Source organism: Amphibalanus amphitrite, unplaced genomic scaffold, assembly GCF_019059575.1.
Source record: "Amphibalanus amphitrite isolate SeventyFive unplaced genomic scaffold, NRLGWU_Aamphi_draft 000200F_arrow, whole genome shotgun sequence".
Classification (NCBI taxonomy): domain Eukaryota; kingdom Metazoa; phylum Arthropoda; class Thecostraca; order Balanomorpha; family Balanidae; genus Amphibalanus; species Amphibalanus amphitrite.
In genome coordinates this window covers 693867-765432 of record NW_024881695.1, presented here as the reverse complement: position 1 = coordinate 765432, position 71566 = coordinate 693867, and the positions used below count along the sequence as shown (strand labels likewise).

At 49.3% G+C, this 71566-nt stretch overlaps 3 protein-coding genes and 1 long non-coding RNA gene across 9 annotated transcripts in view; 3 read left to right on the top strand and 1 right to left on the bottom strand.

The window, feature by feature from the left end:
• LOC122384855 (retinal homeobox protein Rx-A-like) overlaps nt 1-2437 on the top strand; it is a 4928-nt gene extending 2491 nt beyond the window's left edge. The window contains exons 3-5 of the mRNA XM_043372637.1: nt 69-144; nt 378-571; nt 837-2437. Of these exons, the coding sequence (XP_043228572.1) occupies nt 69-144; nt 378-571; nt 837-1240 (674 nt within the window). The 3' untranslated portion in view covers nt 1241-2437. The remainder of the gene's footprint in view (nt 1-68; nt 145-377; nt 572-836) is intronic.
• A 5682-nt stretch (nt 2438-8119) lies between these two features.
• LOC122384857 lies at nt 8120-10340 on the top strand. Its single transcript, XR_006257110.1, has 4 exons — nt 8120-8164; nt 8273-8533; nt 9505-9615; nt 9880-10340. It is a non-coding gene; the product is annotated as an uncharacterized LOC122384857 (long non-coding RNA).
• Nucleotides 10341-22647: 12307 nt separating this feature from the next.
• LOC122384837 (mitochondrial E3 ubiquitin protein ligase 1-like) lies at nt 22648-30011 on the top strand. Of its 3 annotated transcripts, none has more exons than XR_006257106.1 (3): nt 22648-22796; nt 27984-28122; nt 28344-30011. XR_006257106.1 is itself a non-coding variant. In XM_043372609.1 (2 exons), exon 2 carries the CDS (start codon nt 24281-24283, stop codon nt 25340-25342), a length of 1062 nt encoding a protein of 353 aa, XP_043228544.1. In that variant the 5' UTR covers nt 22796-22966; nt 24184-24280; the 3' UTR covers nt 25343-26426. The 3 variants fall into 3 exon arrangements, 1 of the variants encoding a protein (XP_043228544.1); XR_006257105.1 differs by lacking the exon at nt 22648-22796 and adding an exon at nt 22855-22966; XM_043372609.1 differs by lacking the exons at nt 27984-28122; nt 28344-30011 and adding an exon at nt 24184-26426 and having other exon boundaries at nt 22796-22966.
• On the bottom strand, nt 26412-59105 carry LOC122384838 (protein muscleblind-like). Of its 4 annotated transcripts, none has more exons than XR_006257107.1 (7): nt 58467-59088; nt 32718-32876; nt 29154-29297; nt 28702-28734; nt 28328-28493; nt 27998-28112; nt 26412-27745 (listed from the first exon to the last, which is right to left on the bottom strand). XR_006257107.1 is itself a non-coding variant. In XM_043372610.1 (7 exons), exons 1-6 carry the CDS (start codon nt 58656-58658, stop codon nt 28069-28071), a joined length of 738 nt encoding a protein of 245 aa, XP_043228545.1. In that variant the 5' UTR covers nt 58659-59105; the 3' UTR covers nt 26412-27745; nt 28026-28068. The 4 variants fall into 4 exon arrangements, 2 of the variants coding, with proteins under 2 accessions (XP_043228545.1, XP_043228546.1); XR_006257108.1 differs by having other exon boundaries at nt 28328-28490; nt 58467-59028; XM_043372610.1 differs by having other exon boundaries at nt 28026-28112; nt 58467-59105.
• Nucleotides 59106-71566: the final 12461 nt, after the last annotated feature.

Sequence of the window (71566 nt, the reverse complement as noted above, 5' to 3'; positions counted from 1 at the left end):
CACTTGTTGAGTGATTGCTCAGAGACAGGAAAGCAGTTGATTAATGTAGCATGTTTGCCTCTTTACAGCTTCTACGTCGGAAACTAAGAAATCTGAGAAATCTTCAAAGAAAAATGAATCTGGTGTGAAGAAGAAGAAAACGAGGTTTGTTCGAATCTATATTCTATCAAAACTGACAAAAAGGGCGCTTTTGTGAAACGACATGAAGCTTTCGTGTTTAAACGCTAGCCGAATGCCGAGCTTTACAAATGACAATGATTTAGTACTCATCAAGACCAACTCTTATTCTTAACTGCGGTCATACTTGTGCTTGAGTTGAGATATAGGCCGAATTTATGAGTTTTCTCTTATTTGACCTTTCCTATCATTTGTTGCAGGACCACGTTCACGGCCTACCAGCTGGACGAACTGGAGCGGGCCTTCGAGCGCGCTCCGTACCCGGACATTTTTGCGCGCGAGGAGCTGGCGCTCAAACTGAACCTGAACGAGTCGCGCGTGCAGGTCTGGTTCCAGAATCGGCGCGCCAAGTGGCGCAAACGAGAGCCGCCGCGCAAAAACTACGTGCCCGGCAGTAAGTGGAAGCGTAGATTGGACTAGCTTATGGTCTTTGGGTCGGAGAAAATGACTTTTTCATTATTACATTCTCTTTGCACATTTATCGATTCAGCAAATAGCAATATTCATGACAATAAAAGCCTGCCTCACAGAAGCTTTTGAATACAAAGGAGGAAAACATCGCCCAATAGGGCAATTGTGATTTGATCCTTCTGTTGCTGTGATGCATCGTGTTCAATTCCGTGTGACGGTGGACTGACTCCGTCTCGTTTCCGTTTCAGTGTCCTCCGGCCCGCTGTTGGGAGCGCCCATCAACTCCTTCAACGTCACCAACTACTCTCAGGTGCCGGACTGGTCATACGGCACTTCCTACGACGGCCACATGAACCTCTTCAACGCCAACACGTACGGCTACCAGCCGCAGCCGCCCCCTCCGCCCCCTCCGCCGCCACCGCCCCTCGGCTCGGCTCCGCCCCCGGTCAGCGCTTACTCCGCCTACCAGCCGGTGCCGCAGCCAATCAGCGACTGTCTGTTCGCGCAGTCGCAGACGCCGCCTCGCGCGGATTTTGGGCCGCTGCGAGGGGAGAGCGATATCACCGGGGAGGCGATGTCGGACGCCGTGGTAAAATCAGAGGACGAACGGCGCGACAAGGACTCGTACCCGCTGCCGTCTTTTTTAGTCTAAGGCACGATCTGGTGAACATGCGGCGGTGATTTTGCTAGCCAAGGTGGTGTACTCAAGGAGTAGTGAAATCAAACCCCTTGAGTACACCCCTTTTCATCAGATCGTGGCTTACATACCTAATACCTAATGGAACAGTATAGTATAGTTTCTCAATACTCAATGCTGACTTGCATGTTTAACTACCTTAGGCTTGTAAATAGTCTGAGTTTTGCTGCGTATTTGTGAATTGCTATGCCTGAAGAAGAGCAACGAAACGTGACACCAAACAAGCGACAATCTGAATGTGCAATTATCAATAGTCACATAAACGCTTCAGTCTTATAAGGCTTTTCGCCATTCTTGGCTGAGATCACACAACATAGTGTTCGCACAAAGTCGTTGAGCACGACGAATAATTCACTTGCATTTTTTAGTCGTTCCAGTTCATTAAATATTGAAAGTAGATAAATACCTATGCGTAACATCGCATTGGAACAGTCATGCTTTAGTCAACCTTCGTTTCTAGAGTTTTGGAAAAAGATGTCGGATGAAAAATGTGAGAATGTGTAAATCAAGTAACTTTTACCTACATACTTTGTTCGACTATTTATTTACTGTATAACCGTTTACTTCCCGTGTCATTTACAATGTGTAACAATAGGTATAAGTCTATACGTAAGCTTAGTGCTTGTCTTATGTTGGATTATGACTTTTTTTTGCATGTGAATGTTGCTGCTTTTGTGTGTGATGCATTTTAACGTATTTGCGAAGCATTTAATACTGCTGCTTGAGTAGTCACATCATCATCTCGATAAACTAAACTCTCCTGTTTTAGTTTACTAAGGTCTTACAGTATCGCAAGCAATAATGATTATCTTATCCCCATGATTGCGAGAGGATAGATGATGCAGGGGTACAGTAACAAACGTGTGGTACGCACAGAATTATGATGGAGGTACTCGCTAAATGTCGCGAGGAATGACGTGGAAAGAAGCTTGTCGATTGTGTACTTGTAGGTAAATGCGACTGTTTTGGTATTGTGAAATCATGAGGATCACATGATTGAAGTGCGATGTAATGATGACTGTGTGGCAGGTGTATAATGGCAGTGATGGAAGGATCTGATCTGATGATGTTGCCGCGGCGCATATGTCCGGAGCGGACAGTTGAGAGCATTCCAAGTGCCTACATTGGAAATACAGTTTTCATGTTGAAATATTGTCTTAACAGGAGAAGCAATGGTTGCGTGCAATTCAGGGCTTCCTCTAAGGAATTTTCACTGGGGGGGGGGGGGGCAGAGGCTCAGAAGCCAAACCTAGGGTACCCCCAAATCCGGTTTTCTCATCGGAATTAGGCCACTTATTTTTCGTCACAGCCCTGATGCCATGATTTGTATTCTTATTTTGAGAAAAAAAGAAATAGTAGGCCACCTGACCTTATACCAGTGGATCCAGACCAGCACGGGCAGGGTGACATTTGGGGTAAATATCCCCCGCAACGTCCGAAATGGACGAAAATTTCCGGCTTTCCGAAAATGAAACAAAATGCTTTACTAAAAAAGTATTAAAACCCGCGCCCTGATGGGGGGGGGCCATTTTGGCCCCCTTGTAGTTTTTCTTGAATAGCGAGAAAACGGCGGCGCGCAGCGCCGCCAAATTTTGGGTACCTTACCGGTCATCAATTTGACACCTTCACACAAATTTCAAGTCACAGGTCACCTCAGGTCAGGAGTTATTGAGGTCAAACTGAGGTCATGTTCGAATAAAATGAGCAAAAAACATGACATCTTGAAACGCTCACCAATTCTACAGTTAACAAGCAATTTTAAAGTTTTTATGTGGTTGTGTAGAGAAAAAATGGCGCTACAAAACTGCTATCTCGGATTTTCAAAATTTTTGGATTTTGACCCCTAAAAATTCAAAAAATTATTTTTTTTTAGAAAACTCAAAAAATTTCCGAAAAATTTTCGAATTTCGAAAAAAACCGGAATATATGTGATAGTCCCTGCGCTCTTCGATATACATACCAAATTTGAGATCGATACCTCTTTTTTTGGCCAAGTTATAGCGAAAAAACTGTTAAAAATTGATGACGTCAAATTTTTGAACTCAATTTTTAGCAATTCTAGACCTCGTAGCGCAAAACGGAGACCACCATTGAACTTCCCCGTGACGAGCTGCATCGAATCAATACCCATTTTATGCAAAAATATCAACTTTGAAATTTGACCTAATTTGACCTGACCTTGACCTGACCTTGACCTGAACCTTGACCAAAACGTGACCTAAGCTGGCCCTAAAGTCTGCCTGACCCACATAATCGCATTTGTCATGTAAAATGGACCATAAAACATGTATCACACGACACTTTCATATTGTGACCCCCCAGTGACCTGACCTCTGTGACCTGACCTGGTATCAGTGACCTCAAATAGCAAAATATGTGTTTGAAGAACATTTCCCCATCGATGATTTTCAATGAAATGCATTTTACTCGATTTTACAACGCATTTCTTGAAATGCCTGTAAACGGTGAAAATTCGACCTTGACCTGACCTGTGACGTCATCGGTTTGACCGAGGTCAATGAAATTGGGTCACAAGGTAGTTTCCCGTTGGGGCTATCTAACGCCGTTTACCGCTTGTCGCTACGTTGCGTGGTTCTCGAGATCTTAGGGGGGGGGGCCAAAATGCCCCCCCCCCCATCAGACCGCGTTGCTCGGCAGAGCCCATCAGGGCGCGGGTTAAACGGCACAGCAGTGCGTAAGGAATCTAACCGACCGCAGAAAGTGTGAGGGCTTAGGTATCGATTTCCCAAACGCTGGAAACCAACAGCTAGCCTGAAAACAGCTCACCATCCTAAAAAGCTACTTGCCTGAAAATGACTCAAGAAACAGGCCACAGTTCAATGAGAATGAGGGTCAGGGAACAGGTTAATTACATTTTCAGGAAATGTGTAGAGTTGAAGTAATCACGAGAATACCTACTAAAACTTTTGCCACGCTGGGCCAATTTTTTATGCGAGTTATTCGCAAAAAACCTAGGTGTGGGGTCTATCATACCCCTCAATAAGTGAGAGGGCTTATCGCTGCTAGTCCCAAACACTGGAAAAAAATAAATTTTTATATCGTGCTATAAAGCTCAGCCGCACTCTGATTTGACCGTAAAAATTACTCTACAAAAATAAACCCGTCTCCTGAAAAACATAATACTTCTCCGTGTTGAACCGTAAGCGCTTGACTGATTTAGACTATAGAGGGCGACCGTTCGGGGTGTTTCCTTCTCAAAGTGATACTGATGCCCCGTTCGGGCTTCAGTCGGCGTTCGATTACAAAATCTGCAATGTCTGACCTCATTCCGCGGCTCATCCTAGGCGTATCTGTAAAAAAGAAAAACTGTAGATAAGAAACCAACGATATAAGGAAACTAAAATTGGTAACGTGGTGATCTTGGAGATAGTCTGGATTGTTTGTTTGTTAACCCGCGCCCTGGTGGGGGGGCTATTTTTTGCCCCCCTCCAGATTTTTCGATATATCTACAGAACCGCTGCGCCGATCGTCACCAAACTTTCAGTACCCTCCCGGACATCAATTTTACACATTGTGACCAAAAATTTTGCCAAAGACTATGATAGGTTGGCCGAAATAACGTAAGAGTGACGTCATGTTCTGCCGTTTTCGACCCAAAAAAGGGTTTCGCGGGAAGAGCTGTCAGGCCTATAGCTTTGCAAATACAGAAAAACGATAAAGACATAAAAGCTGTAGATTGACAGGGCTACAGCCTACAAAACTACTATCTCGAATTTTTGAAAATTTTGGATTTTGACCCCCAAAAATCAAAAAATATATTTTTGAATATAATAGCCGTAAAATCCAAAAAGTTGTTTGAATTCCGCAAAAACCGGAACATATGTGATAGTCCTTACCGCCTTCTATCCACATACCAAATTTGAGATTGATGCCTCTTTTTTTGGCGAAGTTATAGCGAAAAAAACTGTTCAAAATTGATGACGTCAAATTTTCAAACTCAATTTTTAGCAATTCTAGACCCCGTAGCGCAAAACAAAGGCCACCATTAGACTCCCCGTGACGAGCTGCATCGAATCAATACCCATTTTATGCAAAACTATCAACTTTTAAAATTTGACCTTTTTTACCTGACCTTGACCTGACCTTCACCAGAAAGTGACCTAAGCCGTACCTGATAGTCTTATAACCAACACCATTGAGTTGGAAATGAAAAATTGGCCATAAAACATGCATCGCACAAGCTTCGTACCTAAAGTTAGGTTCATGTGACCTGACCTGTGACCTGACCTGGTAATGTCAGTGACCTCTTATAGCAACATATGTACTAGGCAACTGACGCCCTATCGCTGATTCTCGACAAAATGCGTTTTCTTCGGTGTTATAGCGCATTCCCTAGATGACCCGTGAACGGTGAAACATTTCATCTTTGACCTGACCTGTGACGTCATCGGTGACCCCGAGGTCAATGAAATTTGGTTTCCTTCGACAAATTTGACAGGCCTTTCGAACGCCGTTTGAATTTTGCGGATCCGTCCAGTAGTTTCGGAGATACGAGAGGGGGGCAAAAAATACCCCCCCCCCCCCCACCCCACCAGGTCGCGTTATAAACAGACCCCACCAGGGCGCGGGTTAAAATTTTCATGAAATTGTGTGGTAGAATGGCTCTAATTTTCTAAAATTTACCGTTATAGACCATTTTTGGAAAGTGACACCCTTGGCTCGACAGTCGCCAGTTTGATTTCACAAGCTGGAGAGGTCCTCCATGGCAAGTACTCGGAATTTAAACGACCTCTCCACTGCCCTCACCCGCTTCACACTTCATCCACACCCACTCAAAATAATTCACGGGCACAGGGCAGCCTAGCGCCCGACAGCGGCCCACAGGATCTGGGTGTTGGACCCGGCCTGCACTGCTGCCATCTGAACGGCATCGGACCGAACTAACGATCCGCGAGCGCCACCTGTCGGCACTGTGTTCCAGCTCCCAGCTTCACCCACCCGAGGTCCATTTCAGTACACCAGCGACATCTGTGCAGGCTGGTGCCAGTCTCCTCTTTCCCGTGGCAGTGCGGCCAGGGCGCTGAGGTGTTATATTCAGACCTTTGGGCCTCGGTATTACCTAGCTTTCCCCGTTGACGCGTTATTACTATGGCCAAAATCAGACATAGCACTGGTTCTGACCGGTTAATTGACCATTGACCTTGGTATAAAACGCGATGATGGTCATTACAAACCAGGTTGTTTTTCGCAAATAAGTATAGTTGTCAGGGCTGCGGAGTCGATGGGTTTTTAGGTGATTCCGACTCCGACTCCGACTCCGGCTTCCAAAATCGACTCCGACTCCGACTCCGACTCCGACTCCGACTCCAGCTCCGACTCCGGACATTGATCATTAAGCCCATATATTGAAATCAATTTTCATGTCGGAGATTTTTATCGTACCTGAAGGCTGAGGCGGCCAATTGCGCGTTCCAATGCCTTACATTGCAAATAAGTAGGCACTTCTTAATTGGCAAAAAAAAGCAGGCTTAGACGCAGCAGCCGCCTAGGCGTCTAGCTTTTTTCAATGAAAACGATCGTTCAGAACAAGGGTATGTCCTTAGCTTCAACAAAATCTGATTATGAAAGGTAAATGAGCGAAATATCGTGAAGCAACCAGGTGTAGGGCATGACTTTGAGTCATGCAGTGTTAACTCCGACTCCGGAGTCGGAGTCGGTAAGATTTTAGCGACTCCAACTCCGACTCCGAGTCCGGGCAAAACTGCCGACTCCGACCGACTCCAACTCCGACTCCGACTCCAACTCCGCAGCCCTGATAGCAGTGTATTATTTTTCTCTCTCGTTTGTTAACTGTTTTGCCCTATTGTTACTTTTTACCCCGCACCTACGCATCTACCGACGTTGTCATCACCTCAGCCTGAATATTTGAAGGTGCCCTTTCTTCAATTGCCACTTGTTTTGATGTCGTATGTACAGTGGCGCGGGAACCGGGGGGGGCTAGGGGGGCTGAGCCCCTCCAACTTTTCGGCTGGGGGGGCTCGTAATGTATTTGAGCCCCCCCCCCCCCCCAGCTGGAGGAATCGAAATCGGAAATCTACCAACACAATTTCATAGATTCATACATAGGCGCGGGAACCGGGGGAGAGGGCAGTGGGGGAAGCTTGCCCTCACAACTCTGGGGCCGTGGGGGCGGTGCCTCACAACTTTTCATGAGGCCATTAACCGTTGGGGCAGCTTGTCCTCCCCAAATTAGGGGTTGTGAGTCACAAAGAAAGAAAGCATGTAAGTGAAAAATCCACCTATTTTACTGACTCGGCAACTCATTTGGCAGCTTAAAACCTTTATTCCAGGTTGCCAAAACGGTAGTTTCTTCACTCAGCTGAGACGGATTACCTCACTTTTTTGCAAATATTTTCTTCTTTTTTTTTGTTGAAAAGGCCAAGGTCTGAAAAATAAGTGGCCTAAAACCGATGAGAAAACTAGATTTGGGGGTACCCTAGGTTGATCTCTATGATGGTTCAGCCCCCCCAGTCTGGAAGAAGTTCCCGCTCCACTGCGTATGTAAGTACGCACTGCACGCACTATAAGTAAAGTAATCTTGCCACGCAGTGCGCTGGGACGCAGTTTGAGGCCCGCTGAAATCTCTCGTCACGTCGCCAGCCGGATACGCGCAGGGTGCTCACAAACACCCTCTACTAAGCGAGAACAACCGCTTTTGCGCAGCATAATGCGAAGTATGTACGGTCTGTCCTTGTCCCTAGCAGCGCAGTTGTAGGCGGAAGTATAAAAGCCGCCTGCGTACTAGCGGAGAGCAAGCAATTTCGAGCGAAGGCAAGGCCAGTTGGATGAAACTCTGATGCCTTTGACTGAAGAGAAGTGCACTATTCAAGACAAGAGATGAAGATCGTGCTCTTGGTGGTAAGCTCGCCTCTTTCAGCATGTAGCTTTGCTGTGTCCAAACTTTTAGATAAATCCAAACGCTATGAGTTGTCCATAATTTCTCCTCATGATTGTCCTATATTTCAGGTACTCGTTATTGGCTGCACGCTGTTGTTCACCATGACGCCACTGGCTGAGGCGGCGGCCCAGCGTTCCCCGTACACCGGGCCCACCAGCTTCCAGGCCCGGCCGCACTGCACGTGCAAGACCTGCTGCAACACCTGCGCCCTGCAGTGCCGTCAGTGCTGCTTCCGCGGCTCCCAGCGTGAGGTCGCCGGATGAGCGCTGAAGCTGGAGATCGGACCACAGCATCAGTGGGACAAAGTGATTTTTGGCTGGCTTTAAATTGTAAGTAGTGCAGACAATAGTGAACTCAACAAATTTGGCGCATGGATCGTTCTCTAGTATGCACTGTATGACAGTTGACTGCATAATCCAATGTTACTAGAGGGGACTGGCAAGCTAAGAGTATGTCGATTGTTCGAAAAAATGTGTTTTGTTTCTGTTTTTTATGCAATCAATTTTTGCGACAAAAAAATCATTAATAAATTGCTCATGTCAAGCTGCGATGTGCGGTAACTGTAAGTGTTATATGTTTCCTTAAAAATATGTCCCGTTTCGGAGTTCCGAAGGCGCCCGATGTGTTTGGCACTCGTAGCTTTGCCTATTGCCACAGAGGATGGTGTGGACAAAGGGCACAGATGACAAAGGAGATGGTGTTGGGTACGTGAGCCCCATGTATCGTGGTGGCTGGTGAGGTCAGCCCTCCCTCCCTCGCCCTCGCCTGTAGCTAAGCGGCCCCTGACCCGGTGCCGGTGTCAAGTGCTGTCTGGGCAAATTGTAGATAATTACAATAACATATACCGAATAAATGGTAAATGGGACTCAATCATTCCTCGTCTGTCGGCAAGCCATTTGTTTGACCATACTCGTCTACACGAGCTTAGTGCGCATGTACAACGCACTCTAAAACGCCGAAGTGCTTTATCGATTCCACCGCCTAAACTACACATACCTGTCATAATATACATAGCATTTTATTGGATTAAATTGCCAAGACAACTAACAAGAAAACCTCTAGTTTATAGCCACGGACGTCAACAATCTTACGAGCTCATATTTGTCTATCCCAAGAAGCATCAATATCTGCATCTCCATAGTTTGCATCTGATGGCCGGATTAGATCGGCGGCGGCCCCTCCCTGAGGCGCTTCTGTGGAACGTGGCGCAGTCGGTCTCTTCCTCCTCTCTCTGGAACGCCCTCTGTTTGGTGCCAAGGTGACTCCCCAGAGGCCTTATAAAGCGCCACCGGACCCACAGACCGGGATCATTACTGCACGAGCAACCTCTGAGGTCGGCAGGCGGGATCGACGGTGAAGCGTCTTGAGTCGGAGAGGATAGCAAGAAAAAATGAGGACAGTGGTGATCATGGTAAGTACAAACATTTTCTCTAATGTGAATCGAAGTATTTAGACGTTTTCGGTGCCCTCCTTCGCTCACCAAGCTTACGTTGACGGATGGCTCATCTCGTCATTGGATTGCTGCATGCCGTCTTTGAAATGCCTATTAATGCCACATTTTAACGTCTATTCGATTGAAATAACAAATACCTTGTAATTGAATAGATGGTCAATTTTGGTAGGCATCATAGACATAAGACTAAAAAAGCTATCCCCTACTCCTCTTGATTTTTAGCTGCTGGCGGCGGGCTGCCTGCTGCTGCTGATGTCTGCCCTGCCCGCCCTGACGTCTGCCGCCGCTGCGCCGCGGGCCGCCCACCCCCTCCTGGCCCCGGAGGGCGGGGGTGGCTGCTGTGACCAGTGCTGCCCCACCTGCAAGCGGTCCTGCTACTACTGCTGCTACGTCTGACGAACTTTGTCGTGAAATCATCGTAACAGGCAGCTAAAAACAAGCGGTAGATCGGGCAGACTTCAGACCGTTGACGCTGCCGGCAATCCGCTCGTGTTTAAATGATAAGCAACTAATTGGTTGACCGATGGTGCGTACTGCGTTGCATCAGCGTTCTTTTATTACAATCGAGTTATTCGATACGTGTGTCTGTATTTGTTATGTGCGACCGCCCTGTGACCGTCCTAATATTTTTTGTGTCTAAGGACTATACTGAATATCAAATAAATTATTGCTTGTTAAAAGTAGCAGTAGCTGTATTTATCCCACGCAATGACGTTAAGCAATACTACAGCAAAACTTTAACTATATATATGACGCCTCATATCACAGTACCTAGAAAGTTGAAAACCTAGGACGAAACTTTTTCAGTTTCGTAGTCTTTCCTTCTTGCCGAGCGGTAAGGTACTACCAGCTTCGAAAAAATTACCTGAAGTTTCCCGAGAATGAGAGATAGAGGCTCAATCGGCAGGCGCCTCGTTCGTCGGCAGTTTTGAGACCATGAGCATTGAGCAGCGGTGCGAGACGGCTCGTTGTGGCCATTGGGTTCACGACCGCGATCTCTTCTATGTACAGTACAGAGACTGACCGAGATCGTGAACCCATTGGCATACCTATATGCTGATTAGGTCCCTTTCCCTTCCCAGATCTCCATGCATGAACACATGCATGTGCATGACTCACTATCCAGTGTGCACATGCAATGCCAAGGTACTAAAATGACGTCTAATACCTACCGGCTTCCATTCACCCGCGCCCCGTAGGGAGGGGGGGGGGGCCGAAACGCCCCCCGTCCTTTTCCGCCGATATCTCTTAAACGGCTGGAAATATCGCCACCAAACTTTCAGGACCCCTCCGGGCATCAATTTTACACATTATGACCAAATATTTTCCAGAGGCTGCGATAGGTTGGCCACAATGACGTCAGAATGACGTCATGTTCTGCCATTTTCGACCGAAAAAAAGACCTTCGCGAGAAGAGCTGTCAGGCCTACAGCTTTGAAGATAGAGAAAAATAATCAGGACACAAAAGATGTAGAATTAAAAGAGCTACAAAACTGCTATCTCGGATTTTTCAAAACCTTTGAGTTTTGACCCCCAAAAATAAAAAAGCGTTTTTTTTTTGGATATATTAGGCAAAAAATCCAAAAAGTTTGAGTTTCGAAAAAACCGGAACATATGTGATACTACCTACCGTCTTCTATCTACATACCAAATTTCAGATCGATATCTCGTTTTTAGCCAAGTTATAGCGAAAAAAACTTCAAAAATAATGAGTCAAATTTTCAAATTCATTTTTTGGCAATTCTAGACCACTAAGGGCAAAACAAAGACCACCATTAGACTCCCCGTGACGAGCTGCATCGAATCGATACCCATTTTATGCAAAAATATAAACTTTGAAATTTGACCTAATATGACCTGACCTTGAGCTGACCTTCACCAAAACGTGACCTAAGCTGGCCCCAAGGGCTGCCTGACCCACACAATCGCATTTTTCATGTAAAATGTACCATAAAGCATGTATCACACGACATTTTCATATTGTGACCACCAGTGACCTGACCTCTGTGACCTGACCTGGTATCAGTGACCTCAGACGTTAGCGTCGCCACGGGGGGGGGGGCAAGCGGGGCAGCTTGCCCCCCCCCCCCCCAACCTCGGACCGGGCACCCCCTGAGATCGATACAGATTCGATGAGATTTTGGAGTCGGGAAAAATGGAGATACCTTTCTGAGAATGCCTGTGAGGTCAGACTCGGTTGGAGCGTGCAGTTCAAACCAGAGTCTGACTCGCAGTCGCCAAAATCTTCAAGACTCCGAGTCCAGACTCGGAAATGTCAATGCTGTGATTCATTCCATGTTCCTAGTTCGTTCTTTATTACATTTTACAGCTGATTTTCATAAGTTTTGGAGTGCTGACACAATTTTCGTTCAAAGCGTGAAACGAAATCTTCGGGGCCTTTCTCAACTCTCGTCAAATGTCTGCGACAGGCTCAAGTATCGTACAAGTGTCGCAGGGCTCATGAGCTTGCTTTAAACAAAGGCTCCTAAGGTGCTCCACTGAGCCCTAAAGATGCTTTCAGAGGGCCCAAACCGGCCTCTGAAAGTCCCACTCACCACTGGTGTCCATGTTCTCTGAGGGCCCATACAGGGATCTTTGAGCCTTCGAACATTTCTGAGAACCTTAACTGGCCTCTGATAGCTCAGCCAAACTTTTGAGGCGACAGACTTTGCTAACCCTCTGAGGTTCGCAACACATGTTTATTATGTCCCTACGTAGGGTCCTTGGGGACTCGACACAGACCCCGAGGGTTCACACTGTTATCCGAGGGCTCCAAGCTCACCCTGGGCCTAGTCTCTTAGCGCCCGCCGCCTACACTGGCTTCTGAGGGCCCCACCTTGGGCTCGGAAAGCCCTGGCCTAAAGCACCACGTACACGTAAATATTTGAGGTGACCCACGCCGATCTCCGGGATCCTAAGCATGCTTCTGAGAGTCAGCACTGACCCTGAGTGGCCTGAAATGGCCTGGAAGTCCCAAACCTATCTCTAAGGGATCCCTTGCCGCTATGCCGTGCGTAACTTTTGGTTCCATTTAACAGTTTTTTTTTTTCGCGTTTGCAGCGCTTACCTTCACACGAAAAACGAGAAACTTTTGTTCACACTCGAGTGAACAAATCACTTCCTCTCACCGGAGCAAAGATGAATTACTTCCGATTCACACTTCCGACATTCACTCTCCGCCGAATGCCCAACTTGGCTACGATCGGCGGCTGGGATAAGTCCTATGCATTCCACGTAAACCTCTGCATGCATGCGTGAATGGAGGTTTTAGCAGGGTGATCCGATTAAATTGAGCGTTTTTCACCTTTTCTGGGTAATGATCATGAGCGTCGAGCGTCTGCATAGGGGCCCTCTGCAGTGCGTCGGCAATCGCAGCCACTATATACTATAATGCTACTAGTCGTTTTTGTCATGAAATTTCAAAATTTCGAATTTTTCTGTAAAAAATTTCATGTCATAGCTAGAAGGAAACCTTTGTCACCATCGGATTTCTCGCACCATTGCGCGTCGAATGATATGTAAAACGAGTGAGTAAAGACTGGGGAAAGGCAAGTTTTTTAACACAAAAGTTGATTTTGCCCCCCCCCCCAACCGAAAATCTCTGGCGACGCCTATGACCTCAGATAGCAAAGTATGTGCTTGACGAACAATGTACCATGGCGATGGTTTTCAATAACTTACCAATTTACGAGATTTCACAACACATTTCTTGAAATGCCTGTGAACGGTGAAAATCCGACCTTTGACCTGACCTGTGACGTCATCGGTTTGACCTAGGTCAATGAAATTTGGTCACAAGGTTGTTCCCCCGGTGGGGCTATCGAACGCCGTTTAAATTTTGAAAATCGGCCGGTAAATTTCCGAGATCTTAGGGGGGCCGAAACGCCCCCCCCCCCCTACGGGTTGTAGGGTCCGCCGATAGCCCTACGGGGCGCGGGTTTACCCGCGAGTTGCTGGGGGGGGGGGGGGTTAAACGCCCCCACTTTTTCGCCGCGCCATGGCCAAAATTTGGATACCTGTAGGGAATTGATTGAAGTTTATTGTGACAAAGTTTCAAAAAAAAAATCAGTCGGAAAATTTTTGAGATATCGAGGTTTTAGTGACGTCATGATTTCTGAGTTTTCGACCAAAAATGGCATATGTTCAAAAATCATATAAAATCACAGAATGGACATACACACATGCCGTAAACGCCATTAGACTGCCCATACCATGAACAATTAAATGGCTATCTTCGATTATTGATTATCGCTCCGCATTTTCCAAAATCTTAACTGAATCTTGGTAATTTCTCGTGACTACTTCACGAGCACGACCATGATACATGCATTTCTTAAATTGAACTTTTTGAACCAAACACGTACAGCCCTCAGCAGACTGCGTGGTAGGTATTCTTTTTTCGACAAAACCGGTGATAACTCAAAGGCTATGTTATCAGTCGGTCGGAACTCACTGCAAATAGATGCGCCATGCTCCACTTCTTCGATTAGGTCCATCACTAGACAAAGTATACACCTTGTGTGGCAACAAAATGCAAAAGTCTGTTTTGGGGGCAAATATAAACTTTTGGATTTTGTTGCCAAACTGGATAGAAAATGAACACGATGATAATGCCAATCTAAGGTGCGAAGTCTCGCGCGTCATACTGTTACGATTTCCGAGTGACCGATGGCATAGTATTCGCGTTATTCTCGGTTTTGTCGAAAAAAGAATACATGTACTTACCACGCAGTTTGCAGAGGGCTGTACACATATGATAAAATGAATGTCACCATCGTGTTCTTTGCCCAGAATTACTAAAACATGTGTCACAGGCTGCGAATATCAGTTTTGATTTTCGGGGATATGTGCCTACCCGGTTTACCTGACCTTGACCCTGACCTATATGCTTGACTGACCCCTACATGGAGCTGACACTCTTGTAGGCCTTATATGAAGATTGTGCACCATTTTGACAGAGTTTATGACGAGAGGCGCCCAATGCGATTAGTCCATGCTACTGAAAACCCTATTTCAGGTGTTTCACCTGACCTTGACCCGAGCTGTGACCTCAAAATTCAACTTCAAAGTACTCATCTGAAGCGTCTTGTCGCGTTATTTCGTTTGCCGGCTCGTGCGTTTCGCTGCGCCTATTGGTTCTCGAGTTATCGGCTGGGGGCGTTTAACGCCCCCCCCCCCCAAGCAAACGGCGGGTGGCGAAATACCCCAGCAACTGCCGGGTTAACTTTGTGAGGCATTCATTTGCTGGTAAATTAGAATAACAAAGCTGTAAACTACTGTTAGCTTCATTGACTGCAGAAAGTTAGGTATTAAGTGGTAATTATGCAAATGGACGAGTCGACCCAATACACATCTATAAAAACAGCAGAGCACCTACAATTTGAGTCGATATTTCTTCCTCTATGTTTCGCGTTCAGCAAGACCGGCGGGACCATAGCTCACCCCCTGGGCGGCCTACCATCGCCCCACGCCGGTGGGGACAGCTGGGACTTTCCAGCCCAAGGCCCGGTAACGGAGTGGAAAGGCCAGCTGCCTCGAAGAATACCTAACCGGCCCTTGAGCCGACGGTGATCACATGGGGTTTCTGGGATATGGCCAGAGGTATATGCGCAGTACGAGAAGAAGAGGGAGGGAGGGAGGGAGGAAGGAAGGGAGAGAAAGAGAGAGAGAGAGAGAGAGAGAGAGAGAGAGAGAGAAAGAGAGAGAGAGAGAACTGAGAAGGAAGACAGACAGACAGACAGACAGACGGACAGACAGACAGACAGACAAACAGACAGACAGACAGGTGCACAGAAGAAAAAGAGGAAACAAACGAAAGAGAAAAGAAATAGGGCAAGAAGACACTAGCAAGCTTTAGCGTTCTTAGAACCAACGTTTCAGGGCTGACTTCAGAACTAACTGGACTGGCTACCGCTACCGTCCTACCGAGTAGTAAAGTAATCTTGGCTACCGTCTATGTCGGCTTACAGCGTCCTCACTAGTCACTCCTCCTCATGGTGCATTTTTTTTTTTTTTTTGCTTCTGGTCGAATGTTCCAATAGAGCATAGATTAGAAAACGGATTGACATAGGTGACCTCAAACTAGTATTTAATGCGATGAATTATAGTCAATGGTATTTGGTAACTTCAGAAACTCTTAGCGTCAGATACACATGAAATGCCGTCAAAGCAGTCCAGCAGTCCTACCAAAAATTATTCCTATTCGTTCATAGTCATATACGTAACGTTGGTCAAATAATTAACTTCCGTTTTGGTTCTTACTGTTCCACTATTAAACTTTTTAATCCTAACCGGCCGAGGGAGCGGATACTCCCATTGGACGGTTTTTATTGCGTTGCTCGAAACGCGCTTGACATAGAGAGCTGAAAGTTGGCACACCCGACCTTTGTTTTAAATCAGATCTTGCGAGTTGTGACACTAAGTAACACCCTTTAACCCTCGCCCGACGAGGGGGGGTTGATGCAACCCCCCCCCCCTAAGGTTTTTCGCAAATAACGTAAAAACGGCGGCGCTACAAATTTGGCACACCCTCTGGGGCAACATTTTCGCACCTTTCCTGAAAATTTGAAGTCCCAGTCTTTTCAGGTCAGGTCACCAGGTCACAAAAACCGGTACAAGGTCAGGGGAAAATTGGACTAGCTTAGCGGCAACTGAATTCCAGAGTTCACTAAAATTGGTAACAAAGTATATCATTCGATGCGCACGGACGTCCTGAGTTCACTGGTGCTTTTATTTTTGCTCTATCTTTACTAGGTAAAATGTTATAAGCGAAAAACTTTTAACATGTTTTAGCAAAATTTTTGCACTCATACCCCCCAAAACCCCCCCTAAATATTGACTTAGAGTCACCAAACTTTCACAGGGGCGAGATCTCCTATGGACCCACCTACCCTGAAAATTTGGCGTTTCTAAGTGCCATAGGAGCCAATCGCGAGGGGGGGGGGTCGTACCAACCCCCCCCCCCCTCGCCGTCCGTGTTATGGAAAAGGCCCTCGCCTGGCGAGGGTTAACCCGCGCACCGACGGGGGGGGGCGGATATCCGCCCCCCCCTGAGGTTTTTCGCGAATAGCGGGAAAACCGCGGCGCGTAGCGCCGCGAAATTTGGTATGACTATTCCCTCATCAATTTTACACATGGTGTGCAAGTTTGAACCTCCTACCTTTCAAGGTCAGGTCACCAGGTCACTTTGAATGACCCAACCTCAAGTCACTTTTTTGCAACTTTGTCACCGTGCCAGAGCTACAGTAGATGTCGGAGGCCTATGAAAGTCGCAGGATGTTATTAGGTCATTAGTAGCTACAATTTGTATATCTCGGAATTTTGATATCGGTGACCTAAGGTCAGGTCAATTTCGCGACCTCCCCATTATAAGTCAATGGGGGAAAAATCAACTCCCTGTTTTTACCACTAAAACGGGTCGGAATGGCCCCATATACCATACATGACTTCATATACGATCAACCTTCACTACCTTGAGGTCTGTTTTGCTGTTGGGCAGCTGTGAGGTCATGTGACGTCATCAAAGGTCACCAAAGGTTTTTCGGCCAATAACTCCGTACAGGAACAAGATACAGACGCGTGGATGGTCTCATTGTGTTCAGCTCGTCAAGACGCATCGAATGATATACATGATGACCTCGAGGTCACGTGACCTGAGGTCAACCTTTGACCTTGACCTTTCGAGGTCAACATATATATCATTCGATGCGGATTGACGAGAGGATCACGATGATGCCCTTAGTTTGTTCCTATCTGGACTAATTCGAAAGTTATTCGAGAAAAACTCTCTCCATATCCTAGCGCCGCCATTTTGACTTTTTCGACCCCTGTGACGTCATCTTTGACCTGACCTGAAAATGACCTTAGTAAAAATTGTAGATCTTGACCGTGCGTATCCGATGCCGTTTACCGCTTGTCGCTATCTTGCTTCGTTCTCGAGATCTCAGGGGGGGGCGGTCATCCGCCCCCCCCCCCCCCCGTCGGTACTAAGTTGGCGCAGACCCCCGTCGGTGCGCGGGTTAAGATGACTTCACTCAATCAAAAAGTGGATTTACCTGTCATTTGACGTGCCTGACCACAATGACAATGACATATACGATGGTGCCTAAATCGCGGCTGAGACGGGTCTGCGTCTCTGCGATGGTATAGTTGGCGAGGTTATTCACCAAAAACCGAACATCTACCTACCTTGGGGTGGGGCGCTTGACTTGACATATATAGCCTTGGTTTGACCTGACCAGTGACCTGAGATGTCATCGGTTGACATGAAACCTTAGAATACCATAGCCCGCGCGGGGCTGGGGGGGTAAATTTTACCCCCTCCCCCTCGCGAATATTTGCAATATCCCAAAAACGGCGGCGCGCAGCGCCGCCAAACTTTCAGTACCTTTTTTTACATCAATTTGACACGTTCCCTGAAAATTTGAGCGAAATCCGTCGGAAATTTTTTGAGAAATTGACGTTTTAGTGACGTCATGTTCGCCATTTTCGCCTCAAAAACGGCAAAATTTCAAACGCCGCTAACATCTTCATTTTTAAAAGAATCAAGACGTAACAAAAAAGGTTATACGTAATTCTACTTTGTCTATCAAATGGCTATCTCGGTTTTTTGAAAATTTTTGATTTTGGCCCAATTTTTTCAAAAAACTGCCTTTTTTAGGAAAATAATTATAAAATCCAAAATTTTGGGTGTATCGAAAAAAACGGAACACATGTCAGAGAAGTGGTCCATGTGCACCTACATACCAATTTTTAGAACAATCGGTTCAAAAATGTGGGAGTTATTCAAAATTTTATGACGTCACGACACACAAAAATTTTGCAAAATGATTTTTTGGGAAGTTCTAGACCTCGTACGGAACCAAAAATAGCACCATTCGATTTGCCGTGAAAAACTGCATCAGATAGACACCTTTTTAGGCCTTAACAACCAACTTCAAAATTTGACCTCACTTGACCTGACCTTGACCTGACCTCGACCTGAAATTCATCCAGAGATGGTCCATATCACTTATTGAGTGTGCCTATTGAATTCTATGAGTAAAATGACCCATAAAACATGTGTCGCACATGCCCTTTTCTATATTTTGTTTTTTGGTGACCTGACCTGACCTGACCTGACCTTGACCTTGACCTCTGAATGATATTATATGCAACGAATATTGTCTTGGTAGCCTAAGAACACGTTTTGGGCAATCAGTCTCAGTCCATGACTCCATTCTTCGGCAACTACGGTGCAAGGCCGATACTGTAGAAACTTGCAATTTGTACCCTTGACCTGACCTTGACCTTGACCTCAAACTTTAAATTAAGTACATGTTTTTAGTTGTTCGTGATGAGAGCTTTCGATTGGCGTTTGAATTTTCCAAATCGGACCATTAGTTCGGGAGATAACAGGGGGGTAAAATTTACCCCCCCCCCAGCCCCGCGCGTTCGGCTGGAGACCCCAGCCCCGCGCGGGATAGGATATTTATTTATTTATTTATTTCACGTCGCGACAAACCCATCCATTCGAGAACGGCTATTCCGGGCGTCATGTCATTTGGAAGATGTGATGGATAAAACATTCGCTCTTAGCACACGCATACAAAACACACTCACGGGTCCTCATCGCCATACTGCTCTCGGAGTAGCAGTGCTCGGTACTGGGCTTTGAACTGCCGCGACCCCAGGCCTCGCACGGCTGGTGGCAGTGAGTTGTATGTTGTCGCGGCTGAATAAAGAAACCGTCGGCGGCCTGACTCTGTGCGGATCGCTGGGGTCTCGAAAAAGTCAGCTTGGCGGGTCTCCCTACCATGAACACTGCGGCGGGTAACAATGCCTTCACGCAGCGACTCAGGCTGTCCCGTAGCTAGCATTCTCTTGAGCAGAGTCACCGAATGAAACCGCCACAAGTTCTCAGCAGAGAGCAACTTCAGGGTCTTCATGACATCGCTGACATGGTCATACCTACGTCGGCCAGACACCACCCGAGCACCGAAGTTCAGTAGCTTCTGAACTCTGGACAGCTGGGTCACACCACAGCAGCCATAGACACTGATACAATACCGGACAATAGACACAGCCAGAGCCTGCACCAGTATTGTCAGTGTGTCCCTGGGCAGCGAGTGTCTACTGTGGCTTAAACCGCTCAGGATACCAGTGCCACGCCGTACGACATCGGTCACGTGATCTGAGAAAGACAGACTCTGATCAAACGTGACCCCCAAGTTTCGGACAGTGAGGGATCCCGTAACCTTAGCACCCATAAATTCAACTTCTATTGGCGGTAACTGACGGAGATTTTGCTTGGTACCCAATGTTATTAGTTGCGTTTTGTTAGCGTTCACTTTTAAACCGTTTTTCTGAAACCAGACTGAAAGAGCCGCTAAATCCTGTTCTAGACTCTGAACTATCGCTGCTGCATCACGAGGGCTTCCCATCACCGCCAACTGTGTGTCGTCCGCATACTGTACCAGACACCTGTCATGATTAGCGCAGTCGGGAAGGTACAGAGACATGTCAGTCGCATATATGTTGAAAAGAAGCGGCCCGAGGGCCGATCCCTGATAGGTACCAATAGGATTCAGAATTGATCGCGAGAGCACACTGCGGCCGTTCTGCGAGCGGATCAGCACTTGCTGGTAATGATCAGATAGGTAGCTCAGATAGATACCAGTCGCTGCCCTCGTAACGGTGCACAGGCTCGTTTTTCCGCAAGGCCGAAGCTGGAGGCCGATATAGTGTGGACTGTGGTTCACCCGAAAACATACTCCAATTCCTCGGTTAGCCGGGCCAGGGCGTATGCAGAAAACCGATAGGTCGGCTTCTGTGCACCTGCTCATGACCCTTGGGTTGGCACTTGTACACCAAGAGTTATTCGGGGACCCACCTAGGCGGCGGAACGCCGAACGGGGGGGGGGGAGGAGCACCGAGGCATCGTGCCCCCCTTTGATTTTGGCATTTTAACACTGCCTTATGGGCGTTTCATGGAAAGAACGGGACCAAAAGTCGGCAGTGCCCCCTTTAATTGAAGGTGTTTCGCCGCCACTGCAGGGACCTATGTTTTTTATTGCCCGTTCAACGTTCTCTGTTCATCCAGCTTATCCACACAAGCATCCACAGCCCACGGGTCTTTTCCTTTGGGTGAGACTAAATGCTTACTTCGAAATCTAGCTGCGTTGCGGCATTGGCGGTTATGTGCGGCGTGTATGCCGCATGAACAATAAGCGGCGACCACTAAATTAAAGACTCAAGCGCTCCGACCTGTTTTCAATGGATAACACTGCATACCAAAAATGTCCATCGCTTTCGTCATAGGATATTTAGATTTAAATAACTAACTTATCTACACCATCGTTTTGAACCAAATTAATACTTTCAACTTGACCCTCGCCCGTATTGGTGTTTTTCCAGCCGCGAACGTATAAGGTATAACCCCTTGCCGTTTCGCTCCTGATCAAGCTAGAGCTTCGCGGAAAAAACGAGCGTATTGCCCGTGACGAGAGGAAGCCGATGATACCCAATTTTAAGGTCCTAGGTCATCGGTTGACCTTCCATGTCAGGTCAATGACCCAAAAGGCGGGAAAATCAGGACCTGTTAGAGCGTCGTAGTGTGGCTGCTATGGGGTTTTTCGGGGTGCTGATCACGAATATCATGCTAGTTTCGATCACAGATGATGTCTTCATTCATTTAGGCCAGGTCGGGTCAGGTCAGGTCAGGTCAACCAGTAGAGGTCCTGCCGGGTATTTGTAGTAGGTGTCAACCGCCTCTGACAGCCTTGTAACATGTTACGAAGGCACCAAAACTACTTTGTAAACGTTCATGTGGTTGCTAAATTCGAATTCAGCTCGAAAAACTGGCCTAGAAACATGTCAAACTCGAAAAAGTGAACCGAGGTCACCAAAGGTCAATGACCTGACCTGACCTTCAGGTGACCTTGACACCCACCCTAATGCATGGGGGCAAGATCATATCACATGTTTGAACGCTTGAAACCACGAAAAGACTGCAAACGCGCTGCTAATGCGAGCCGACATATACGCTGAATCGCGGTTCCGGCCAAACATGGTCTCGAAAAGTAGGTCACAGGTCAAAGGTTATTTGCGTCAGGGTCATGAAATTTTCAGGGTAGGTGTAAAATTGATCAACGCGAGGGTACTAAAAGTTACGTCGTGATCGGCCGCTTTTTACGCGAGTTATTTGCGAAAAACCGAGGGGAGTCCGTTCGACCCCCCCCCCCCCCCTAAAGGGCGAGGGTTAACTCACAGTCCGAACTCCGAACAAGTTCGGTCTTGTTCGTGAATTTGTCGGAGCATCACCTAAATCTAGTAGAGATGATGGAGGGAAACTAGGCTTTTAAGGAGGGAAGGGAGTCGGTGACGGTCAGGGGCACTACAAGCAGAGCAGTCATAAGCTGGTGACAGGGCTGACATACCATGTTTTGATAGCATGACTGAAACATACTTTTTGGGTAGCCAGGAAATCGCATGCGAGAGCCTATTGAAATTCTTACATCGGCCTTTATATGATGCACCAGTCGTATACAGGTGCGGGATTTGGCATACGATTTCCAGACAATCGAAAGACTGTTTGGAGCCAACGAAGGAAGGGATGAGTGAGTACTAAGTTGAAAGCATTAATTTGGTTCAAAATGATGATGCAGATAACTTAGTTATTTAAATCTAAATATCTTATGACGAGAGCGATTGGCATTTTTGGTATGCAGTGTCATTCATTGAAAACAGGTTGGAGCGTTTAAGTCTTTAATTTAGTGGTCGCCGCTTACTAATCATGCGGCATACACGCCGCACATAACCGCCAATGCCGCAACACAGCTTAGATTTCGAAGTAAGCATTTAGTCTCACCCTTTTCCTTTCCGCGTCCTCTAATTTGGCAGCAATTTGGCAGCACATAAATCTTTAATACTGGCGCAGATGAGTTGAATATGAAGGAAATGATTGTGTTCTATTATGGCTGTTTTATCCTACTTTTTCGCAATACTGCCTTGATCAACTAATAAGAATAATGGTTTCTGCATAAGTACGAACTAATTGCTCTTACAGAACATGCAAATTATATTTGTTTTTTTGCTCTTTTGATGCCTCGCCTTTTTTGGGACGACGGTGAAAACAGGGCGCCTGGGGCGAATTGATCAAGGTTCGTTAAATTTACACGTGATGTTTGGGATATAGAAGGCCCATAGAGCGGGAGAAGTTCCAAATGTCACGTGACTAATATGCCCTCCGGTGCCCTGTTTTCACCGGCGTCCCTTTTTTGCAAACGAGGCAATTTTGTCATTGCTATTTTTACTCCGGATTTGATTGAAAGTACGTGCTTATATTATTTTCTATCATTTCAGTTTTTTAGCTGTACCCTTGTCACCAAATGTTGGTGTGCTGTGCAGCAAAGACATCACTTTCAATTGTAATTGTTTGTCAACTTTGTCTCACTCTCAGCCACTTGATATGAATTAGAAGTCGTTTTAATGCTGTTTTATTTGCCAGTTGCATTGTAAGATTGTTCACTTCTTAAGAATTCATCCCCATTGTAATGATAAAAAATATACCAGTGGTATGTTTGGAGAGCATGGAATATTCACTGTCCCCGGGAATATTCCCCGTGCAGCGTTCACAGGCGTCTCTCTTAACGGCCAATCTCTGGGAATATTCTGCGCGCATGGCATATTTCACGGATTCCATGTGGAATGTGTCTCTGCGAGCGCATCACTTGCATGATACATCTGTTCTGCACAATTCAAAACTGAAACAGATATTCTGTGATTTTTTTCTGAATTTTCCTAGGAGATTATGTCAATGAATCTTAAATCCTGTGACGATTGTCCCTGAGCTGGCTATGATCCTTAAGTACCTAATAAGTTTGTATAAAATGCAATAAGATGGGGCAGACAGGTGAAAAGGCTGCTTTCTTGGAATCAACAGAATTGAATTGCAGGTTTTTAATTCATGTGTATGATTTACAATGATATTCAACTTTTGTACTGTCATCATGTACCTAGTCAAAAGTTCCAACTTCAGAAAGGTAAACAATTAAATGAAAGGATGATTTCAGGAGAAACAAAGCTGAGAAAGATTTCAGAAGAATGTGTTGACACTATCTGACAGCTAAATGACAGCTAAATTTAAACTAAATGACTCTTTTCTTGAAGCAATGAGGCTTTGGCTTCTGGTGATTCATCAGACTGAATTAACTAGCAGCTTTCTTGCTGCAATCATGGCAGCAAAAATGCTTCCTGCACTTTGTTCCAAATCAAGTACCAATTCAAGTGCAAATGTTGTATTCCAAAACTATAACCTATTATTACATAATACATATGCATTATCATTTACTATCAACTGTCTGATTGGCATTCCGACTGTCATTTAATTTGCCATATTTGATATGTGCTAATGACTCAAGACACATTGACTACCTTATTGCTGAATTGTATAATTGTCAACAATTATATTCTGTCTTCCTGAAATTCTATCACTTTCACTGAGTATTGCCTCCTATCACTTTCATTGAGTGTTGGCTCCTATTTCAGAATCACAGATAGCAGCTAATAAGCAATTTCACAGCACTGAGTTCATCTTGCGGCTGATTCTACCTGATGTAGATCCCATCACTCTCAGTCCCTAGCCATGCCGGTCTGGGGGCTCAGCGGCTCTGACGTGTTCTCGGAGCTGCGTGGGGTCGCAGTCGAGCTGTGCCTGCTGGCCGGTGACGCTCTGCTCTGCACCGGTCTGGCGGCCGCAGCGCGCAATGTGGGCGCCGCCGTGACGCGCGTGCGTGACGCCCCCGGCTTCGAGGCCGGCCCCAGTCTGGTGGAGCGTGTGACGGCCGCCGGGGGACGGATGGACTTTGTGGCCGTCCGCGGAGAGGTGCGTGCACTGGGCGAACCGATCCGCGCGCACGCCGACCCGTCGGTGCGCGGGGTGATGCAGCGGCTCTCACTGCGCGAGCACACCTGGGAGAACCACTCGGGCTTCTGGTCGGAGCGGCGGCGCACGGTGCGCGAGGCACTGAACACCGTGCCGTTCGCGCTGAGCGGTGCCGGTCTGGCGGTGGTCGTTCAGGACGCCGACTCGCTCTCGGCCGACCTGTTCACCGTCAAAGACGAGTTCGTGCCCACGGAGCTGTCGCTGGCGCAGAGTGTGTGGCAGTGGCTGCTGGGCTCGCGCCAGCAGGGTCTGCGAGATGTCGAGGAGATGCTGCTCGAGGGCACCCGTGTCACTGGCTACGGCGAGCTGACCCTGATGGAGCGCGGTTTGGAGCTGAGGCCGCCGTCCGGCGAGCTGCCCTTCATCCTGACCACGCGCTCCGAGACGGCCCTGCTGCGTGAGCTGGAGGCGCAGAGGAGCGTGGCCCGCGGCCTGCTGGCGGTGTTTGTGCTCGGCGGTCTGTGCGGCGCCGCCTGGACCGGCCGACGGCTCTGGCGCGGCCTCGAGGAGCGGCGCAGGCGCCGCCGGCTCGCTGACGAGTACGAGGCGATCCGCACCGAGCGGCGGCGTCGGGAGCGCGCCGGGGACACGGTGGAGGAGGCGCTGCAGTGCGTGGTGTGTCTGACCAATCCGCGCGAGGTGGTGGTGTCGCCGTGCCAGCACGTGTGTCTGTGTGTGGACTGCGAGGAGCAGCTGCAGCAGCGCTCTTGTCCCGTCTGCCGGCGGAAGGTGACCGGCGTGCTGCCCGTATACCTGGCGTGAATCAGAACTGGGTGTGTGAGCCGCACACAGTGCGGTGTATGGGTCTGATTTCTAGGCTTAATGTCTAGGTGTGGATCTTTTGTCTAGGCTTGCCTTTGTCCAGATATGATGTTTTTGGTTGTTTTGTAACAACTCTGAACTAACATTTTGAAAGCATTTTGTGGAGTTCCTATCACGTGACTCGCTAGTCATCAGAGCTAAATCTTGCTGAGGCTATCTCGTCATTAAATACTGGCTCAGAAATTCCACTTATCACAGCCTTGGCCGTACGGTTCGTTTGATATCAGATGATATATGTGCTGTAAGACAGCCCGTCTTCCTGTGAGAGATCCTGGTCTGGTGTGGGACTTTTTGAGTAGTCTTCCGTGGTAGGCAGCCCAGGAGCTTATAGCGTGACCTCACCTGACCTGCTGCTTTATCTAGCTGATAGCAGTCCTAGCGTACTGCTGGTACACACCGTAGTCGTGCGCTCGGTGGGTGAGATTCGTCGATGGTATGTTTCTGATGGATATTTCGAAGTGCCTTAGCTTAGTATTGGCTTGGATATCCGCACTGTGTTTGCTTGCTTGGAAAAGCTTTGGCTAGTAATACGTGCTGTGATTATATGGGCAATGTGTTACCGACAGTGTTGAGGAGAGAAGAGTGTTGATTCTTGTAGTTACTGTCAGGATGAATTGATATTATTGCGAGCCCGAATAAATGTGTAAGCTGTACGAGGCGTTCCGACATAATGACATGAAGCCTGGCCGTTGGAATCCATCGGTAACTGTTTAGAAGTGTTCAGGCGTCTCCTCGGCACCGAACACTGGCGAGTGGCGACTTAGAAAGTGAAATGGTCTTATGTTTTGCTGGTCAAGGGTCAGGTCAGTCACCCGCGGGGTCAGGATCAGGGTATAGGGCCTTACATCTTGAGCGAGAATTGCGATTGGACCTCCGCTGCAGATAATTAAAGTGGAGTAATTGATGACAGAGTATGATGAATGATGATTGTCATTGAAATATGCCACGATCAGGGTGAAACTGGGATGTACCTGGGCGACTATGCTGTTAACTCACGACAAAAACAATGTGAACAATTAATTTATTGGTTCTCTCGCATGCATGTCAAGATGACGAACCTACTGAATCTATACCTACGATGACGTTTCCACACAGTCCTGGCCTACCGATTGACGCACAAAAGACTCACGGCTATCATCACGTGTTCGCCTATCGGTGGCATAACACTACCCACACGAATACATGGCAGGCACAAGTGTATCAATCGGTTACAATGGAACCGGAAATAGAACAAAACAGGGAATGTCTCCTCCAGACAAACAACGCCACACTACAAGGGGATAAAAAAGTTTGATTTTAGGTGCGCGGGCTTGGAAAACATGTTGCAAAAACGTTGAACCAGTTCTGAGCCCACTGGACGCATCAAAGTCGAGAACAAAACTCGTTCTCGCGCTATCAAACCTCCAAACTTTTGATGTCACTGCAAGATGTTACAGTCCCGTCGAGGCACCAATACAGGGGTTCACGTTGACTATAGCGTCACCTACATATATATCCATACACACCACAGCGCCACCTGTGACACCCAGCCCTACGTTCCTCCAACACCACGCTCGTTTCCGAAGAATGACACGCGTCTCCCACCTCCGGTCAGACCGTGGTGACAGACCCGCTCCCACCGGACCCAGCGCAGCTGACTCCTCAACCCGACGGGTTCCTTCACAGCCCTCTATGGTCGTTCGTCGCACTGAAAACCTGGGCGCCGCTCAACCTCTTCCCACACGACGACAAAATCTAAAAACAACCACAGGGAAATTCGAAAACAACGGCAGTCGCTGGCCCGTCCGGCCGTCACACCGTCCGCTTCTTGGCGATATGATTCGCGCTCGCCACGGACGTGCGCCCTGGACACGAACCACCCACGCCTCGGCTGACGCCTCGCGCGGCAGACCGCCGAGCGACTTCAGCCCGAGCAGCGGCGCGGCGGCCGCGTCACCTAGGTCACGACTAGATTCAGCTGGCCTCCGCCGCACGTGCGACCGACCGTGACGGACGTCAGTGACGACTGCGTCACGGCATCGGCCGGGAGTGACGCCTCTTTCAGTCAGCCTCTCGCTCGTGACGAGTGACCAGGGCCCCTGGCTGCACCGAGGGCTAACCAGAGAGGCCTTCACCTCGCACACCCAAACACCTTCCTCAGCGGCATCACCAATCTCGGAGGAGGCCCGGGCCACGCCCCTACCCCTTCTCCCCGGGACCATTCAGAGCCGCTGGGAGCTCCGACACCTCTGTAGGTGGCGCCACGGGTCGTCCGAGCGAGGTCCGCTGAACGGTTGACATGACTGCCGGCCGAAAGTCACTAAAACAATGCCCTACTGCTCAGGGCGGACAAATACAGACCTCCTGTGAACAAACAGACGTTGATTAGTAACGTAAAAGCAGAGGAGCGAAAGGCTCTGGCTAATGCAAACTTAGAAGCTTGGCAACAGAACCGAATTAACAGAAAACGAGCAACCCGAAAACTAAATGTCATCAGCCATTAAGTGAAGGTTATCATACGTAAATAATCACAGCTCAGCCTGTCTAGTTCTTCCCCCTTTCCAACAATAAGCTCTCCTACACCCGGAACCTCTGCCGGCAGGGTATTGCACACACCGGCCGCTGCTGCAGCTCCGGAGCTCACCGGTCGGTGGTCGGCAGCACTGGCTCCACCGGACGGTCCCAGCTCAGTAGGTGGAGTACCGCGGCACACTCGGCGGCGGCGCACCGACTGAAACGAGGTGAGCGAGACACAGGTCACACCAAGAGGTCACGAGACAAAATACTGGGGTCACGAGTTCAGAGTGTATGGGCCACAGTAACGCGGTTGTGAGCCACGGATCACAGGTGGCTCCTGCATATACTGAAGCGTTGAGAAAGGCTTCTAGTCCTACTCCATGAATCACAAACCCCTCAGCTGTTGGATGGCTGAGCTGCTGAACTCACACGCAGCCTGCTGCAGGTACGTCTGCTGCTGCTGCTGCTGCTGTTGTTGCTGCTGGAGCAGCATCGCCTGCTGGTAGGCGGCCAGGCTGGGAGTGGGTGTGTAGTACGACACGGAGCCTTTGTCGCCCGACGGCCGTTTGTAGGTGACGCCCATCGGCGGGAACTGCTGTCAACGAGAGGGGAAGAATGTTATTAGAAGACACAGACTGGAGGACACGGATAGTTTTGAGTGGTTTCGAAAAGCAGCGGCAAAAGACAAAGTAATGGCAAAAGAAATATGAACTGCATTCGAAGATGAAGCGCTCTAAAAATATTTAAGCTGAATCCTTGGCACCTGGGTCGTGTCCAATGTATTATCTTACCGGAGTACTTACATAGTACATTGAAGAATCGTAGACTGGTTCTCCCTGGAAAGAGCAAATTAGTCGTCAAAACTCCGTGAATCCATGGCCAAACACTGGCATCTATGACTGTTGGTTCCATCTATGACTTGAAACCTCCCTGACCTATTGCTGACCTCCGTGACCCCATACTGACCCCGTGACCCGATAATGACCCTTGACACGGTGCTGACCTCTGTGACCCGTTACTGACCTCTGTGACCCGTTACTGACCTCTGTGACCCGAAACTGACCTCCGTGACCCGATACAGACCCCGAGACTCGATACAGACCCCGAGACTCGATACTGACTCTGTAACTACTGACCTTCTGACTCGATACTGACCTCTGTGACCCGACACTGACCTCCGTGATCCAGAACTGACCTCCGTGACCAAGTACTGACTTCCGTGACCCAACACTGACCTTCATGACCCAGTACTGACCTCCAGCCGGTCGGTGGGCAGTTTCTGCTGCATCTGTTGCATCGGCAATGACGCCACCATGGCGGTATCGCCGACAGGAGGGCTCGCTGCTAGCGTATAGTACTGGCTCAGGCCGGCGTACATTTGACCGGCAGGTGACGCCATCTGTTGAGGAAGTAACAACTTCAGTTAGCTGCAGCTAACGCCAGGGCCGACCGCAAACAGTGAAGGGTAATTGCGAGGGCATATCTTTATGTTGAGGGTTATCAGAGCGAGGCGCTTTTATTGCAGTCGTTATCAGGTGAGTGTGGATTAAGTCCGTTAAAAATAAAATACGTGTCGCGCAATCAAGGCCTATTGCGGACGGACACAAAATAGCAGGGTGCAGGGGTCCGGCCATCGTGCCAAGGCCTGGACGCTGGTAGGCACGTTAGCAGCGATGAGCGGGCACCACACGGGCATTCGCCATTCAGAGCTCAGTGCGAAGCCCTGATGGCCAAATAATGAATGCAAGTCACGTACGTTTAGGTGCACGTGAACAGCACTTAAGTCATTTATTGCCTTCTCACCGCGGTCACACGATAAAGCCACGCTTGGCTCATATGTTTCAGTATATTGCTCCTAAAACGTACGTTTATTATGCTATGGGCATTTTTTGTCTTCACAGGCAGGGCAGCCTTCCTTATTTTCGTATGTAGAAATGTAGACGTGCAGGAAAAAGGGAAGCGAAGAGATAGCAGCACTCACACGCAATTTCTCTTCCTGTTTAACTTCTATTGAATTTATGTGCTATTGAGTGATAAAGAACCGTTTCTTTCGGAATCGGCACACAACCCTTTTTTATGTTCATGTGAAATGAATAAACGGTGACATGCTGACGCCATGTATGTATATTGTAATGAGATTGTTGACGTCAATTAACTATCATGTCTAGTTGCACTCTCAATTTATCGAGCGATAATACCCTAGCAAGGGAAGGAATCAATTCGTCCTATCAACCCGCTTAGGCCCTCATTACCATACACAGCGACCCCTGTGTCTTCCCATTGACCGGACACTATCTCTGGTGGGGCAAATGGCGCGATGCACGAACCCCGACGCATTTAAAATGCACCGTCACCAAAACACAGGGCATGCATTAGGGCAGCTCGCACAGTAAGCCGCCTTTCGTGGTATAGAGGGCTCGGCAAAGCTGGTTAAGTTCTGAACAAATGAATGACGTGTCCGGTGCCGAGTCGACCGTTGTTAGTTCGGCCGTTGCTAGGATACGAGCCCGGGGTGCATTATTCAGTGAAACATGTGAATTGCATGATACCAGGGCCGATTCAACTGTGTCTAGTGCCAACACGAGCGGAGTGGGAGCTGACGAAACACTGGCAGTTCGACCTCCCCCTAAACCGGTGCACAGAGATGAGAGAGGCGCTAATTTTGGACCTACGATAAGAAGCTCCAGCGCAGGGCTGACGACTGATCTAATCTAGAAGACTAGACTGAACTTGATATTTTGTGACTCATGTAATGACTTTTTAAACTACAGCATATGCGGATTACTCCCAAAGGATTGAAATGACAGACTATATTTATTGCTTAGCCCGCGCCCCGTTGGGCTCTGCCGAGCAACGCGCCCTGTTGGGGGGGGGGGGCAATTTGGCCCCCCCTAAGATCTCGAGAACCACGCAACCTAGCGACAAGCGGCAAACGGTGTTGGATAGCCCTATCAGGGAACTACCTTGTGACCCAATTTTATTGACCTAGGTCAAACCGATGACGTCACAGGTCAGGTCAAAGGTCGAATTTTCACCGTTTACAGGCATTTCAAGAAATGCGTTGTAAAATCGAGTAAAATGCACTTCATTGAAAATCATCGATGGGGAAATGTTCTTCAAACACTTATTTTGCTATTTGAGGTCACTGATACCAGGTCAGGTCACAGAAGTCAGGTCACTGGGGGGTCACAATATGAAAGTGTCGTGTGATACATGTTTTATGGTCCATTTTACATGGCAAATGCGATTATGTGGGTCAGACAGCCTTTGGGGCCAGCTTAGGTCACGTTTTGGTCAAGGTCAGGTCAAGGTCAGGTCAAGGTCAGGTCAAGGTCAGGTCAAATAAGGTCAAATTTCAAAGTTGATATTTTTGCATAAAATGGGTACCGATTCGATGCAACTCGTCACGGGGAGTTCAATGGTGGTCTTTGTTTTGCCCTACGTGGTCCAAAACTGGTGGATCGCTAAAAATTGAGTTCAAAAATTTGACGTCATCATTTTTGAACAGTTTTTTTCGCTATAACTTGGCCAAAAAACGAGATATCGATCTGAAATTTGGTATGTAGGTATAAGAAGAGCGCAAGGACTATCACAATTCCGTTTTTTTTCGAAATTCGGAATATTTTTGGATTTTTTTTTAGTTTTTTCTTAAAAAATCATTTTTTTTGAATTTTTGGGGGTCAAAAAACCAAAATTTTGAAAATCCGAGATAGCAGTTTTGTAGCGCCGCTTTTTGTTTACCAGACCATATATAGAACTTTGAAATTGCTTGGTAACTGTAGATTTGGTGAGCGTTTCAAGATTGCATGTTTTTTGCTCATTTTTGCTCGAACATGACCTCAGTTTGACCTCAATAACTCCTGACCTAAGGTGACCTAAGACTTGGAATTTAGTGTGAAGGTGTCAAATTGATGCCCGGGAAGGAACTGAAAATTTGGCGGCGCTTTTCTTGCTATTCATGAAAAACCACAGGGGGGGGGGGCAAATTGCCCCCCCCCCTAACGGGGCGAAGGTTAGTGCTTAGTTGTATAGCCGAATGGCCGATTGGTGTGACCTGCAATTTTAGCTCTTCTTGAAATAATCTTCTTATATAGACATAACTTCCACGGTATACTATTTCCTTTCCGGAGGACGAGACTTTCCATGAGGCATGAACAATTAACACACGCTACCATTTGTGAGTGCCTCCTTAGGGACTGTTGACGTTCATTTCACGGCATTTATCTCATGATCTGATGACTGATTTAAATATTATGTCCCCCATTTCAGGTTGTTCAAAATTAAATTATACACCGCTCGAAAATAAAGCCCAGATAAGCCATTTAAATACATCCGCTTGAATGCCAAACAACAAAAGGAACATAGATGGCACGACAAGCCCGGTTTCTACGTAAGAAAAATGTCAAAAGCGAGCCAAACAATGTAATATAGATGCTACAGTCACGCAATGAATTCCAAGACATCCAGAAACCACCTAAGTGCTTTAAAGTGTCGTTTCTCGGCACATAATGAGGCAACGTTTGCCCAAGGGAAGCCAACGGCCGTCTGATTCCTGGCTCTGGAAACCGCATAAAGCAGGCACCGACCGGGTCACCGTCGCACCACACGATACCCTTACATTCAACTTTAATTCCATTACCCCACACCCCGCCTGCGAGACTTCCATGGCCGACACACGCGCTGTAAACCACCCGCCAGCCCATTCCGATCGCGCTATAGCTGCTACGTGACGCCGGCCGGCAGGCGGCGGGGCGTGGCGAGTTTCCGCCACCCGCCGCCAGCGGCGCCACCGTCACAGGGTGGCGGGACCTGTACGTACCGGTGCTGTAGCATGGAGGGCCAGGCCGCCCGCGGCCAGCTGCTGCATGAGCGCGTTCTTGAACGCCAGGTTGTTCTTGCCGTTGATGAGCAGCTGCTCTTTGAGGTGCTGTGGCGGGTGGAAGTACTTGCAAGGCGGCTTCTCCCGGTTACATCGGCCCTGAGGAGCACAGACAAGGCCGAGGTCAGCTATGGGAACACTCAGGAGCCATTCGGCAGCTTACTGGGGTGATCGTCAGTGCGGAGCCCAGAAAACTGCCCGCGATGAGCTCACCAGCAGACCCTCGTCTCTCAGTTTCGAGCATCGTCCCTGTCAGCCTGTCTGGCCCGAGTGACACTACGTCACAAGCAGTTGGCCGAGTGGCAGACCATGTTCCTCGCACACGTATCGAGTGATCCCAGCGCCGAAACGTCACCACGCTTTCCTCCTTTGGGCGGCTGGAAGCGTGCGGGGGCGGCTTATCGATGTAAAAAATATTCAGCAGCTAGTTTCCTGCGAGAGTTCGCGGAAATCGCCCTATCTGCCAACCCAGGCGGCTGGCCAGTGCACTGAGAACGTATATAAGGAGTGTCAGGGATAAACTTTACTTCGGTGGTATTAATTTGGACTTCTGTGCACACCCGTGCGGATGTATTCGCTCCAGTCTCGTTTACTGCTTTTCCAAGTCGGTACTGTTGCGCTGGTATAAATCTGCATGCTGGGCCTGTGAAGTGCCCTAAGATAGGTGGCTGAAATGAGGCCTCCGCTGCTCTTCCGACAGGGAAGCGGTTGTACAGACCCGACAGACGGTCAAGGAGGTATAGAAAGGGTGGATGAAGAGGATTAACCGAGTAGAAAGAATCCGCCGATAAGGAGAAACGAAACATTTGCTGTGTAAGGGAACGAGTAAACGACCTGTATTGTGTAATAATGTGTATACTTTGCTAATTGGTGTCCATTTTAATCAATATTAGCGATACCATTGTTCGTCACAAACCATTAAGATAAAAAAGACATGCCATACAGGCTACTGCTACCACTTCCCAACTGAAGAAGAAGTGTCAAAGGATAAAAGACACTCATTGCATGGCCATGGTCCCTCATTTTGGCATGCTGTTATTCCGCCATGGATATTGTGTGATCCCATCAAGAGGATGTAGGGAGCTGCACGGCATAAATACTGTTGCTAATGTCCGCAACAGATGTTGACTGAGTAAATGCAAGAAACAATACTGAACAAATATAGCTGCCAAGTCCCGGTAAGATTGGCGAATGAGAAAAGAATGAATAATGCGAGGACAATGCTTTGGATCGTTAACAGAAATAGATAATAAGAATATGTTATATGCGGTGCAAAATATGGAATAAATGTTGATAAAATAGAACTATAGCAGGAACCTCTTATCATCGGCGGATCGGTTTCAAAATAAGCGAAAAACGTTTACATATTCGTAATCAATAAGGACTGAGGAGCGCAAAAAACGGAGCTGCGGAACACATCGTCACTGCACTAAGACGCATTACACTGCAGGATCTTGAACTTCGTCAAAAGTGATGGAGCTACTTGCATGATCCCAAACTAATCCAGTTCGAAGGACTATCATGACATTTTACAAGACGCCACACGAGTTGTCAGAAGGCATGAAACCACCAAACGAGTACGAAGTCAATAACACGCGATCATCCGCATGGTGGAAATTTTCATGCATGCAAATTATGTTAGCTGTATTATGATACAGGCCACTACAATGGCCAGCTGTGGGAATTCTGCGGCTGTTCTAGCACCTCAAACCGTCCCGCTGTATGTGCTAGAGCGCAGTTTGGGGCATGATCCATCCTCTTTCCTACGGCGGCCGCCGCCGCTGCTGTGCCGACCAAGGCCAACAAGGTTTGCAGAACGACCCGCGCCGCGCAGGAAACCTTCGCAGGGGCCCGGCCCGCGGCGGTGCAGCCCCCCCCCCCCCCCTCCACACTGGTGGTGCAGAGGGGAGGTGGGGTACACACCACACAAGATAGAGAGTGCGGGGGTTTGTATATCAACATCGCTCCTATCGCAAGAGTCGCGTTAGGAAAATACAGGCACGTGAGCACGGGCAAAGGCGTTTGTTCATAACTTCACTCCATTAGAACTTCACACCATATTATATAAAGGTAAACGTAATCTATGTAAGCTGGGGTGCAGAGCTAGACGTAAGTACTAAGTAAGGTTCTAAAACAGACAACAACAAAAAGCCACACAGAAACGACGAACCTCGACTATTGTCAATGCTATTTCTATGCAACCACCACCACTGTCCATTATCCGTTGATCATAAAGCTCTTACAAGTCACAACCAGTCTGCTAGTGTCTCGAGACTCAAACTTATCTCATCAAAAATATCGATACAAATATAACGTGCCGTTTCACGGGCGAAATAAACTCGTTCGCTGTTTCAAGCTATGCGGTGCAGTATATCTTCAGGCGCCACCACTAGTGCCATCTAGGGGGGAGGAATATTAAACAGCCGCAGCCAAAGCGCCACCCACAGCGATTCGGTACGATCCATCCAGTTATTTGTAATTTGTTATCTACATATAACATAAAGTTCTCGTATTAGATGTCCATGTTCATTTCGATTTTTGCTATATCGCCCGAAAGTCCCAGTCCCAGTATTGCCACCACGTTTACGTGATAACGAAAAACGTAGGTACTAGGTAGGTACAGTCGACATGCGATACCTTGAGCAATATAAGCGCGCTCCTGTTTATAGTCCATATCGCCCAGTAGCAGCGGTATAAATGACATGCAAATTTAATTGAAATATTTATCACGTACCCATTTTAAATATAAAAGTAATATGCGAAACTATGCAGAGGTCGCCAACCTTTCATCCGCAAAACAAAACTGGGACAGCATTCTTCAGCCACGAAAAATCGTCACTGGTTCTCACCGTAGAAAACACAAGTTCCGCATACATATGACTTTAGTGGTTTAGTGCACAGCGGAATGAGACGGCCGATGTCGCTAAACTGGAGCAACCAGTTACTTTTCTTCGAGCACGTGAATCGCCCGTCGGTGTGCTGCATGACTGAGACACTTAGCACGCCTGCCCGAACCCACAATCGGCATCTATCTTTACGTTCCGTAAAGCGCTATAAGCGCAGCGACAACTTAAGAATTACATGCACCGCTAGTGAAACAAACAAGTCCCTTAGCATAGCGTTTGTGACTCCTCACATACCTACTTAGGTATATGCATAGCGCACGCAATGTACACTAGTGGTGTCACGCTAAAATTACTAACCAAAAAGTGAAAACTAAATCAGCAGAAGAACCACTAACTGAAACTGGGATGGTATTAATATCTTAAATGTGGTCTGTGGCATTTGTTTAATGCCAAATGTCATGGCGACCATCTGTTTCTCTGTTTAATCAATGTATATCGCGCATTAATTTCGCTCGGCGACAGACAGCTGAGTCGGACAGCTCCCGGAAAGCAGTCGTATTTTTGCCGTGCCGGTTGTCCTCCGGCCCGGTGCAGCCGTTTTGTAGCTGCATTCCACGGGCACTGTTTGAGTTCCCGAGAGCTACCGGTGGTAAAATAAACACTGGCCAGAAGGAAGCGTCGCCGTGCCAGCCACCAAATGCACACGCCATCAACATGCTCGCCGTTAGTGCATGGCGGAAAGGTGAACCGCAAATCATCTGCTGTAGAACAAGACATTGCGACACGCACCTGAGCTGTGGTTAACCAGGAATAACGTTTCTCGAAAATTGGGATGGGCGAGACAAAATATAGATAAAATTAATTTAATGACAAAAAAGATAAATGTGTATTTTTAACAATTAATCAACATCATTACCGATGCGTCAGATGGACAGGGCATTTCCCTGAATACCAGATATTATTCAGTGCACTCGCAAGCCTTTCAGTCAACATCTGTCACCAGACATGCATGATGATGCACCAGCAAATCCCCTTGCTTCGATACTTCGATACTTCGATCTGTTTTGAACAAATGAACATTGAACACTGCTCTTCGGAGATTCAGTCATATCAGCCCGCATTTCAAAGCTGAATGTTGCCGGAAAGCTTCAGGTCGGCATCCCCCAGCCCGCCCCCCCCCTCCCCAACTGGGCCTATAGGGTATCCGGTAGCGCCGGCTCGTGTGTGCTCTGACACCGTGCTCCGCTACCCCCCCCCCCCCCCACCTCGGGACGAGACAGGGGGTAAAGGACGACCCGCAGGGTCAATGCTGTGCTAGACACTCCAGCCCAGTGCCGGCACACATCCATTGTCGGTCGTCTGGCACGTCTGGAAATCCAGCTGACGTTCGACTAATCTACGAGCGTCGGAAGAGGAACAGACCCAACCAAAGACCACTGACCGCAGGCCAGGCCCAGGAGAGTCCAACCACGACCGTGCAGAGTGCAGAGTGCAGCTGGGAAGCGAGGGGCCGGGGAGGGGGCAGAGAGGCTCGCTTCGTCTCACTTCCTGGGCACGTGCACGCCTTATCATCCATGCCAGGAGTGCAGAGTTGGCGTCTGTTTGGCGTCAGTTCATGCAGCTGCTCTGCATTGACGGCAGATCGAGCCGTTGCCAGAGCTCTGATACCCGCCGTTACCTGTGCCAGCGCTGGCCGAGACTGAGAGAGCGGTCGATCACAGCCCACCGGCGGAAATTCGGCCCAGGCACGCGTCGCCGACATCTGAGAGTGGTGACATCACGAGCCGCTCGGACCGGCCGCTCGGCTGGCGGCCGCGGCTGCAGGACCGGCCGCCGGCCGTCCACTCCGATACGGCCACATACCGCGCGGATTTTTAGTCAAACGCCAGGAGGAAACTCGAAAAGCCGCGAGACCGGTTCCGCCGACCCACTCTCTGCGAGCAATCCACGCGAATACGGCCACCTGTGCGTTCGGTAACTTCCCAGCACAAAATAAGCACCGATTTACACGCCCGCCACTCTACCATCTCGACAAAAAACACACACGATCTCCGACCGTACAATAACCGAGCACACGCCATCAGTATCGCTGGTCCACGTGCCTGATCGACAGGTCACGAGCCGCCAGGTGTTCCGTGGCATGATGAATCCGGCCCGGGGCGACGGCCGCGGCGGCACCGGCACGGCGGCACAGACGGCCGGCGGCCACGGCCACGGCCGAGACGATTGCGCAGGACGACAGAGCGTGATTCGACACAACCGAGACGACGCCCCGGGCTGTGAGCACTGCAGCGAGGGTCGCAACGAGTCGTCACGGTCACTGAGGGCGCCTTCGGCAGAGGAAGTGACTTGCCACACCGCGCTGCAGCGTCCTTCAGGCAGCGGGACGGCACGGGCGGGCCCAAACAGTCACGCGTTTGTTCTAGCGGATGTCACAATGGAAACTGTGACTTGCTCAGTCTGGTTTGTTTCGAATTAAATCTGCTATCCGGCTCAACTTTGATGCGCCGTTCCGTTGAGGGTAAAACTTCAGTTCAGTACTGTCGGAGGTCCAAAAACGGTTCGGTGCTAAAACTTTTATGCAGTTTGTCGACTTGCGTCTCGGCTGTCAACTTCCCATAACCGGAGAACATCTCTTCGTGCAGTGCTATAGCTATAATGCATAGAGAGCTACTTTTATCTGGATGAAGTACCTACTGGACATCTGAAAAACAGCATCGAGACGCAAAACGGTAAATCACATTTGTACGTTGTAATTTTGACTTGTGACACCAATGCATACAATCAAACATCTTCTCTCCTCTCCCAGATCTTGCTGATGTCCTGTTTGCTCTCACATTCGCTCGTTTCCGTGCCATTGCCTCCGACACAAACAACATCAGCATCCAAACGTCTCGAAAGTCACAAACTACCATCCTACACACTTTCGAAAACGACTGACTCTCCTTGGAGCTGGCCGTTGCCCGGCTTCACGAGGGCTGCGACATGCATGGAAACAGTGGCTGCCTGCCTGCATCGTCCACTGGCGCTATTCTGTAGTGAGTCAGTGGATAGTGGTCGGTGCCTGTCGGAGCTATAAGCCGCCCGACTGTGGGTCCAAACCCGGCGCCGCCACCATCGATTCGGGGGTGGCCCGCCCTGGTACGACGGGGACAGAGACCGCGCCGGCGGCGGCGGCGGCACAACAGGCGGCGACTGAGTCACAAAACGTGCCGACGCTTCCACAGGGAATTTATGTGAATCCCAATTTGCCGCTATTGGAATGAGTCATGAGCTGATGAAACCTTATCGATGGACAATGCTCTTGGGGACTATGTTGCGGTGTTTTATTACAATTTGCGCATAGCTAGATCAACATTCAGCATTTATAAATAGTGGCACGCCTATACCTAATGATTATCAATTTCACGTGTTATATCATATTAAAAACTTAAGCCTAAGTGGTGAAGGCCTATTTCCGAAGCTAAACATAAGAAACTTATATTAAAACTAATAAGAAATGCGTCTGTCCAAGCGCGGTCATTTCAATTCAATAATTATATTTTCAGCTCGAGTAGGTATTGTTAGACCTAGCTAATCAAGCAGATCGCTTCCAAGAACGACACCTCACAGGTAGCAGCACAGTGCGCAGTGCGCGGGGTGTGCAGCCCTCGTTAAAGCATCACCTATAAAGGAGAGTGGGGCTATGCGTTACATTTTTTGGTCTTCTGCACTTAGTGGCCAAGCTATTCAAAGAAATTGCACCAAATTTGGTCACATGCTAGCTGAATCAATTTGGAAAGCACATGCAAACTTTCACTTCTTTACGACTATTCACTTTTATGTGAAATTCAGAAAACCAAAGCAAGATTTTTGGGGTAAGTTGAAAAATTGTGGGGCAACTTGATACACGATATGGGGTAACATGTTACACTTCTTTTCCGTAGTTTCTTCATCATTATAACGGTCATTGGCCGTCCTATCGGGACCGATCGTAAGCCTCCCTAATGGATAATACTAAACATGCTTTCCTTTCTCATTGAAAGGCAAGAACAATAAAGCATAAACCATTACTGTACTCCACACGCATGAAAAGGCTCATCAAACATGGCTCAATCTCTGATTTGCCTTTACTGCGACGCCAAGGGCACCATGCATTGCCATACTCACCGGAGTTTGATTTTCTGCACGAAATTTACGCCCAGGTGAAATATAGCACGCTATAAGCAGTCTTGGGTAGCCATCTTTAAACATGCCCCGGCCCTGCGGCGGCCGACTTTCACAAGACTGAACTCAAATGTTTGTTTACATGAAGAGGCTGGTGCGTTTTACTTGGTGATCTTACAAAAGAAATCATCGCTTAATTTTGTGAACATACATTCAACATTCTTACACAAATAACCTTGACAAAAAACGACCCAAAGTGTTGGCCAGCAAAAAATACTTTTGCTGTCACAACTTACCTACCCCAGTGCGCCTACAGGGCGACATGGCGTTCCACCAGGTCTGAGCCTGCAGTGACATGTAAAGTGTGCGTAACCTTTCTGCTAGCGTAAATATTGGCGCCATATCAAGAGTATTTTTAAAGATATTTCCTTTGTAACAACTTACCCCTGTAACAAATAGCCCCACTCTCCCCTACTAACAGGAGCCGGGCGCACTATGCACCAGGCGGCTTATGATAATGGATGTCCACCATTCCCGGCCGGCCATGTCCACAATACACGCTCAGGGGCCATATCGAGGAGGGGAGGGGAGGGACGCCCCCAGGGCAGGCACTGGGAGTTACGCCAGGTCAGTAGCCGTATAATCCATGTCTCTGTAATGTAGAGCCCGGCGCGTCATGCATCGACCACACAGTGCGGCCGCCGGACGTGACTGACACAAAGCACGGACCGACCACACTGCCCTCCTCTGCCCCGCCCCGCCCCCCGCCCCCGGCGCCGACCCGCCCCCTGGGATGACCGGCAAACGGTGTGTGACCGCGGCCTCCCATTATGCCGACGTATGTCGCCCCCCCCGTGGAACCCGCGAACGGGCGCGCTGTGCCGTCACTGACGTGAGAGCACGGCAGGGGATTCGCCCGCTGGGCGGTATGATCACAGGGTGTATCAATCACTGAAAATAGCCCGGTAGTGGGCTATGTGTATCGTGACATAATGGAGGTGCTACTTCCGGTAAAAAGTGGCCGAGTTGGCTGAGGCGTGCAAAATTGGTACGGTGAGCGAGTGACGTGAAACCGACCAGAAACCCACCGTTTGGGAATGTTTAATATGACAAAGAAGTGTTTGTTCATGTTGAATTCAATGTTTTATACGGCCACATGTAGAAAGTTATACCTACTGTGCTCGTCTGATGAGTGTGTGCGTGCGTTAGATCAATAAGCAATGCATTCTTAGTGACATTGATCATGAAAATTGATCATTTGATGATTTTTCATTTGGTTAATTTTTTTGAATATAGCACAACTATCTAATAAAAGACATGCAACATAACATAAATCATGCATTACCTCTCAAACTTTCAAGTTCTACGAAAAGTTGTCCCATAAAACATGTCCCGAGCATTTCATATCTGGACCGATCAGCAGCGGGGGCAGATTGTCCCGAATACGAGCTCAGCAACCGGAGCGCTGCCATTAAACCTCCGCTTTATGCCCCTCTGCAGCAGGATAAAGCAAAGAACAAGGAAACAATGCGGACAATAGCCCAACAACTATGATAGGCTCGTCTGCATTTTCAGCAGCGGCCAACGTAAGCGCGACACACAAACAGGAAAACGGAGCGTCACCGGAGCGTGGCTGGCGATCGGGTTCCGAGGAAGCGCAGGAGCACGTCTATCATTTGGGTCTGGGCGTCTGGTAATACGGACAGGGGTCGAAAAAAGCGTGGAGTGATACAAACTTTCAGATCCCAGCTTCTCATTTTGATACAAAAATTCTTATATCTGCTTTTCTAATCGAACATATTGCTCTATAGCTTACTATCCGTTATAGGTAAGTGTTTTTGATTGATATAAGGTCAAAAACCTACCATAGCTTAATGCGTCAGCACCTAAAATTGTCCTTTTCGTCGTCGTCAAGTTCCACTGAGAGTCGGCAGCGACACGCTGTTTTATTGGGGGTCATATGGCCGCTTCCGTGGGAGCCAAGGGACGGCGAGCGCATCTGGAACACGTTACCGGCACCAGGCACGGCCAAGGACATTTGCTTTCGATCGGAGACGGGGCTGGGTGGGAGATGACTCCCTGCATAGATTTGGAGAAAATGTGCAGAGAAACAGCAATGACGTTATCAAAACCAAGGGCAGTGAGACACATCATTGGATAAACATTGCAACTACATCATTGCTTTGCAACTACATCCACTTGTATGCAACGGCTGTATGCGAAAACTGGGCAGAATTATTACATGACGTACGAGAAATTGACAGTCTCCACTCGCAAAATAAATGACATGCACACATCATTTTCTATGCAAACAATAACGCAAAGGAATACATCCTTTCATGAACTCATTTGTCATTGGGCGGGTAGATCCTCGATAAAATTGATTAGATTGACAGAGATCGGTAGATTGGACCGATCCTATAGGTACATTTACGAAGTCAAAAAATATAAAATAAAGGTAACACTCACTCATTGGACTGATTCCCTCAGCTCGCTATGGCGCGCTTCTGCCCGACCGATGAATAGGAAATGTTCACCCAAAGCCTGATCAGAGCGCTCACTGCTGCCATTGGAGTCTGAATGAATGTATTTTTTCCTCGACCCCACTCGGGGTATGGGAACTTGGCTGGAACATATTTACATAATGTACAACATACGAATGAACACAAATGATACAAAACAAGGTGACGAACAGTGGTACAAAAAAGCACGCACATCGTATAAGAACATTTGTTCTGCGACCCCATGTCGGGGGAGATCGAGATCATGAATCAAGTGCAGGTAATACATACATATACCTACGCATATACACATAACACGCATAACACGCATATAGCCTAGGTGACTTGTGCCATGATCGCCTCTACGAGTTTAGCTAATTTAAGCAGCTGTGGACGGGATGTCGAGCTGAGTAGATTTTGAAATCTGTGCACATTTGGTTCAGTGCCTATCAGCTTTGGGAATAGTCTGTCACGATGTTCAGCCATGCCCCGGCACTGCAAGATGTAGTGATACTCATCACAGTTGTTTTCGACATTGCAGAGGGGACAGATTTTGAGGGCGGGTCCTCCGGGTCTATGTTCACGTCTAGACTGTGTAATAGGTAATTTATGACTGCCGCAGCGGAATTTCGTTAGCCTTTGTCGTTGTTTAGCTGGGAGTTCCGTTAGATAGGGTTCCATGCCAAACACTGCCTTAAACATCCTGTAGTTTGAACATAAGCTGTTTGCACGAGTTTCACATTCCCATTGTTGCAAAAAGATATCGGACGTTCTTCTTTGTAATGACTTTAAGAAGAAAGGGCCATTAATCTCATCTACATTAAACATATTGCTGAATCCATTGTTGTCTAGAATACTTTTAACATTCATCATCCATTTTGACTTGACATCATTGTCAAATTGTCCTTTTTGGAAAAGAAATAGTTTGTGAGCTATGCTGTTACACGCACCTTGCTTTAGACGTAGCCAATAACTGATCATTCTCTTGGTAATAATGCCCTCATGACTGGATCGACCAAGTTCGCCATATAACATACACTTCGCCGTTGACCGAGGCAGTTTGAGAAGCTGCTTCATGAATCTGCGGTGGAAAATCTCAATTTTGTCGATGTGTTTAGTACCCCAGACTTCACAGCCGTAAATGAGCACAGGGACGACTATACGATCATACAACTCACATTGCATCTTGACTGATAAGTTCAGCGACACTGCGATTGTCCTGAGTTTGTACATCGCACGGTTTGCCTGGGCTATTTGCTTTTGAACTGCTGACTTCATAGAACCATTGGATGAAAAAGTGGTCCCAAGATATACATACTCATTAACTACTTCCAGCGTGCTTTCTCCAAATTTAATGATGGGTTTGTTTCGAACTCTTCCTCTGGAGAAGATCATAACCTTTGTCTTTGAAGTGTTAACCGTCAATCCCCAGCTTTCACAGTAATCATGGGCGGCATCTAGTGCCTTCTGTAGTTGCTCAGGCGATTCTGCTAGTATGACAGTGTCGTCAGCATACAATAATGTAAAAATTTTCACGAAGTATTCCACATCATCATTGCTCAGAGTTTCTGAGAGTTTACTACTCAACAACTGCAGTCCTTTGTAGCTTTTGCTCAAGTGCAATTCAAAGTCATTTAGAAAGAGTGTGAAGAGCAAAGGAGAGAGGTTTTCGCCTTGTCTCACTCCCACACTGCACTGGAAGAAATCAGAGAGATTAGTTCCTAACCTAACACACGACTTTGCAGTGCTATACATATTGTATATTACTTTAAATATTTTACCATTGATGTGGTGGCTGAGAAGTTTCGTCCATAGATGAGACCTGCTAACTAGATCAAATGCTTTTTTATAATCAATAAAGGCACAGTACAGCCGTTTATTGTTTTGAGCGTAGAAATCGATTATACTATTAAGTGCGTATATGTGGTCAACTGTGGAGTGCTGAGCACGAAAACCAGCCTGCTCGTCGCCAATAGCTCCTATGCCATCTAGGAATTTTGTAAGTCTTCTGTTGATTGTGGCAGTAAATAGTTTGCCGAAGCAGCTGAGAAGAGTAATTCCACGATAGTTATCAGGGTCGTCTGGAGATCCTTTGTTTTTGAATAGTGGGACTATAATACCAATACACCATTCAGTGGGGAGAAGCCCCGAGTTGAGAACGATATTAAACAATTTAGTTATGACGATTATCATCTTATCAGGACAGGTTTTGAAGAATTCATTTAGGATGTTGTCATACCCAGGGGCTTTATTATTCCGAAGCTTCAGAATTTGCGCCTTAACTTCCCCTTCAGTGAACAGTTGGTTAATGTCTTCGTTGTTACACTTGGCGCTGGCGTCAAGTATTGAGTCATCGGGACATATGTTGCTCGCCTGAGCACTCAGCTTTCGGAAGTGTTTTTGAAAGTCAGTTAGATCCACGTCGCAGCTAGCACGTCTCTGCTGTAATGGCTGCTTCAGCATTTTCCAGTAATCTTTTGGGTTTGTAGATTTAAGCTGGGCTAGTTTCGCATTTCTTTCTCCATCATATACTCTTTTGCATTTGTTTATCAGTTTTCTGTAAGCTTTACCAGTTTCGTAATATCTTTTTATTTCTTCCGGCGAAGAGTTTACAGTGATCCTGTTCTTAATACTTAGATACTCCCTTCTCAGCAGTTTACATTCTGTACTGAACCATGGCTGGTTTACCTTTGCGGGGGTGGGGTGGTTCTTTGACTTTAACACTTTATACATGCCACAATCTTTTGCGGAGCTACTGAACACATTGTTAATGTCATTCACCAAGGCATCGATGTCCTCTTGCGAGTGTTCAGCATTGTTATTATCAAGTGAATTCATCCTAGTAAGAAGTGAGTCAAGATCAGTGGACGATATTGCCTCTGTGAAGTCTTGTGCATGTTGGGGATTCCATTTCAGCATGACATGACTTTTTGAATCTTTAGCATCATCTTTGTTGTTTGTTCTTTTTTCGCTAGTAGAGCATTCTTTGGAATTGATAGTGAGTTCGATGGGGCAGTGAACATCGGACAAACATTTATCCAGTGGCTGAACTTTAAAGTCACTGATATGGGGAAGAAGGCTTGAAGAGGCGATCATGTAATCGATGACACTTTTGCCATTCACGTTAGTACATGTGAACGACCCAATTCTGGCATCAGAACCAAATCTGCCATTAACTATCTTAAGATCTGCTGTTCTGCAACAATCAATTAGCTGGTAACCATTCTTGTTACAGTCTGAAGGTCTGAAGTAGGTCGCCGCGGGGTATTTTAGAGGTGAAACCATATTTTTACCGCTACGGTGTAATACATACATACATACATAATACCGCGGGGTATTAAATACATACATTGCAAATTAGAAACTAGATTTTTGATAATGCTCACCACACATAAATTTTCAAATTCAACTCATGAAGTGGTGAAAATATTAGAAACTTTTTATCGTTAACGTTTAAAGAATGTGATACAAAATAAAAAGGCCGATTTTCCTTTACTAATGAACATAATTAAGGACGATAAATAAAATAAATGTCAGATTCTTCAAACCGAGGAATAAGCAAGCTTAAATAAAGTTCTGTATCATCTTGTATCCATGTATCGGTTTCCGTTCGTGCCGGCATAGTGAAGAGCCGGCGGGAAAACAGTCAGCTGCTGGCAGGGTCTTTGTGTCCCGCCATCTATCGACCAGCCGGAACACCGATGGTTGGTCCTACCGCCCCCGGCTACCAAACGAATCGTCGGCAGCGACGCAGGACGCAGTGGCGCGTCGACGTGCGTCGCGGGCGGACACGCCGAGCCTCTTCTCGCATGCCGCTGGACTACTATCCACTTTGATACATTTGCACCCCCGAAACAGACCTGATTTGCAACAACCGCTGGGTCGTATGTTCGAGACATTTTCGACCCCTGAATACGGATAACGTGGACACGCGACCGCATACCCCAGTGGCAGGCGGGAGGGGACTGTCGTTCAGCGTACATTCGCTGTTACGAGATCAAATCCCACTTCGTGACACCTCAGGTGCTATTCGGTTTTTCATCTTTAAAACGTCGACATTCCACTATAGTTAACCAGCTACCGGCGGACCCTACCACCCGTGGGGGGGGGGGGCGTTTCGGCCCCCCCCCTAAGATCTCGGAAATTTACCGGCCGATTTTCAAAATTCAAACGGCGTTCGATAGCCCCACCAGGGAACTACCTTGTGACCAAATTTCATTGACCTAGGTCAAACCGATGACGTCACAGGTCAGGTTAAAGGTCGGATTTTCACCATTCACAGGCATTTCAAGAAATGTGTTGTGAAATCGAGTAAATTGGTAAGTTATTGAAAATCATCGATGGCACATTGTTCGTCAAACACATACTTCGCTATCTGAGGTCACTGATACCAGGTCAGGTCACAGAGGTCAGGTCACTGGGGGTCACAATATGAAAGTGTCGTGTGATACATGTTTTATGGTCCATTTTACATGACAAATGCGATTATGTGGGTCAGGCAGCCTTTGGGGCCAGCTTAGGTCACGTTTTGGTGAAGGTCAGGTCAAGGTCAGGTCAAATTAGGTCAAATTTCAAAGTTGATATTTTTGCATAAAATGAGTATCGATTCGATGCAGCTCGTCATGGGGAGTCCAATGGTGGTCTTTGTTTTGCCCTACGGGGTCTAGAATTGACAAAAATTGAGTTTGAAAATTTGACGTCATCATTTTTGAACAGTTTTTTTTCGCTATAACTTGGCCAAAAAACGAGATATCGATCTGAAATGTGGTGTGTAGATAGAAGACGGTAGGTACTATCACATATATTCCGTTTTTTTCGATACTAAAAAAATACGGATTTTTTGGCTAATATATCCAAAAAATGCTTTTTTGATTTTTGGGGGTCAAAACTCAAAAATTTCAAACATCAGAGATAGCAGTTTTGTAGCCCTATTAATTCTACACCTTTTATGTCTTAATCATTTTTCTGTATCTTCAAAGCTGTAGGCTTGACAGCTCTTCTCGCGGAGGTCTTTTTTCGGTCGAAAATGACAGAACATGACGTCATTCTGACGTCATTTGTGGCCAGCCTATCATAGCCTCTGGAAAAATTTTGGTCACAATGTGTAAAATTGATGCCCGGAGGGGTCCTTAAAGTTTGGTGGCGATATCTTTAGCCGTTTAGGAGATATTGACGGAAAAGGACAGGGGGGGGGGCGTTTCGGCAAGGGAATGGGCAAGGGACATGTCACCAGGAATTGATATTCAGCAACAGAAAACGGCAGAAGTCATTATCACTCTTTTGGCACCCATTTTCGAAGAAAAAACATAACTGTGCACTAAAAGCGATGAAAAACTCAGTTCGCCTCCAACCTCTCTCCGCCGCACTGACGCTCGGTCTCCGCCCCCCCCCCCCTCGCTCGCCGTCTCGGGCGGACGCGCGGTGGCACTTCCTGCCCGCTTCCGGCTGCGGTGGTCGCAAAACGTCAGCTCCTATCAGTGCACGTCCCGACTAAGATCCGGCTCGGTCGTCGGCCGTGACAGTCGTCCGGCGTGGTCCCGAAACGCCGCAGGAAGCCGCGGACGACCGGCGACGGGCGGTGGACGTTTTCCCGCTTCCTCAACGCGTTGAGAAATAACGTATTGTCGGCGCGCGAACGAACTACGTGCGACAGACGTATGAACGACATCTATGGGTATGACAGATCTATGGGTATGGGCGAACTCCGCAAGAGACGCTCATCTAATCATCAAAACCACAACACACTCACAGAGACGGTTCGTGACACCTCTCGTAATCGTGGCATCATTGGCAACAAGCTCAATGAATTTATTGTCAGTTGTCACTTAGCTTCATTCATAATATTGCATCCTTAGACAACCGGCACTTGAACCGACTTCACATGCATTACCATCAGCCAGTTAAGAGTCACCTCCATTGGCGCCCCACTCAGGGCCCTCGTATGCCGGCGGAACTGGCTGAGTGCGAGCGTTCCGTTCACACCTGCCCCGACACCAAATAGCGGCGCCTATCGCGGCGCACCCGATACGTTATCGCGGCGCGGTCTTACAGTATTACCGGATCAGTGGTCGGCCGGGCGGCGAGCGCACACACTACAACCGGGGCGCGGTGGCGAGCATTCTGTGGCTAGGCCGGGCAGCGCTACAGGGACCCGACAAAACAAACCCGCGTCCAGTATATTCCAATGGGAAGCTGTGGACCTTTGCCAACCTTTCGTGATTGAACTGCATGCCTCATGCCTTTTTTATTTACGAGACTTTATGCGAATTTGCTAATGCAATATATGGCATTCTGAAGTGAAGATCAACTTCACGTCGCAAACTCAATGCATCATAATGCAACACCCGTTGTAAGTACATATAATAGCGCCGGCTTCCTCCCTTGACCTTCAGGACACGTCGATATACAATATATCATCATTATCGTACAACTGCTCGTAGCGTACTAGCGAGTGTAGTTCAGGAAAGGAAACAACACGCTATCGGCATGAAGTGCTTGCTGTCTATCGGAACATACATTGTATATTGCAACACATCGCGTCGGTCTCCCGCGAGAAGTGTGAAGAGCTATGATAAGAACTGGCGCCAGTAATAAATTTGTCTGCCGTCTGCCTGCAAAGTGTGTGGACTGTGGAAGCATGGCAATGGGAAACGCTGACATATTACTAGCAAGTGCAGGACTGAGGACGTTCTGTTGGGCAGTTACAGGCCAAGGACCCTCCGTTGTTTGTTTTACGTCATTTTTTGTTATGTGCCTCTTAAATGATATCGATGTTTTCATGTAAAGTGATCCGGAAGTGAATGACACTGGTTTTAGCTCAGGTAATGCGACTTAAAACGAAGAAAATAGAATTTGAAATCGCAACACTGAACGACCCATCAAATAACAACATCCAACATCTTCTCCGCCACAGCCACCAGATACATCACCTAATCATCTAATGTCAACAATGACGGGCCCCACGCAGCGCGTCCTCAACAAGTCGGCCCGTGAGCGGCATTTCCTGTGGCCCGTCTCTCCCAGCTAGCCGGGGAACCCCTAACTGCCACTGAGGCCCTATCGGGCACGCCGGCCTCGAGTCGCGCTTTGCACTGCCTATCGCTGTTCGCGTCCCACCCGCCAACGGTCAGCGTTAGCACGCTCCACCGGTCCACCGAACAGGCCTTGTGGAGGGAGCAGCCACCATGGGCGAGCGGCATGGGGCTCATGTCCGGCTAATTGACTATTTTGTGACGGGTCGATTCATACAACACCGGAAGGGGAAGTTGAAAATGCTGCAAAAATGCGTCATTATTTGTTTTACGGAAATACGGGTGAGTAAAAATGAGGCGGGTTTGGATGCACGCAAGTACGGTGCGTTTATTTGGAAAAATGGGCAGCATTCGTTCATAACCAAGCGACATGTCACGGATCAGAGAGGCATCCGACCTCGTCACCTCCGCGGCCGGCTGTCACTGACTGCACTGACCAGCTCCCGTGGCGTCCGGCGGTACCGGCCCTGTCGCACTGGGTTGTTAGCCACATAGCACTCGTGCATGGGGGCTTATATGGGCTCAACTACCAGTTGTGCCGCCTAAGTACCGCCGCTGCACGGCCGCTGGAGGGGGCAACGACTATTGGGCGGCCGACGCTCGACGGCGGACCCTCGGCGGAACGGGCGTGGCGTGGCGACCGCGCTATCGAACACTGAGCTCTGCCCCTCTACCGGCGCCACCCTCCGCAAACGCTTTCAGCAGTTTGCCAACAGTTACTGCCGATTACCCTGGCGCTGCCCCGCGACTGGGACCACAATCGCGCAGCTGCCCCCCCCCCCCTGCCCGCCCGGTACGGCGCAGTGGAGCTGCCCCCCCCCCCCCAGACTCGACTCGACTCGAAGCGTCTCGAGTCACGCTCGGCCAATGCTGTGTCTGATTCACCCCCTCCCCTCCCCGCACAGGCCCATCCCCATCCATGACATCACTGTCGGCTGATACCGGGGGGAGGAGGGGAGGGGAGGGGAGGGGAAGCCTGCCATCCCGCCGGCCCCTGCAACACTGCAACAGAGCCCGGCCGGCCGGCTGGCTGGCGGTCCGCGGGGTGGGGGAGCGGTTACTCATGGGACTGCGGGGTGCCAGGGCGTCTCCAGACTGCCACCCGCCCCCGCCGCCACCACCACCGCCACCATCCGCCTCCCCCGCCACCCTCTCCCGTCACCAGCCACCCGCCATTGCTCCTACTGCAGTGAGGGCAGCGCGCCTCCACATTAGTTGGCATGAAACCGCTGCCATGTCATATCTCACGCACGAGGTGTGCGAAGTTATTGGCCCTGTGTTGCGTGTAGGATGGGCTCATTTGGGTTGAGATGGATGACAAAATTGGATTCAAAAGGTACTCTGTTGAACTTATCTGAAACTATTGATAAAAATAGATTTCAAATGAAGTGATTTTATTTCAAGACCACGAAGCCATTCCACCGTTTTAGCGTCTATAAGCCTTCAAAATATTTTGGGTTGCAAGAAATAGCAAATAAATGTGTCCAGTTTTCTATACTTTTTGGAAATATAGAAAATGGTACAGCCCCGAAAGTACTAGTATCATCTATTGACAACTAACTATGCAAGAGAAGGTGCGTGCATATAACCAAACACCAGCCGTCCCGTGACGAAACTAACCTCAAACCACACATTCTGACACCTAGCCACACATTTCGCTTTGCCTGACTGCCCTCACAAAAGTCTGGACAGCTCTCCGACAGTCCACCTGACGTTCTGACAGGGTGTCGGACGGCTGCTGGGTCATTGTGGCAGACACTTCAGACAGCCGGCCGACAGCCTGTCTGCGTGAGCTCATTGCCCGCAGGCGAGCGCCGCCGCGCCAACCTAATCATCATAACGGTTGCAGTGAGCCGAGTGCGGACTTCTGAGAACCTTGACCAGTGACACATGCCTCCCCAGTGCCTGGTCGCCGTGCCGCACGTGCCGCACGTGCCACACGTGCCACATTGGGGCACGCACGTGTCGTGCAGGCGCGGATATATGCATGCATGCTGGTATGTAAGTACGAAGCCGCCGCCGACTACGGAAATACCACGGCACGAATGACAGTGACCAGCGTGTTGGTCGGGCATTTAACTCGGGCATACGAGTATAACTCAACTAGGCTGGACTGGGTGGCCGGTGACTAGCTGGGGAGCCAGGTGAAAGAGCGGACATTGTTGACTAGAAACTAAGCTGTGCACGGTGCTTACAGTCGAGCGTTTCCGACATTCGGTCTGACACAAACATGGCAAACGCGCTAGGGCGTGATCGAAGCCCAGTCTGTGCGAGGTGAGGAGGAAGGAGGGCGAACAAAACTGGATATGCCAGGAATTAGGCACCAAAGGCGGACACAATGTTAGCTGTTGTGAAAACTTGCCAAACATAAATGCAGGACAAAGGGCAACGAACGCACACTGCAGGATGCAGCTGCTTGACGTTCGCGCACAATTCGCGCAGCCATGCATGGACCTAAAAAAGCTGATGGCAGAAGTGGGGACGCAAGGAAACTAAGATAGTCGAGATTTGGACGGAAGAATGAAACGGCGGATGTCAAGATAGGTCGCCGGTCTGCCACATATGGTGAAAAATGGTGTCAAAAAGCTGTGGTACTGTGTCCATGACTTTATTTAGGAAGCTATATCACTGCAACGCTTATGTTTGCTAAGAAAAATACATAACATTTAGCCACCTAATACACAAGAAAGAAAGAATCGCCACCGCGAGAAAGAACTAAAAGAAGTGTGAACATAACACCATCGACACGGAAATGCCTATTCAGTTACCGTTTTTGCCTGGGTGACTGTCTCTGAAGTGGCTGACATTGAACTACGACCTTTGACGTAACGCTACCGTTACATATCAGGAAGAATCTCGAGAAGTGGTGCGATTTCTATAGCTTTTAAGGAATTGCATCAATCGCTGTTGTGGCAATTTATCTTGATGATACGGACTTCGACTCGAGATTCTAAGGACACGTATGAGCGTCTATTTGAAAACCGTATGTACAATAACTTAGTAACTTCTAAGTCGTAAGCAGAAGCCACGCGATATGGATTTTGTTTCATCATATTCGTCTGAGCAACTAAGTCTAAAAGGTCTCGTTATTATAGCCTCATGCGGCCTTATTTAGAAGGGAAGCTCCATGTCACTGTCTGCGTTTAACACTTAACCCGCGAGTTGCTGGGGGGGCGTTAAACGCCCCCACTTTTTTCGCCGGGCTATAGCATAAAAACGGCGCGCCGCAGGCGCGCCAAATTTTGGGTACCTGTAGGGAATCGATTGAAGTTTATTTTGACAAAGTTTCAAAAATATCGGTCGGAAAATTTTTGAGATATCGAGGTTTTAGTGACCTCATGATTTCTGAGTTTTCGACCAAAAACGGCATATGTTCAAAAAATCATATAAAATCACAGAATAGACATACAGACATGCCGTAAACGCCATCAGACTGCCAATACCATGAACAATCAAATGGCTATCTTCGATCATTGATTATCGTTCCGAATTTTCCAAAATCTTGAACTGAATCTTGGCAATTTCTCGTGACTACTTCACGACCATGATACATGCATTTCTTAAATTTAACTTTTTGAGCCAAACACGTACACATATGATAAAATGAATGTCACCATCGTGTTCTACGCCCCCAAATTACCCATAAAACATGTGTCACAGGCTGCGAATATCAGTTTTGATTTTCGGGGATATGTGCCTACCCGGTTGACCTGACCTTGACCCTGACCTATGCTTGACTGACCCCTACATGGAGCTGACACTCTTGTAGGTCTTATATGATGCATTGTGCACCGTTTTGACAGAGTTTATGACGAGAGGCGCCCATTGCGAGGTCCTGAAGTCCATGCTACTGAAAGCCCGATTTCAGGTGTTTGACCTGACCTTGACCCGACCTGTGACCTCAAAATTCAACTTTAAAGTACTCATCTGAAGCGTCTCGTCGCGTTCTTTCGTTTGCCGCCTCGTGCGTTTCGCTGCGCCTATTGGTTCTCGAGTTATCGGCTGGGGGCGTTTAACGCCCTCCCCCCCCCCCCCAGCAAACGGTGGGTGGCGAAATACCCCAGCAACTGCCGGGTTAAACTGTTCGAAGCCGAGCTATTAGGCGCTGAATTGATAGGGACTACCTATTTGAAGATTCAACTCAAGAGTTGAGCATAATAGAGCAGCACATTGCTCGCTAGGTGTAGTCTGTTTGGCTTAAAACTGCTTGCATCGTCAAGACGCTCATATGATCATCCATGAATTTTCCGTCCGATTAGCAGCTGCATTGACATGCAAGCAGCGTAAGCTGTTTTGTTGATCACCAAAACCAGCCCAGACGCCCGGACAACTAATGTTCTTACACTCCTGCAACGGTCGAGAGTTATGAGCCATGCTACGGCTGCGAACGCCGCGCCCAGGGGCCAGGCTAGCCGACTACGGGGAGTGTTCGCAATAAGGAGTCAGACCAGACAGACGGCAGGCAGACGAAGAGGGTTAGCGCAGCACATCGACGGGTTGAAGCTTGCTTGGACCGAGTCAAACACACGATCTGTAGCCTGCACCATGGAGATCGAAGTGCCTACAATACGAAATAATGCAGAACTGATGAGCTAACGGAATTGTTACAAGACAGATCTATATTATGATATTAAAAACTGCGTTTATGTGAAAGTGGTCGCCAAAGTTGACACACCACCACTCGGACCGAAGTGTCACGATAATTAAAAATAGATAAAGTAAGACACCACCGAGTTACACTGTTGTCCCTAGCAACGGGGGGCGGTTGACCGATCGACAAGGCTCGTCTTTATTTCACAGAGGGCGGCATTCCGGGACCGTCTGCAGCTGTCACAGCAGACAAGTCTGGCGCCTGGCAGTCGATGCCGCCTGTCGGAGAGGCGACAGGAAACCCCACAGTGTGGCAGGCACGGACCAGCTCCGCGCCACACTGCCCGCACAGAGACGTAGATCGGCCTGCAGGCGACTAACTGGCGGCTAACGCGAGCCCCTGTGGGCCCCCACGGCACCGGGACACACACGATAGTTGCTACTGCTGAGTGGGCGCAATGAGAAGAGGTCTATGTACTGACGACGGCTGGTAAAGCATATTTAGAGCAGTAGCTGGCTAATGGGGGACCAGCAGCGTGTCGATTTTGTGCTATCCTTAGTTTCACTCGAACGCGCCGAAAACTTCATCGGATAGCCAATTAAGTGGTCCAAACGGGATAGCGAAACGTGGCGATATTGATTATTTTTAATGGGACACAGACCGCGCCCTCAGCTCGTCACTATTGACCCACCAGGATCTGCCCGGCCCCGGCACTCCCCCACGCCACCTTATCGACTCCCCGGGATCGGCACGGGCTGACCCGGGATCGGCAACGTCTGACCCGACGCTGACCCGGGGAGATGTTGTGTAAGCCAGGCCCGGCCCAGGAGACTGGACCAGACGTGCCTGGTATTTCCGCAGCAGCCATGACACACAGCCTCATTCACAGACGCAACCACAGGCCGTTAGTCCGGCCGCGGCGAGGGCGGCCGCACACATCGGCAGCTCCTCTCCTCGCGGGGTGCCGCCCACACTGTCGTGTAGCCTCCTCAGCGGGCGTGCAAAGTAGCCTCTACATGGGGCGACTCCCACGTAAAACGTCAAAGACTGATGTCTACATGGAAGTCAGACAAGGGATCGCGTTCAGCGCCAACGCAAGAACGATCGAAGATCGAGAAACGCCCTAAAACTGCTGCTCGTAGGGAAAACAGTGCCTTATTTGGCGCACGAGTTGATCGGGCTGTGACGTAACAGTGCGTGGGACAATAGTAGCCAATAGGTGTAAAAGGCAGAGGCGCACGGCTGCACCAACAGAAGCCTTCGGTTATCTCTGAACTTGTTTATAAGAACAATGCTGGACACAACAAAACAGCAATGTGCAGTATGAATGCGACTTAAATAGAACATGTCCGAATTCGCACAACTACCTTCTGAGGGAGTGGCTCGACCGGAAATGTACCTCCTGTGACTAAAATATTGATAAGTTGACTCAACCAGCCTTACCTTCGCCCATGCGCTAAACCAGTAAAAAAGCACAAAACTGGACACTGGACAGCTAGAGCTTATAGGTATGATGTTCTAGCACATCAGGCGGCATGCACTGCTTTCAGGGTACATATGCAAGAAGGCATTTCTTTTCTAAGTGCAACATTTGGTGAAATACCAAACAGCAGAAGTAGTTAGGTACGCAAAACCGGATGCCAAACATTCAAATCATCAACTATCGATCCAGCGATCAGCGGATGAAATGACCTCTCGTTTCCAAATTGTCTGCCTGCAGACGGCCCGGATCGTCCCGCGTCCGACAGACCGCAGCCAGACCCCGCTGTAAAACGGCGCTTCACCTCATCCAGGCACTGAGAGCGGGACCGAAGGACCCGCTGGCTGAGTGAGGACCCCGTCAGACCGAGTCGCCCGCGCCCAGAGAGGCTCTGCCACCGACAGCCCGGAGAAGTGTTGTTTGGCAGACAGACGTCACTCCAGCGGCGACTTCCAGCTGTTTTTAGTTGGGCCACGACACGCCAGTCAGCCCCAGCCAGGCGATTCCAGTGGGACCGTCAGCTGTGTCGCTCTATTGACCAATCCACGGAGGAGAATGAATGCAAATTAGTCGTTCTTTATTCAGACTCACGAGTACTCGGCTCAAAATACACACGCGCTGAGCAAGTGTCTTGACGGGAGACACGGAAGAATGTATTTAGGTACGCCAGAGCCGGTGAGTTTAAATTGTCTTCAGCCCATTTGGGAACGTCATTTAGCATTAATCTTTTACGATTTACATTACCTACTATATGAAGAAACGGACGAACGATAGTATCCGTTGCAAATCAAAATGATTTGCAGGTATAGACGGACCTTTATCTCTGCTTATCTAATTGAAGGTGGCAAAATACAAAAAAAGCATTGGCTTAACCCGCGCCCTGGTGGGGTCTGTTTATAACGCGACCTGGTGGGGGGGGGGGGCTATTTTTTGCCCCCCTTCATATCTCCGAAACTACTGGACGGATCCACAAAATTCAAACGGAGTTCGAAAGGCCTGTCAAATTTGTCAAGGGAAACCAAATTTCATTGACATCGGGGTCACCGATGACGTCACAGGTCAGGTCAAAGATGAAATGTTTCACCGTTCACGGGTCTTCTAGGGAATGCGCTATAACACCGAGGAAAACGCATTTTGTCGAGAATCAGCGATAGGGCGTCAGTTGCCTAGTAGATATGTTGCTATTAGAGGTCACTGACAATACCAGGTCAGGTCACAGGTCAGGTCACCAAGGGTCACAGGTCAGGTCACATGAGTCCAACTTTACTATGGTTGTGTGATGCGTGTTCTATGGCCAATTTTTCATTTCCAACTCAATGGTGTTGGTTATAAGACCATCAGGTACGGCTTAGGTCACTTTCTGGTAGTAAAGTTCAAGTCAAGGTCAGGTCAAGGTCAGGCCAAAAAAGGTCAAATTTTAAAGTTGATAGTTTTGCATAAAATGGGTATTGATTCGATGCAGCTCGTCACGGGGAGTCTAATGGTGGTCTTTGTTTTGCGCTACGGGGTCTAGAATTGCTAAAAATTGAGTTTGAAAATTCGACGTCATCAATTTTGAACAGTTTTTTCGCTATAACTTCGCCAAAAAAAGAGGTATCAATCTCAAATTTGGTATGTGGATGGAAGGCGGTAAGGACTATCACATATATTCCGGTTTTTGCGAATGTCAAAAAACTTTTTGGATTTTTCGATTATTATATCCAAAAAAGTTATTTTTTTATTTTTGAGGGTCAAAATACAAAAATTTCAAAAATCTGAGATAGCAGTTTTGTAGCCCTGTTGATTCTACAGCTTTTATGTCTTTATCATTTTTCTGTATTTGCAAAGCTATAGGCCTGACAGCTCTTCCCGTGAGACCCTTTTTTGGGTCGAAAACGGCAGAACATGACGTCACTCTGACGTCATTTCCGGCCAACCTATCATAGCCTTTGGAAAAATTTTTGGTCACAATGTGTAAAATTGATGTCCGGGAGGGTACTGAAAGTTTGGTGACGATCGGCGCAGCGGTTCTGGAGATATATCGAAAAGTCTGGAGGGGGGGCAAAAAATAGCCCCCCCCACCAGGCCGCGGGTTAATGCTGCTCCAGTAAGCTGTAAGCATTGAAATAGAACAGAAAGCAACCAGAAAGACATGTGCAGTCTATAAAAATGCATACGTTTTCTTTGACACTGATTACCTAACAAAACGACATTGATAATCAGTAAAAATAATCCAGTGAATTGAACTGCCCATATTCTTTGATTGAGTACAGGCTTTGTGCGGCTCTTCGTTATCGCCATTCACCAAAAGCCTTCTAACCGTCTGCTATCGCACAGCATGAACTATTCATTCCGCATTGTAATGGCTCACAGGCGTGACTTTCATAGACAATGCGCATGGAACTCGGCACTGCCGCCGCCCAACATGGGCCTCGTTCCTGGAAAGGCAGCGAATGAGGCGCCTCTTGAGGCTCACATATTGATGTGTATGCAGAGTTTCGTCGCATTGGCCAACACTTACGGCCGCATGTCGAATGATAGGCACAGGAAAGAGTGCGGGGATGTTCAGCCATTGAATGAATGATGTAAAATGACAAGAATGAAGATGGAACAGCACAGCCAAAATGATTCCAGAACAAATCGGAATACATGCTTTTCCTGCAGCGCCATGGAACATAAGTTTTGTGAGATTGTGTCTCAAAGAAATCTGCATATTGTCTCGTGTTCCATCATCTCTCTCTCTCTCTCTCTCTCTCTCTCTCTCTCTCTCTCTCTCTCTCTCTCTCTCTCTCTCTCTCTCTCTCTCTCTCTCTCTCACTCTCTCTCTCTCTCTCTCTCTCTCTCTCTCCCTCTCTCTCTCTCTGTTTCGGCTCTCTCTGAATCCGCCCTCACCCATCACACGCCTGCCCACGCATGTGTCAGGACAAAAGCACGCATGTCGCATACACTCGGCGGGGTGTCAGGTCCGCGCACCTGTGAAACTGACACCCATTCCACGCACGCCCCTCCCCCATCCCCGCTGTTCCGCACCCCGCCCCGCCCCGCCACGCCCGCCGCCCCGCCCGCCGCCCTGCCTGAGACGCCACCCGCCCGGGCGCGCGCGATACAAACCTACCTTGATTGAGTCGAAGCAGGCGGTCACCTTTCCGTTCTGCACCTCTACGTGCGGCACGGGGTGCGCGAACTTGCACTCGGCGTCGCTGCGGCTGCACTTGTTGCGCTGAAACTCGCGGCATACCTCGAGTTGGAGCCAGCGCGAGTCTTTGGCCTGGAGGGCGCTCACCATGTGGTATCCGGGCACGGACATGCTCGGGTCGTTTGAGGCGGTACGGCGGTACAGAAAGGCACACGGAACGAGACGCGCGGCTCACAGAGCACGCCCGGGGGTGATGTTGACGTAAGAGCACGCTGAGACACGTCGGAGCACGCCTGAGTTCACTGGAGCACGTCCGAGCACCGGAGCTCTCCGCGGCAGGTCCTAGGCAGCAGTGCGCCCGCCCGTCACCGGTCACTGATCGGCCTGCAGCGTGCCACAGCGTCCAACAGCGCACCACGCCGGCAATGAGTCACAGGGGCGGGGCGGCGCCGGCGCTGGAACACGACTGACCCTCCCGTGACGGCGACTGTGCTCCGACTGCGGCGAGGCGCGGCGCGCCGCGGCGCCGCTGCGACGCCGCCTATTGGTGCGTCGCTGGTGCGCGCTGCCACCGCTGGCCTAGCCAAGGTCAGGCCCGTCTGCAATGAAGGCAACGAGCCGGCGGCCGAGCGGGCCGCTGCTGGAGCGCGCGGGGCGCGGGCAGTGGAGGGCGGCCAGTGGTCCGCTGCCGCCCACACAGTATTGGGCCGGTGACGGATGCCACCCTCCTCCAGCCGCCCCCGCCGCCCCCGCCATGCGAGGCTGCCCCCGCCGCCGACCCCGTCCCCAGGACGGCTGCAGCTGGAGGGAGGTGGCATGATCGGTGACCGCGTGGGCGGGAGGCATACGGTGGGAAGACTGAGTAGAAAACGTAATTCTATTTGTACACGAAGAATTGCTTAGAATGGGAGAGAGAGGTCATTACTTACCCCTTTTTAAATCATGCCGAGCAAAGCGCGGTGCTATCTACTGATCCGTTATTGGAGTAGGTGGTGCATCATGATACATTCTGAATGTCAATATCTATTATCCAGCTATCAAAAGACGGAATCAATCTATCCCATCTTCCCAGTCAGAAGCACTTTAGGACGCTGGGGGCTAAATTGACACCTTCAATCAAGCGTCTCATTGAAGCGACGTGCTCCAACGGCTCACTGAATCGACTGTCATGCTGGACAGTGGACATGTAGGTTAGCTACTCTCAGGACTTCCATGTTGCGATAAGACTGTCTTAGTGCTGGAGTGAGCATTTTTGCCCACTGAAATGTCAGTGTCTATTTTTTACCTCCCCCCTCCCCCAGCAATCTCCAGCGTTCGCTTGATTCACCTTTTTACCTTAAAGTATAATCTTTTCGACCGATAAGTCTGACGTCAGGTGAATTTCTGGCTACGTTTCCACCAGCTCTCTGCCGTCAGTTGTGGGCGGAAATTAGCAACCAGCCGCACAAAGGAGCCGGCTCGCCGCACAGAGAAGCCGGCTGGATATTCTGAGGTCAGATCGGCGGGCGGTACGCCCGCCGGTGTGTTTATACGTTGACGGTGATCCGCCCATCAGTCGAAATAGCCCGTGGGAGGAGAGAGCGTATATCTCCAGCCATCTGTGATATTGGCCGATATCACACAGGCGTACTTGTTGCTCTATTCTTTATAGCTCTATAGCGATCAACTTTTGCAGCTGAGAAATGTAAACGCATCATTATCCAAAGCGTGTTAATAAAAATGCATCGAAAATCGTGAGTCGTTCTATAAGCAGAAAACAAAACAAAGGGGTCAAGAAACGATCGTTATGGTAATAGGACCGAACATAAAGTCGCTGCATTTGCAATAGTCACGCAACTCTCCATCAAATCATACCAGTCCATCTGCATCCGATTTCCCGATGCATTCGTATCCACACGATATCGCAATCCATTTCGCTCGGAAGGGAGCGCGTACTCTGATACCATCGACGCACGGTCGGCCCCATTCACGCAGCGGCTCTGAATGGCGGCCGTGTGCGTGCGAACTAGAGGTGGCAAAAGATGAAAATTTTGGGAACCAGACTCGAACCAGACCCGGCTGGACATTTATGGAACCAGTCAGACCCGGTCTTAGTTGGAATCGGAACCAGTCGGACCCGTTCCCCAAACGTCAATTAATACAAACTATTTGTAGGTATCATTAGTTGCATCATGTAAAACAGCCTTTTCCTCACTGGGAATATTTATGAGCTACAGTGTGGTAAGAAATATACATCAGGAAATGTTTTCTTTCCATTCACTTTATATTTTGCAATCATGTGTAGTGTGCAAGATGTATAGTTAATGGTAGGACCCGGTTGGACCCGTCAGAAAATTTCCGGGAACCAGTCAGGACCCATATGGGTCCAGACTGGTTCTTTGGACCGGGTCCTCGGGTCCACATTTTGCCATCTCTAGTGCGAACCCGCCGAACAATTGTAGCCATTATCCCCAATCTGCGGCGGTACGGCCGAGGGCCAGGAAGGTCAGTTCGCCGCTGCCGCGCTCTGTAACAAGCCCAGGTGAAGGCCACAGCGCCCATCCGCCATCCACTACCAACGGCGCCGGGCGCGCCGGTCAGCGCCGACCGCATTCATGCGCAATTTATTCAATTTGTGCAGTTTGCAGAATAATTGGGCGGCGGGTCGCGCCGCGACGAGTCGCGATGGGCCGGTTGCGCCACGAGCTGCCGGTCGGGTCCATGGACGGACCGGACCAGACCAGACCAGACCAGACCATGGACCGGACCGCGGCGCATGGTCCGCAGACGGGCCGCGGGGCAGGAATGTGGCTCCGCTGCTGGCCGGTGCGGGATCACCGCCGGCGCCCAGGTGATCGGCCAAGAGGCCGGCAGGTTGCATGCAAAGTGTCCCGCAGCTGCTGCATGCTGATGTATAATGCAGGGAAGCGCCACTGCGCCGGGACAGGCACGGAAAGGAGGCTCCTAGCAGGCGGCGTCCGGTCATATATGGAGACCGATAGCGCCAACAGGCGACGAATGACGACGCAGCGGCACCGCAGGGACCGGCAGGACGTGAATACGTGTCCGGCAGGACGTGCAAACGTGTCCGGCCAGCTTTCTTCGCAGTGTCACAGACAGCTACATTGACGCGGGACGGACCGGAGCTCTCAGAGGCCCGGAGAGATCCCGCGTGCCTACTAGGCCGGTCCGACGGAGCGAGCAGTCGAGCTGAAAGCAAACAGCGGCGAGGAATGTTTGCCGGTCGTGTCCAGGCGTCCTGACGTGGCCATCATAGGATTGTGCAAGAGGAGTGAGTCCGCCGAGCGCTGCTGTATAAACCTGGACTGACCATCGGGGAATCGCAGCCATATACGCATCACAGTGATAGGTGGACAGCCAACTGGACCGTGCAGGCTGCAAGTACACACAAAGTCAATCACAGCAGTGTCACCACAGGGGGAACACGGGGATGACACACGCAGGGTCGTCACAAGTCTCGGGCATAAAAAGGATAGTCTTCTGCTCACAGAATGGCTGTTCGACTGTCAGAGGGTCACCACAGATCATCACAGGGTCACTATACGGTCACCATGGGGTCACCATGGGGTCACAATGGGGTCATCACAGGATCACTTCAGGGCCATTCTGCAGGAATCCTTATGGAGCATCGTATAATCGCCGCGCCGCAGGGGCATGGACCCCCACGCTCTCTGCCGCAGCCGAAACCAGGTCATCGACGGGCGTAGTCGAACATCGATGGCTCTCTCCCGGCTCTGTTCATCAGTTCGGTCCGGCCAGCAGAGGGTTGCAGACGTGTAAATATTTATGACACAGTTCGCTGACTTGCGCTGGAAGATGGGAAAATACCACATGTCCTGTCCAGTTCTGTGGTATGTAGCCGATGTTCGGCTAAACCGTCATTCCAGTCCATATAAGGGGGCAACTGTGCCATTCCCGAACGAAATAAAATGATAGGTGCAGGCATTTGACGGTTTGTTTATAGAAAATCTGTGCATAGTTATAGGTAGGTTTCTTTCGAGACCTATCACCTATGTAAACACAAATACATCCCTACAACTAAACCTATATCCAATATCCATCCCGATATTCAAATGAGGCACGGGTCCCAACGGTTCTACAACACTAAAAAGAACATGCCCACTGCCCACTAAGCATGTCCCCAAATGCTCTTTAGACGGTACTCCGTTCAGGTGCTGATGTGTGACTCAGTTGAAACCTCGACATGTGCTGAATAGGACTACCGACTAAGCCTTCCTTCCTGTTGGCTCCATGAGTGTTACTGTCGTAAAAGGACTGACGCACGAATCTATTTTTTTTGGGGGGGGGGGGAGAGACGGATGTGGTAAAACGTAATTTTATTTGGCCAGCGATGTGTGTCGTATGACTGAATCTTGGCATGCGTGATCCGCATTTCATCGCCACTGTTTGTCTATGAGCCCTCCAACTCCAAACCATGCAGCTGACGAAATACTGCACCGAGCAGCGTGCACTTTGGCCGGCAGCCCGGCGGATCGGATGGTCCGCTTACGACGCACTTGAATCTGCAGTTTGCAACCGTATCCCGGCCGCTGAGGCGGCACCCAGCGGAACCCGGTGTTGTGGGCTCGCGTCACAGGCCGCCACTACACTGCACGCCAGCTGCCCCCCCCCCCCCCATTGTTCACGTGAGACGGTCGTCTGTCATACTCTGTCCCGAGCGGGTCAGCGTAGTGCGCGTACCAACACAATGCACGCTGACGACGGTGGTTTTAGAGCTTGGACCGTTGCCAAGCGTGCCGACTGCGAAAGTGTCAGCAGCAAAAAGTTAGCGCGCCTGTGCGCTGAGCTTGCCTTATCAAAATTATCGTAGCCATTGTTTGAGTTAGTGCGTGTATTAATCATCGTAATCAAAGAATGTCCTGACTTTTGATACATGCTTTGATTGGTGGAAAAATGTCACACTTATGAACCGATGTCCAACAAAACTGGTCTTTTCTTAGCAAAATCAGCATACCTACTTAGAATGCTTCAAACGAGATGAATGCTTAGAATGCTTCAAACAAAGGCCCACAAAACCACATTCATGCATCGCATCCATGCTTAAAACAATGAATGACGACCTAAGGCTTTTTCTTGAGTCGCTGAAGACCATACAATGACTCTTGTAGAATAGAGCCTGAGCAGCTATGCTCTGCCCTGAACAGCAAAGCACAGCTCCTTTCAGTGTAAAACAAAGAGAACTTTTGAAGTTTTTCGAAAGTTTTCACAGCATTTCCTTCTTAGAAATAAACTTCGATTCCGTTAGCTAGCCATGTTCCGCCGACAGTTGTCTGAAGTTTCGGACGGATCCTCTTCTCGGAGTGACGGCCCGAGTCGCGCCGGGCGTCACTGAACCCGTCTTGGCGTGTGCGACATGAGTGGAACGGGGGCCACCGGTTCCGGGAGCCCCGTCGACGGCTTCTGACGGAGCTCGTGCAAATGCAATCGGCACGGACGGTCAGCGTTCGTATACTTCGGGGCAAGGTATTACGCCATCTCGTCTCTCCTAATATGGTGAGTGACAGTGGGCAATTCGCCACACAGATGAACCTCCAGCTCACATGAAGCACAGACGGTAAATAACAATAATTACAAGTAAATTTAAACTACAAAAATCATTGACTTCGTAGCGAGTAACCATGATGCATCAGATGCCATCCATGCGAACACAGCTGTTTTGATGGCTGACGAAGATGTTCCAAAGAGCAAAGAAGTGCAACGAGTGGAGATAGGAAAGGCATCCCTCTTTGCTTAAAATGTCTAGTTTGACCCTATCGAGTGCATCTGGTTTCGTACGCTACGTCAAGCTTCCTGAAAGTCTCCAGAATGTCTATCCCGCTTGGTTGAGCCGCCTTGTAGGCTGCAGCCAGACTCACATAATCTTCTATCACCGGCGACTCTCTAACGACGACCGGTTTCATCAGTCACTCTCGCGAGCCCTCCGGCTCAAGATTTCCCGCCTGACCAGACTGCCTGCCGTCGCTGGAAGCATTCAGCAGTCTACCAGACAGTCTGCCGGTCACACCCCTCCCATCTGACCCGACTGTCGCTGCCCCCCCCCCCCCCCCCCCGCCGCGCCGTCCGGTCACGCACAGCCGTCCTCTGATTTCACAACCGGTCCGCTGGCACCGCCAGAGAGCCGGCCGGCCGGCTGGTTCTGTGGGATATGTCATCCGACCAGCAGAACCAGACGGCGAGATGGTAACTCGGGGGGGGGGGAGGGGGCACTCCGCCGGTCTCACGCACACAGCGCGCACCGCTCTGCCGCAATGGAGGTCTGTCTGGCTGGTGATGGGTAAGACGGGCCGAGTAGGGTCGGATGTAGAGTGGCGGGGAGGTGAGTTGTGAGGGAGAAGGGCGAGACTGGGGCAATGGGGAAGGAAGGGTAGTAGGATGAATGAACCTCCGATGCCCGTGAATCGTAATTATTTACGTAAATACTGTTAGGATTATACCTATTGCCAACTTACCAGAAATATGCAGCACGTGGATCAAACAGCTGTTTGGTTTAAATTTACAGATAACCTTGCGACCCATCTGAGATAAGAAATACATCCGATATTCAAGGCACAAAAAATACATGATACATAATCCTGCCATTTCACAAGCAACTCATGGAGCAAACATATAAAGGTGGGTCCCGTCCGTCATGATGCTTTTACATTACTCAAAGAAGTAACTAGATCTTACTTTTTATATCCACAACTCTCCATCACGCATTGAGTTCACCGAGTTTACGGGCGGCCTTTCATGATGTTTCGCCGTGAGTGGAATGTGCCACGCCTTTTCGGGGAGCCTGCAGCCGACTTCACAGACACGGAGGCATTACTGGATTAGCCGCGGCTGTGACGGGTGTCGCCTCGCCAGTCCGTCGGCAACGTCGGGTTGGGTTAGGTTGGGCTGGGTTGGGTTGGATGGACCGGACTGGACGGGACAACTGGACTGGACTGGACTGGACTGGACGGCTGGGCTGGACGGCTGAGGCTCAAACGCTGATCGAACTGGATACGGAATCGGTCCGTCAGCCAGACTGAGTAACAGAGCGAAGGGGTGGCTTTGAGACTTGTTCGATGCTTTGTCGGATATGGACTTGGTTCATCTTGGATCGGCTGTGGGTTTGACTGAGTTGAACGGGCAGTGGCTGGATTGTACAATGAGCTGGACGCTGGAAAATGCCCGTGATGGACAATGGCTCGATGGGAACATCACTGAAAAGGGAAGATCGCCAATACTGGAGACGGTATAGCATGGAATTAGTAGGACGTTCGACGTGGATGAAGTGATGAGGCAAACTATTAAACACGAGCGCGTGCACAAGATGCGGAATACCTATGTAAGACATTCTGTCGGTTATAACCCCTCCATTAAATCTACCGACTATGACCATTTGAACCGAATATCAAACAGACGGCAGTGCTGTGCCTCCAAGCCCACTACGCCTCTGCCGTCGGCGCCATCGTCGCCACCGTCGTCTGGCTGGGTCGATGTGGTCGCGTGTCGACGTCGACACCGGTGCCGCACGTGCCGCTGGAGCCTTGGCCCGCTTACTTAGCCCAACAAGCGGCGGCAAATCCCAGATGTGGGCCGGTCATTAGTGCCAATGTTGGACGGACGGCCCGCTCCAGTGTCCAGGGATGGTCCGAGTTGGAGCCGCCCAGTGTCGGGGCTCTGTGTGATTGTCGCGGTCTTGGATTGGTGAGGAGTGGACACCAATTAGTTGATTGTGGATTTGTAGAGTTAGTGCGATACTCCTTTGTCTATCGTACACAAAGGAGTATTCGGACATTCCTCATATCATACCGAGTTGTTCAGCTTGTCTTCCTAATTCCAACCAACTTCCAAACAAATCAAAGTAAGTCAAGAGGACAGAAGACCAAATTAGCTTTCCTCAGCATGCTAGCGGTCCCATGCCATCGCGATTACAGACATCCATTTTCCACCGAAATACATCAAAGCTATCGCACCACTGGGGATTTATAAGAATGTCTTCCAGCTGGATATCGTTGCGTGACGAATCCGCCGCGCCGGGACACGCTGCGCTGGTTCGGGACCGGCGCCAGTGGTATCGGGGGGGGGGGGGGGTGAGAGGGGGGGCAGAGAAGTGGGACACACTTAGGGTTTGATCAAATTGGGAATCGTTCGAGCGGTTTCGATAAAAAGAGTTAGACGCCTTGAGCGAGAAGCGCACGGACTACATTTCTCTTTCTATGTACTTCAAAAGACATACCTACCAGTCGCAGTCGCTGTTCGATCAAGGTATTCGCGATTGAGAAATGACAAGGCGCATTCGAGAGGCTATAAGAAATAAGATTATTGAACATTCTGAAACAGAATGTACGCCGGTAGTGAGTGTATAGTACTTCTCCACAATTATTATAGCGAATAAAATGCATCAAATTCGATCATGTCAAACATGATAAAATCATATTGGAAATATCGTAATGGAAACGAGATGGTTCATATCATGTCCAATTTTTGGTCAGTGCCAGTCAAGGGCGCACACAAGGGGGGGGGGGCACACGGGCCCGTGCCCCCCCCCCCATTCGAGTTGGGGGGCCCAGCTCGAAGGAAGAGGGGCCCATTTGAGGCGGCCGAAGGCCGCCTCAAATGGGCCTCTAACTAATCCTTAGACCACCGAAGACCGTGTACAAAGGGCCCTCAAATGGCCTTAGAGGGCCCTCAGATAGTCTCAAAAGGCCCTCAGATGGCCTCGAAGGGCCCTCAGATGACCTCAAAGGGCCCTCAGTTAGCGTCATAGGGCCCTCATCTGGTGTCAAAAGGCCCTTAGATGGTGTCAAAGGGCCCTCAGATAGCCTCGAAGGGCCCCAGATGGCCTTAAGGGGCCCTCAGATGACTTCAAAGGGCTCTCAGATGGCCTTAAAGGGCCCTCAGATGGCCTCAAAGGGCCCTCAGCTAACGTCAAACGCCAGATGGTGCCAGATGGCCCTCAGCTGGCGCCAAATGGCCATCAGAAGGCCTCAAACGGTCCTCAGCTGGAGTCCAGCGGTCCTCAGTTGGCGTCAAGCGGCCCTCAAAAAGCCTCAAGGGGCCCTCAGAAGGCCTTAAAGAGCATCAAAGGGTCTTGAGCTAGCGTCAGAGGGCCCCCCCCCAGCTGATGTCAGAGGGCCCTGAGCTAGCGTCAAACTTAAAGGGCCCTTAGCTGGTGTCAGAGGGCCCCAGTTGGTGTCAGGTGGTCATCCATTGGCGTCTAATGGCCATCAGAAGGCCCAAAAACGGTCCTCAGCTGGCGTCCAACGGTCCTCAGCTGACGTCAAGAGGCCCTCAAAAGGCCTCAAAGACCCCTCGACTGCTCAAAGGGCCCTTATAAGGCCTCAATGGGAACTCAAGAGACGTTAAACGGCCCTCAAAAGGCTTGAAAGGGCCCTCTGCTGATGGCAAAGGGCTCGCACCTGAGTCAATAAGAGCCTTGTCAAAAAACGGACCTGAGAAACCTTGCCGCCCCTGGTTATCTGCGGGACTCCTACAGTTACCTGAGTGGCCCCCGTTTACTGAGGGGCCCTGGTTATTGATGGGGTCCCTGGTTACTTGAGGCCATCCATCTGAGGGCATTTTAAGGCCATTTGAAAGCCCTTTGAGGTCATCTGAGGGCCCCTTAAGGCCTGGTTACCAGAGGGGCCCCTGGTCACCTGGTGGCCCCTGATCAATTGAAACCCCTGGTCATCTGAAACGCCCCTGATTACCTAAAGGATCCCTGATCACTTGGATTCAGTGACATAGCAAGGGAGCGAGGGGGTACGTGCCCGTTCTCGGGTTTAGGGTTTCTTCGAAACCGAGGGGCCCTGCGGCGCCAGTTGGCAGCAGAGGGTTCGCGCTGGCCGCACTTCAAATCGGAAGGACACCACAGGCTTGTGGGGGCACGTTATTGGCTCCTACGTAGCCACAATTATCTTCATAAAGGCCCAATGCCGGTTTCTGAGAGACCTCGCCGGCCGCTCAGGGCCCTAGTAACGGCCAACGAGGGATTGGCTGCTATGGCTCCACATCCGTCTGTGATAGACACACGGCTCACACCAGTGTTTCTAAAGGCACCCACAACGGCAACTGCGAGGCCCCTCGCGCCACCTCCAAGGGACCCCCCACCAACGCATCTTAAGGGCCTACATCGGCGGCTCTGAGAGTCCCCACACCGGCGCCTCTGAGGGCCACGTACCAGTGACTCTGAAGGCCTCTTACTAGCCTCTGAGTGTCCTTGCCAGCCTATGAAGGGCCACTTTCCACTTGCAGGCCATTTTGCAGGGCCACACACATGCCAATGATGGCCCCACCAGTGTCTCTAAGCCCTAAGACCCCGCAACGGCGCCTGTGAGGACCAAACACCAGCGCATCTGACGGCCTTTCACTGGCACCTCTGAGCGCGCCACACACCGGTGACTCTGAGGAGCTCGCTCGCTTCGCTCGCTCGTAAAATACCATGTACATTAGGCATTAGTTAGTGTACATTAGGCACACTCCTCGGGCATAAATGATACTTTTACTTGCCAATTTTCCACATTTTCTCATGCAAAGACCGTTTTAAAGAGAACCGTCTGCCACTGAGACTGGACCCACCGTGCCTCCCTCCTCCCATCGAAAGGTCCTGGATACATCCTTGCCTGAGCTGACCCCCGGGTGTCGGTGACTCGCGGGCCCGGGGTCAGGTGACCAGCAGGTGACCCCCTCTTGGGCGAAATTCTGGGTACGTGTCCGACATGCATCGTACATAGTCCTGTTGATTTGATTCATCGGTTAAACATTAAATATAAGTTATAAGCTGGATCTCTAGTCTGTGATCCCGCATCGTATCAGATACCTAATGACATTTCATGTCGATGTGCCTAAAAAAACATGCGAATATACGTGAAAAAGGAGTGTTGCTACCGCTCCTACACATCCGGGCCAAACAGTGACCGGCCCCCGCTTCCAGCCACCCGGGGCCGGTCGGCCGGCCGGAAGTTATAGTCGCTGCCCGGGGCTGATTTCTGAGGGACTTGCAACAATGTTTATTAATGAAATGTTTTACGCAGGGGTGGATATTTGTGCCGAGTTGGGATAGCACGAGCTTTCCCAATTCCACGCCGGCTTGGCTTTGGAGCCGCAACAGATGGCGGAGGTGAAGGTCACCGCTAGGGCGGCGGCGGATTTGCTGCGTCCGTGCTACCCCAACTCGGCACATTTATCCACCCCTGGTTTTACGTAATAAATTAGATGATTAGGTATACCTATGTACCGGCTCTGAGTCTCATTTGAGAAAAAAAAAATATGCTAGCGTAAAAATATAAAATGTTTTGAAAATTAAGCTGGTTCCGAAATAATTGTTTTACCATGCATTGACAAAAGCTCGAGCCTCAAACCAACCGAAATATAACCTCATGGGCCGTATTTTTTTTTTTTGGGGGGGGGGCCCTTCGGCATGGGGGGCCCAGTTCGAAGGTCGTGCCCCCCCCCCCCCATTCAAAAATCCTGTGTGCGCGCCTGGTGCCAGTGAATTAGGGCGGGCTTCGATCAGATACGTGGTCGTTGGGGCTCCGTAATGACGCATGCAGGCATGTAAATTACAAAACAGGCCACGGTTTAAAGGCAATTATCGAGGCTTGGCCATGGCATCCAGCCATATATGTCCACCATCATCGGAACGCTAATTGCACTATTGATTGATCCATTCTGAACCTACCTAAGCTTAAAACGGCCGACTTTGTCTTGAACCGTTTTAAGCAGACTATTATTTCGGTAATATGAAGCCAGCTCATATGACATTAAAACTGCTTTGATATCTCTCCCGACCTTATAACAGCGGGGACATGCATTAAACAATACCTGGCTCAGCAGTCTCATTTGCACCAGTTTCCTCTTATCGAGCGGTCCTTGCACCACATTTCTGTATTTATAATTCCTAAAGAGTTGTGAGTTGCGATGGTGATGTGATAGAAACTAAATCAATACCAACACACATGCAGCCCAACTTTATGCATAAGGTCTGCCAAACCGTTTGACCGTTCGTTTGACTCAAACGAAGCGACTATCTAGAACAGCGACGGACGCCCATCGCTGGTTCATGGATGGCTCACATTGAAAGCGCGTGGGCGGGACCGATTACCAATGCTGCACGTGCACACCAGTGCACAGTGCACATCATGTGGGTGGCGGCTGAGCCCCTGCCCCTCTCCCTGCCTTTGAGACACGTGCACGCCGCCCACACAGACGCCTCCGTCACCATGCAGCACTGACGCTGGTGTGGTCTGGTGATCACCCCCCAGGGGAGCCCCCCCCCCGACCGATATGTGTGTGACTAAATCGCTCACAGCGTCTGAACACACCGAGACAGGCCCGGGAGTCCTGAGAGATACGGCAGCCGTCAACCGGGGACCGCGAGTCAGCGACTGAAGGGGCGGCCGCGGCGGTGAGTCATGGGGGTGAGTCATTCAAAAGACTGCGGCGCGACCATGCCGAGCTACGCAGCAGTGAGAACGGCGGCAGACCGGAAAACATGGCGGCGTGAGTTCGTGAGAGATCATAAGTGGTTCACGGTTGGGCTGATTGAGATCATATGACGTTATCATTTTACTAAATGTGGGTTTCGCTCTTTTTACCCCAGTAAAAAGGTGAATGCATACACATCGCAATGGCAATACGCAATCCCACTATCACAGAGCTTCGTAACTCATATTCGAAACTTCGACCCGTTTCGCCCCGACAAATCCAGAACCAAACGTCCCTGCCTCCAGCGAGGCCCTGCCTCCCACGAGCCACTCCACCACGTCTGTCTAATTTCGGCCGATTGATATCTGCACGTGTGCCACATCGGGTCAGGTCGCGCCCGGTGACCTGTACGCCGATTCGGACTGACATTTGACTTATTAGATCGGCCGGCGCGGGTCGGATTAGTTCCGGTCCAGACGCGTGCGCGGCCGGCGGAACCACTCCTGGATGGCACAGGCCGTGTGACGTCACGTCCGTCAACCGCTCACGCCATCAGGATCAGAGCAGCAGCGGCTCCGGCAGCCGCCCACTCGGCTAATGAACGGATCCACTGAATTACCATGGCTGCCAGTCTAATTACATTTGGACCATTGTCGCTTGCC

Coding starts and splice junctions, on each gene's coding strand:
- LOC122384837 (XM_043372609.1), top strand. CDS start 24,281: ATGCCGGTCTGGGGGCTCAGCGGCTCTGACGTGTTCTCGGAGCTGCGT.
- LOC122384838 (XM_043372610.1), bottom strand. CDS start 58,658: ATGTCCGTGCCCGGATACCACATGGTGAGCGCCCTCCAGGCCAAAGAC. Junction 28,494..28,701: donor ACGATTCTTCAATGTACTAT/GTAAGTACTCCG, acceptor TCTCGTTGACAG/CAGTTCCCGCCGATGGGCGT. Junction 28,113..28,327: donor GTACCTGCAGCAGGCTGCGT/GTGAGTTCAGCA, acceptor ACCTCGTTTCAG/TCGGTGCGCCGCCGCCGAGT.